Here is a 72089-nt window from a genome sequence, read left to right on the forward strand (position 1 = left end):
TATACAGAATTGTGAGGCTCTACTTCAATACTGTGCACTTAGGTGTATAGTGATAAATCCTTTTAGTATAACCAGAGTCTCCTGGAGGGAGAGCATGAGATTTGTGAATAGATCTATTCGGGACTGACAATCCCACACCTGAACTGCTAGCTACAGTTAGGCGGGCACGCATGTGGTGAACAAATGTCATTTAGCTTAACGCCTGAAGAACGTTATAAAGGTCTCTCGGTCATATCAAATATGGTTATACGACTCGCAAATAAGTATAAACTAACTTTGTTTACGGATTCTACTCTTCACTTGTTTTATTTTGATTAATAAAACTACTTTCATATATATACTGATAGTAATCATGAGTTTTCAAAACGTACACCTCTACCTCTAGTACGGATAACCTGTCTTTAGGGAAAATATAGGATTTTCCCAAGATAACACCGGCATTTCTAAAACTGATGGTTTATTTTCTACTAATAGACACTCTTTCAAAACCGCTTTTCATAAGAAAATATATGATTTTCTTGAGGAACACTCTTCAAAAGGATTCAAAGAACATTTTCCACTAAAACTAAAATGTTTATGAACTCACCACCTTTATGCTGATACTCTTTCAAAACTGCTTGTATTATCAGAGAATTAGTAAACAGGTACTTCCAGGAGTTCGGAGAAGTCGGAGCATTACACGTCTTTACCATTTTACTTTGATATGGATAGAACTATGTATTAAACAATGTAAACCTTTTCATATATGTATTCAATGTCTGGTTGTGTTTACTATGCTTGCTATGATACAATTGTTGTGATACTACGCATGACGTCCTCCATCCCGGAACGATTCCGCCATCACGGTTTCGAGGTGTGACAATGGACGTCACCAATTGTAGGCTTGCATAAATACCGACCACAATAAAGAATGGTCATAACTTTACCAAACTTGTATAAACATTCTTGCGTCGTTCGCTCTGACATCCTAAAATACTCATCACATGAGTCCGCTCCCATGTCGAATGCTAGTTGACGAATTGCAGTTGTACATTTTTGAATTGCAGAAAAATATTTTTGACTTTTTCTATCAATTCTCGCTGAAAATATTGAAATCAATTTTTTTATATAATCATTAATGCATAAAACTAATACTTTCCTCATTCGGAATCGACGCCTTAATTTTACCACGTAGACTACATCATCGTTAAAGTAGTCATTTACAAGTTGGTTGTGTCTGTGTTCACGATTTCTCCAGAAGAAGGATTTCTAATTTTTGAACGCGAACTTTCGGCTTCATTTTCTTGTAAATAAGCCAATGTTGTTCGCATAATGTCCCCAATAAATTCCACTTCCCACAACGTCAATGTATCTGAAGAAGTGGATGACGATAAAGACACTTTGAAATTATGAATCTAAAGTATATAGAAGTATTTGGTGTTTGTTTTTTGTTTTAAATTGAGAAGTGAGAGTGTTTATTTATAGTAGAGGATTTTTTTTCCTAATATATCCATTAAAAAAGGTCAAGTGCAATGTTAAAAAAAGAAAAAAAAAATCATGCAGTGAAACTCTATTGTGCGGTGGCCTTACCGCAGTCACTATCCCCGTTCGGCGTCATGTTCACCCATCACTGCGGTGACACGTCACCACCACATGGTAGGGTAGATGAGCACTCCGATCGGTCTAAGTTGTATAAGCCCCAACCATTTTGTGTACAAAAATAAACTAGAAACATTTAACGAATCAGACTCAAACTTATAGAAACTTTATTTGAAATTCATTTTAAACCTTTCTCAAATCCCACAAGTTAACATGAAATGCTAGAGATGTTTTAGTGGTGATATTTTTTGTTTTTGTGGTGTATAAAATTAGGATGATACATATAAACTTTGCTTTGAGTTTAAATTATAATAAATAAAGATTCATTTTGTAAATCTCTTATGAGTTTTGATACTTTCGTTTTGTGATATTTTTCAAATAAATAATATCAGAATGTCAATTTTAGATTTTTTCAATTTTAAAATTAAAAAAACCACATAATACTTATACTTATATATATATATGTAAAGTATTAAAAATGATAGTAATTACAATTAATAAGTTTCTTCATTCTTTATTTTAAAAAAAATATTATTTACATTTTGATATTTAACTTTTTTTTAATTAACCCCTTTAATACACAGATTTAAGACGTAACTTTTATGAAAAACGGTAAAATGCCCCCTCCCCTCTCTTAAGCTCTAGAAGTTTGCTTTAAATTTGGAATGGTAAATAATTAAATATCGACTCAAAATTTTTGTAACACCTTTTGTTTGCTTGATTTTAACAGCTTCTTTCATTTTTCTTTATTTTGACACCGTAAATAAACATATGACACGTATGACTCTCTATTAATTCAACTATTTATTAGTACATGAATATTGCTTTTTATTTACGCATTTACTAAGCTATAAACGTTATATATAACTTTATAAATATCGTTTATCTTTCAAAATATTATCTATTACGATAAAATATGAATTTAAGATGTCACAAAATCAGAATTTAAAATATTACAACTATTAAAAAAAAACATAACTATATTCATTAGTGCAAACCAATTTTAGCTATAACAACAAACAAAGGATTCTATGCATCGACAAAATAGGATATCCTAAACCGTTTGTAGTCCTTTGTAACAAACTAACATGTTATGGTCAATAATAGCATGTTAATTGTGGTTTCATCTGTTTCTGTTTATAAAATAAACGGAACAACTTCTTGAAAAATTACAATAAAATATAAATACCATACAAAATCCAAATTAAACAAAAATTGAAATTAAATACAAATCCAAATCAAGAAGGACCAACAATATATTTGATCAATACCAATACTATTTGTATACATAGAATCCAAACGAAAATCAACATGAATAATAGTTGTATATAGAATCCAAATTAAGGTTGTTTTTGCGCGCCACAGCTAGCTGATAAGCTAGCTTATTTTTCGAGTTTTTTTATGTTGTCGTGTTTGGTAAACCAAAAAGTAGCTTATAAGCTAGCTTTTTGAAAAGCTACTTAGGCTGTGTTTGGTGCGCCACAGCTAGCTTATTTTTTGAGCTTTTTTATGTTGTCGTGTTTAGTAAGCCAAAAAGTAGCTTACAAGCTAGCTTTTTGAAAAGCTACTTAGACTAGCTTTTTAGGAGATTTTTTAAAAATTTCCAAATACACCCCTTAATTAATTATAGAAACACATACTCTTACATGTCATTTTATGTAATTTTATATATTTCAGCTAGCTTTTCAGTTAGTTTTACCAAACGTTATTTTTTATCAGTTAACTTTTCAGCTATCAGCTAGCTTTTTATTTAACAGTCAGCTTTTCAGCTATCAGTTAGTTTTTCAGGTAGTACGCCAAACATAGCCTTAGACTAGCTTTTTAAGAGCTTTTTTAAAATTTTCCAAATACACCCCTTAATTAATTATAGAAACACATACTCTTACATGTCATTTTATGTAATTTTATATATTTCAGCTAGTTTTACCAAATGTTATTTTTTATCAGCTAGCTTTTCAGCTATTAGCTAGCTTTTTTATTTAACAATTAACTTTTCATCTATCAACTAGCTTTTCAGCTAATACGCCAAACATAGTCTAAAATCAACGTGAATAATACTTGTGTCTCAAATATGTCATAACCATCATTGATAGCTTCCCATGTAATTATCCCATCCTTTTGTTCATCTTGGATTTTTTTTAAAGTACATAATTGACATGATTATTAAAAACCACATACATGTATAAATTAAATATGTGTTTATGTATACTTTTCTATACATATGTATTAATGTAAACTAATAAATAGTAAATACTTTTTTTTCTTCTGAATTTCATGTTAGGTAATATATAACTTATCGTAAAATAATTACAGATTTTAATCGTTAAAATTAGGGATAATGACTTAAAAGGGTAATATATTTTTCGATTTGTACATATTTGGTCACTGAGTTTTTTTTCCGTCCACATTTACCCCTTCAACTTGTTAAACTGTACACATTCAGTCCTTATGACCGGCTACTCCAGGTTAACCGGTAAAAATGACTTAATAGGGTAATATATTTCTCATTTTGTACACATTTAGTCCTTAATATTTTTGTACACATTTAGTCCTTCATATTTTTGTACACATTTAGTCCTTAATATTTTTGTACACATTTAGTCCTTAATAATTTTTTTGTTGTAAAATAAGTCAATTTTGTTTTTGTACTCATTCAATACTTATGAATGATTTTCTTTAGGTTTTTCTCACGATATCTTACGTGAGACAATCATTAATGAGGTGTTTGGAACTTTTGATGCTTATGTCCATCGCGATCTTGACTACTTGGTTGCTTAGGTCATGTGTTTTGAACGTCATAACTTCTTCACACGATCTCAAATTTTAACGATCTTTATATCCATGCGTTCGTATTTTATGCTACTACAATTTTCGTTTAGATTACTCTCGTTAAAAAGTAATATATTTTTATTTACGATCTTTATATCCATACGTTTTTATGATTGTATGTATGGATTTTTTTTTATAAAATAGTAAGTAAAATATATTACATTTTAACGAGAGTAATCTTAATGAAAATTGTAGTAGACTCAAAAAACGAACACGTTGATATAAAGATCGTTAAAATCAGATATCGTATAAAGAAGTTACGATGTTCAGAAAACAAGATCTAAGCCAAACCACAAAACCTGCGCAACCAAGCAGTCGAGATCGCGATGACCATAGGCATCAACAACTCCAAACACCTTGTTAATGATTGTCTCACGTGAGATGTCGTGAGAAAAACCTAAAGAAATCATTCATAAGTACTGAATGAGTACAAAAACAAAAATGACTTATTTTGAAACAAAAAAATATTAAGGACTAAATGTGTACAAAAATATTAAGGACAAAATGTGTACAAAATGAGAAATATATTACCCTATTAAGTCATTTTTTCCGGCTTACTTGGAGTAACCGGTCATAATGACTGAATGCGTACAGTTTAACAAGTTGAAGGGGTAAATATGAACGAAAAAAAAAACTCAGTAACCAAATGTGTACAAATAAAAAAATATATTACCCTTTTAAGTCATTATCCCTTAAAATTACTGTTTAAAAATACTAACCAATTTTTTTTATTTTTGTTTTTCAGTCGATCATTTTTTATTTTATATTTTATATTTTATATTTTTAATTTATACCACGAACATGGCGTTCACACCTCCTTCTCCTTCTTCCCCGCGTCCCCTTTGTTTCTCTCTCTAAATCTCTTCTCTCTCCTATTTCCCCTCAAATCAGCAAAGCATCACACGCTGTTTTACTGACAGCAACGACCCACAATAAGGTAAAAACCATTCTCAAAAACCCTAGTCACCACTACCACCACCATCAAATCTCGATCTTCAAAAAATTTCAATCTGCACTCCAAATGATCAAATTTATTGGTGTTATTTTTCACGTTTGATGAAGCAGTTTCGCCGGCGTACGAGGATATGCATCCTCTCTTTGCTATTCCTCTCTGTCTTTGCCCCGATCCTTTTGCTCTACGGTACGTTCTTGTTTCTGTTGTTTTGATTTATGTCTGATTGATTATCATTAGAAGTGCAGTTTGTTTGATGCATCTGTTGTGTCTTTTTGATGCAGAATCAAAGGGATTTATTGAAGACTTATCAAGTTTTGTATGATCTTATTGCCTTTTCATGTTGCGAGGGTTTAAATTATTATTATTATCAATTATAGAAAACTTGAACATGTTTTTAACATCTGATGCTATTCAGTTCCAATGCAAGTTTCCATCAAAGTGAAATTCGAAACAATAAAGTTGTAGAATAGTTAAATCATAGCGAATTTTGGCGAAAAAAAGGGGAATAAGGAAGTCGGAATTGCCGCATTCTATTTGATTTTGTTATTTGTTTTGCAACAAAGAATAAGAAACAATTAAATCACAGTTGTTCTTCAAAATGCTTTACGTTGATTACAGTATGTTATGTGTTTCTCCCTTATTTTTTACGTTGATTCATAAATTGATGCTTGAGTCTTTTGTCTATTTTTTTTTTCCAGAAAGGCAGGAGGGATTTGCTGAAGCTGAATCTAGTAAAGCAGGTATATTGAAATGCTAGATTCTGTGTTTGATTCCGGATTTCATGGAATAGAGAAATATATAATGATTTTTGCTAATGGTTGTGAATGATATATGATGTGCATTAGGAGGAAGATGAAGGGTTTAGGGAACCCATCTTAAATGTGTACAAAGATGTAAATGTTGATCCACTTGTTAGTTTCGGATCCCAAGATGTGGATAACAAGTCTGATGAACCCATAATCGGCAAAAACACTGATTTCATAGAACAAAATGGTTGGTCTTCTGAGTTTCGTCTTAGTATCTACTACATTGATTACTTATTTTGTTGTTGACAATTAATCATTTCTGTTGAATCAAAATTTCAGAAGGAGATTCTGATGTGAAAGGAAATAATGGACAGAGTCAAGAAGAGAAAATGTTGTTATCTCCAGGGAGAAAGGTTTGATCTATGCTTCAATATAAATTGAAAGAGGAAATAATGGACATTGTAAATATGCCTCTAATACACACTTTTAATGTCATGTAGAAGTATATATATTTTTGCATATGAATCAACTCTTAAGGCCCTGTTTCTATAGTGTTTTGATAGTATGACATAACTTGAAAAGTTTTTAACAGCTTTGCAATTTATAATCATTTATTCTCTTTTCATTTGTTTTGGTGATGATGTGGCAGGGAGAGATTGGTCGTGCAACACTTGAACATGATCAAGGAAGAAGGGCAATGGATAAGAAAATCAAAGAGATGAAAGATCAACTGATAAGGGCTAAAGCTTACTTAACTTTTGCAATACCTGCTAACAATGCTCACTTAATAAAGGAATTAAGGTTACGAATTAAAGAATTAGAACGTGCCATGGGAGATGTGACCAAGGACTCAGATTTATCTAAGAGGTAACTTCTCAATTTCATATATCATGGGATTAGGTAGGAGAGAGGGGTAGATTTGTCTTTTTTGAATCGGAGACCATTGATTTGTTCAGGGCTGTTCAGAGAATGAGGGCCATGGAGGTTTCGTTGCAGAAAGCCGGGCGAATCTATCCTGATTGCTGTGGCATGGTGAAGAAGCTTCGTGCTATGACTAACAATGCTGAAGAAATGGTTAGAGTACAGAAGGAGCAAGAAACGTTTCTTATTCAGTTGGCTGGAAGAACCACACCAAAGGGGCTTCATTGTCTTTCCATGAGGCTTACAGCTGAATATTTTGCTTTAAAACCTGAAGAAAGGGAGCTTCCTAGCAACCCAGATGTACTTGTACACGATTCAACAGATCTTTATCACTTTGCTGTGTTCTCTGATAATGTTCTGGCTTCTGCAGTGGTGGTGGCATCCACCATTTCCACCGCAAAGGTAAGCTGCTCAACTGCTTTATTCCATTACCAATTATTCATTCCATCAATCCAACCAGACAGTTGTTGTATCAATTGCAGGAACCAGGGAAAATTGTGTTTCATGTGGTGACCGATTCTCTCAACTTTGCAGCATTTTCCATGTGGTTCTTGTTTTTACATCCTCCTGGAAAAGCTACAGTCCAGATTCACAACATGGACAATTTTGATTGGTTATCAACTAAATACAACCCACCAAACACCCAGGGACATGAGTCCCAGGACCCAAGATACACTTGTGCTCTGAATCACCTCAGATTCTATCTACCACACATCTTCCCTACACTCAATAAAATCCTCCTCCTTGACCATGATGTCGTTGTACAAAAGGATTTGACTTCTCTTTGGCGGGTCAACATGATGGGAAAAGTCAACGGGGCAGTCAACACCTGTCAGGGACATGATCCCGCATTTCGCCGAATGGACTTGTTAATCAATTTCTCTGATCCCATTGTTGCAACCACTTTTACAAACCAGCCTTGCACATGGGGATTTGGTGTCAATTTGTTTGATATGCGAGAGTGGAGAAAAAGGAATCTCACCACACTTTATAACAAATACCTACAACTGGTATGCATGTAATCAATATATATTGTTTTAATATAAATAAATGCTCATATCATATTTAGTTTCAGGGGAAAAAGAGGCCGATATGGAAAGCGGGTAGCTTGCCATTAGGTTGGCTGACATTTTACAATCAGACAATGGATTTGGAGCGAAAATGGCATGTTCATGGATTAGGGTATCATTCTGGAATCAAGCAGGAAGATATAGAGCAGGCAGCAATTATACACTATGATGGGGTCATGAAACCTTGGTTAGATATCGGCATTGAAAAATATAAAATCTATTGGAGGAAACATGTCAAATACGATCACCCATATCTGCAGCAGTGCAACATAGCATAGCATAGCTTCATATATTTCTCACCCAAACCCAAAATTCTTATTAAACACAGTTTTCCTCTTTTTCATTCTTACACACTAACATCCGTCAATCCATACTTTTTTTTCCCGACACAATGGATCTTCTTTGTGTATATCACTACTCATTTTAGATACAACTTTCAATTGAATGAAGCTACGACAGGTGTACCTTACCTTACCTTACAAGTGTCCACTGCTCTTCTTGTAGTTTGTATATTCGATGCATGCTTATTTACATACACGTTGTTATGTGGATCTTAAGGTATATAACTAGACATCTACAATGTATTCTTATGTATGTGTCTGTGTGATGCAATACTGGTTATTATCACTTAAAATAACATCATCAGGCTTGCAGTATTTTGCAAAAAAAAAAAATGATATTTTTATTTCTTAGGTGCATTATTTTTAAAATTGGAAAACCAGGTAACATTTTTTTTGTTAAAAAGATGATAAATGTGATTTTTTTTCGTTAATTATTATGATTTTGAGCGATTATGGTTCAATCTTAAATATAAATATATTTTTTTTTGGTTATTGGTTATAAAATTTCAATATCAAACTTGCAAGCAAGAAAATCGAAAACAAAGGCTTGTCATTCTTTCATTCTATCCTGAAAAACTATATCTGGCTAGAAAAAAAAAAGTCAATATAATATGTCTTACACTTTTAATAGATAACATGACATCTATTTTGTTTATTTACGCAACCTTCGGAAGATAAAATCTCACATGAAAAAATATCTGATTCATTGAATAAGATACAAAGTATTATAATGTTTGGTCAAAATATAGGAAAAAAACAATTGCATTATTGTCACTTTATCATTTAATTATTGAATAATTGTTTACATCAATTTAGCCACCACAGTAAAACATATAATGGTTTAACCAATGAAAACAATAAGCAGATAGATAATAAAAAAGGATTCTAGCCCAACAATATTAACTGTGGTTTTTCTTCCTTAAAATCGTGGGTTCAAGTTTTGTTATGGACATAGATGTATTTGAGGGGTAGTTTTAGATTTGTAGTTCAAAAAGAAAAAAAAAAGATAGCTAAATCAATAAAGTGATAAAAATTAAAAATGCATTTTTTTTACTTAGATATTGTCTTTTAAACTTTAGATATTTGTTTAATTTGAATGATTGATCCGAGTTGGTAGTGCATGAGTGGTGGATAAAAGAAGATGTGGTGCAATCCAAGTTGCGGTGTTGCATTGGACAAACTTCAATTTAATAAACCAATAAAATAAAATAAAAATCATATTACACTATACAACAGATTCTTAATTCACCAAACAAATCAGAAGATAGAAAATGGCATCCATCTCCGCTTCCACTCTCACACTTATTCCTAAGAAACGTTCCACTCTTCATGTTCATGGTATATATGCTTTCCCCTGTTTTCTCTCTCCATATATTTTAATATTTTAGTCAAACAAATGGTGAAGGTGGGTTTTGCCGTCAAAACTTTTGACATAACTGTATATTAGTTTTACTTGTTAATGTGGGTATTTCCGTCTAACTTTTGACATAGTTACATATTATTCTCTTTAAATTTCACGAAACCTTATATTTCAATGTATCTAAACATTGAACTAGATAAGTAACACTTAAAATTATGTAACATAAAATTTCACAATTCACATCCATTCTAAGAATTTCTGAACGAATTATACATTAAACTCATAAAACTAATGAGTTTTGTAGCACTAGCTCGCCTTTACATAGTCATGACGTATTTTTGTTATGGGTTGGTTAATCTTCAGGGTTACAAACAACAGCAACATGCCAAATGGGAAAAGTGAGATGTTCAACTGAAAAAGTTATGAAAAGGGAGAGCATGCCACGATTAGTGACTACAGGTGTGTCATCATTGGTTGCTACAACAGTGGCTGCAACAATGTCGAGTCCGATAGCTGTGGCTCTAGTGGATGAGAGAATGAGCACGGAAGGGACTGGGCTACCCTTTGGTCTAAGCAACAACCTTCTTGGTTGGATCTTGTTCGGTGTATTTGGATTTATATGGACTCTTTACTTTGTCTATACAGGAAGCCTTGACGAGGATGAGGACTCCGGTTTATCACTTTAGCCTGTATTTTTTCTAGGCAAAATTAAATAAGTTTATATGTAACACTTCTAGAATAAAAAAACACAATTATATCAACTCATACAATAAAATACTCCGTAAAAGTTATATTCTATTCTCTAGAACATGGTTAAACAAATTATTTGTGCCAAAACTTAATGATCAAAGTTTACATATAAACATCTCAAACAGTACTTGTTACATTGGTTAATTCTGGAAAGCATATTTGTTTGTTTGGTTATTGACTTTGAGAATTTACTTGATTTATTCTGTATACCATCAATTTTTATATAGTCTTTATTTTTTCATGAAAACCATAATTAATGAGATTGGTATTCTACTATTCTTAAAACTTTGCGAGAATATGCGATTTGTTTCAAGATATTTATAAAATTGTTCAATTTATCGATGAACAAACATAATTTTTCATGGCTTACAAATTTTGATCTTCTATGTTGAGCGAAAAAACTTTTTTAAGTTATTATGCTAATGTGCTTTGTAGTTTTGTCATGATTTAACTATTATATCTCTGTTCTAATAATTGAATAAGTTTATTCTCATTTTGTCATGTGTCATCTTATTAGACTCATAATTAATGTCACTCAAATTACCTTAAATTAATAACATTAGATAAAAATTAAAATAAAATTAATACAGATTATAATGAAACATATTTATTTAAAGCAACGATTATAATTTTATATAACTAAACAAATGTCTCTTAATTAATAATTTATTTAAAATAACTGATTAATAATTTTGAGCTTTTACTACAAAATTTTAATTAATTTTGTAACCGTAGTTCTCACGGGTTATAAACTAGTTTTGTTATAAACACATAAATCTTTTGTAAAAATATTAATATTGACTATTTTATATACTCTTTCATATATCTTTAAAAAAAACTACAAATATAACCATGAAAGTGTTGGAAATATGTCCATAGTCACAGGCTAGTAATATTTCTGTAATTAATATGATGTTTTAGTTATACACAAAATATGGTTTAAACATAAAATGACAAAAGGAAAATATGAAAGGCTAGTTTATTAATTCATTATAATGTAATGAATTCATTAGAAACTAGCGTTAAAGTGTAATTATTTTGTATTTCAAATTATAGAATATAGATAATTATCCCACAATAAGGATAAGAGTTATCTAACAAGACACCACAAAATGCCCTGACCGATCCTAAACATCTCACGGTTCTCTCCCTTTTGGTTTCTCTTTCTCGACATTCTCCCTCCCTTCTAGGTTAGGGTCATTCAGCTTCAGCCATTGCCCATTACTTTGAGGCGCGACTAGGGGGGGGGGGGGGTATTTTGGACCCTATTCCACCCAAGCTCGTAGTAAACATCACACAAAAAAGTATGTTTTTTTCTATATTTTGAGGGTTTAGTGTCTTTGCAAGAAAAAAATGAATATGTGATCTTGCGACATTGTTGTGATATGTTATTATTATTATTATTATTATTATTATTATTATTATTATTTATTTTCTTCTTCTGTATTTATGTTTCCGTTACAATTTTGAATATCATAACCTAACACAAATCTAGTAAACATCACACAAAAAAAGTATGTTTTTTTCTATATTTTGAGGGTTTAGTGTCTTTGCAAGAAAAAAATGAATATGTGATCTTGCGACATTGTTGTGATATGTTTTTATTTTATTATTATTATTATTTATTTTCTTCTTTTGTATTTATGTTTCCGTTACAATTTTGAATATCATAACCCAACACAAATCTATATAGACAATAAAGAAAACAAGTCGTTCAAAAATTAAATAAAGAGCTAACACAAATAATTTTAATACAAAATATGTAAAGCGTAGATATTTTCTAAAATTTTAAAATTAATATTTTAATATGATTAAAATGAAATGGGTACAATGACGGTCTAGCTCATCCTTAATAAATGATTTAAGAGGTTTATGTAATTCAAAATACATTTTGTACAATTATTAATGTATTTTTCATTGAATCATTTCTATTTTAGCTAAGTTTGTGATTTTTATCCATTCACTTGGTAAAAATAAAATGGAATATATTTATTTTATAAAGAAAACGAAATTATCGACTTCCATACATAATTATAAATACATTTATTTTCCTATTATTTTATAGTCATTTAAAAAGAATTTACAACGTACTGATGACTCCAAGGAATTTTGGGACCATTCGTACCGCCTTTGTACGAAGATATTTCTGAACGTTTTTACCCGCCGGTTGTTCTTTTAATTTCATTTTACACTCTTGACTATCATAAAATATTCGAAATTAGGCACCGTAGTTATAAAAATTGAAATTTCACCCTCATGTTCTAATAGTATCACATCCTTTGCAAAGATAGTCTACTTTGGATAAAAGAAGCTACCAATTTTCATTCAAATTCGATGATGTTATTATAATAGTTTCTTTTAGCTTTGGGTATGAGATTATTATTTAGAACATTTCAAATTCTCTAGTTTAGGGAAACAATTACTTTTTATATTGTTAAATGATCACTATTATGAAAAAAAAACATAATATATATGGCTTTAAGTTATTGTTGTTTGATCATATTTTAGTTATAAATAATTAAAAGTCAAACAAATCTAAGTAATAATGTTTACACTGATTAAGCATTATGATTTCTTTATTATGTTTTATCATACAAAATAAATCCCAATGTTAAGATTGAGCTTTGTCACTACATCAAATTTCAAACTCCAGAATAAAACATCGTAATTGTTTAATCGACATAAATTGAAGGACTGAGACAGAAAATATATGTGGGGACAAATTGTAAATGTTTGAATTGCATTTCCCCCCTCCATATTTGTTGTATCGCCATTGTAATCATCAAAAAAACATCACACGTTCCAGCCATTTTACCGGCCATTCCCCCACTCACCAGACAAAGTACTGCAATTACCATCTCTATCAATGGTAGCCCCAAATTCCCCTAATCAAAACCCCACTTTCACCCCTCGAATCCATCATTATTATTTCCTCTACGCTTTCATCCATAACTATAGCTACAGTACTGTTTGTTATCTCGAAGAGCTTAGTGATTTGATTTGGGGTTTTCAGTTAAAGGATGGGCGGAGAAGGGGTTATTGTGCCGTTGGATTCTTTCTCTCAACCAGCTTCTTTGATTAAGAAAACTGCTGTTTCTCGGAGCTGGGTTTCAGTTGATACTAGTGGACAGAGCACAGTTTTGGATTTGGATAAATATGGTATCATGAAAAGAGTCTCGATTCACGCTAGAGATTTGAGGATTCTTGATCCGCTGTTATCGTATCCTTCTGCGATTTTTGGCAGAGAAAAAGCAATTGTTCTTAATTTGGAGGTTCATATCTTTAAGCTAATTCATTACTATTTTCCTTGTTTAGTTTGGTTGTTTAATCTGTTTCCAATTTTGTGTTTGCAGCATATCAAGGCCATCATTACAACCGAAGAGGTACGTCTGCTTCTCATGTTGTGTTGTGTATGTAACTTTTATTGAAAAACAAACACTCTGGATGTACTTTGTGTGTCTTTCAGAGAAGCGTTTAAACCGATTACGACTTGAGTGTTTGGTATAAATTGATTCCCGATTTTTTTACATCCAATCGTTTCTCTTTGTGAACCATCGAGGAGGGATTGTTTACGATGATATGATGTTGATTGGTACTTAGGTATTGCTACGTGATCCGCTTGATGATAATGTCATCCCCATTGTTGAAGAGCTTCAAAGAAGGTTGCCTCCGCCTAATCTAAATTTTATGGGCCAAGGTGATGATGAAGAGGGAACTGGTGTTCAATCCGAGGCTCAAACCAGTGAATCTAATGGTATATATAATCGATAACATGCACACTAAGTATCCTATTGATGTTCTAGTTAAAGGTTATGACTTATGATGTAAATACACTTAGAATTCCCATTTGAATTCCGAGCTCTTGAAGTGGCACTAGAAGGTATTTGTAGTTTTCTTGACGCACGCACGAGAGAACTGGAAACCGCTGCCTACCCTGCTTTGGATGAACTGACCTCCATGGTGGGTTGTTTTGAAAGCGATTTATTGGGATTTGAATACTAAGAATGACATACTTAGATAATCAGTTTTCTTCAGATCTAATTGTTTGAGATCTAATTGTTGCAGATAAGCAGTCGTAACCTGGATAGGGTGCGTAAGCTCAAGAGCGCAATGACAAGATTAACCAATCGGGTTCAAAAAGTATGCGACTTTTTACAGATTCTCACATTTGGGGACAAATTATCAAAGGGTATTGATTGTGTCATGTGATTTGGATGTTTTTAGGTAAGAGATGAACTTGAACAGCTATTGGATGACGATGATGACATGGCAGACCTGTACTTGTCGAGAAAATTATCTTTTGCTTCTTCCGCAAGTAGTGATGTTGGCGACTTTACCTGGTCACCTGCGTCTCCTACCATAGAGTCAAAGATATCCAGGGCAAGCCGGGCAACACCATTTTCTACCCATGGAGAAAACGATGTTGAAGAACTTGAAATGTTGCTAGAGGTTCATTTCATTACAAAACCTAAAATTTTTATCTTGTTTAATTGGCTTCATGAAAACTGGTTTCTTGTAGTGATTTTGTTTTACATTCGTAGGCTTACTTCATGCAAATTGAAGCAACATCAAATAAACTGACCACAGTAAGTGCCAAATTTAACTGCCCCTTTGTTAATCTACCCAATTAATCGACTTCTTTGAAAAATAATTAATTTTCTATAACAAAAATTGATTTTTTGTTTTTTGGTGTGCTTGCAGCTGCGCGAGTACATCGATGATACAGAGGATTACATTAATATTCAGGTAGCCGAATATGAACAATTCTAAGTTGAAATTACTGGTATGCCCCTCACAACCGTAATATTTAATGGTATTTTTATTTTATTTTGCATACAGTTGGATAATCATAGAAATCAGCTGATTCAGGTAAACATCATTCTTGTGTGGCATTTGTTTTTTTTTTTTTTGGATGTTTTATGAATTTATTTTGGTTGATAATTATTGATACAGTTGGAACTCTTCCTACTATCTGGGACAGTCTCATTGTCTGTTTACTCACTGGTAGCTGCTATATTTGGTATGAACATTCCATACCCATGGAATAAAAACCATGGGTATGCATTCAAATGGGTATGTATGTCACCTCTACTTGTACCATCTGTTTATATACCTATACCTTGCGCATAAATATTTGTACCATGTTTGGTTTGGTGGTTGTTTCTTGCAGGTGGTGATGTTTGCTGGAGTAATAAGTGGATCAATTTTCATGTCAATATTGACTTATTCAAGACACAAAGGTCTCGTAGGACTTTGACAAGGGTTTGATCCAAGTGCATTATGCCCTTGTACCATGTAGTGATGGGTTGTACCTTGATGATACGAGAAACTCTTTTGTGCTTGTATGGGTTGTACCTTGCTAGAATAAGAAGTGACGTACCCATTCATTTTCCATCTTGGGTTACTCATGTTTCACAGTTTCAAAACTCCTTATCAAATCATATGAGGGGTGGGGTAAGTTTATTTTTGGCAGGTTTGCTAAAATTTTAAAATTTGAAATAAACTTTAAAAGAACCAACAATAATGCATAAAATAACAATGATTGATGAATCTTGTTGATTTCACGAGATTTACCGAATAAACAAAAATAAAATAAAACCTAAACTTTGAAAACAGAACGGAACCAACGAGTAATTTTGGACTAACCAATATAATCGAATACATTTGGTCCTAAATTCCTAATATATAAACATAGTGTATATATAACCCAACAAGGCAACAACCAACAAGGAACAAAATAGGATTTACATAAATAACGATAATAACGTCCAATAAAATAAGAACAATAACAATAGTCAATACACGAGCATGTCGTCATGGGTCCACTACCAGGTAATGTAATGTGGCAAAAACTCAAAATCACATGAAAGCTACACACGATGGAAGAATAAAGTCAGGATCAATAAAAACATAATTTTAGTCGGTCCAAACGTATTTTAAGCCCAATGCAAAACCAAAAACAAAGCTATAGCTTACATGGATTTTATATATTTGGGACAAATATAAGAAAAATACAACCTCTTATTGAAACAAATCACTCCAAAAAAATTAATTAAATACTCTAGAAGTATCTTATGGAAAAGGTGAGAAAACTAGTAAAAATTTTTAAGAGAATAAGCATCAATGGGTTTTTTCATCAACAAAACTGGAAAATCGACTCACATAAAGAATCCTTTCTAATACCTTTAGAACCAAACAAATTACTATTACGGTATCTCTTAATGACCCATATAAGAGTCAAGATAACTGTTTCAAAATCCAATCCTTTGGAGTCGAAGTATGCACCGAGTCTATCCAAAGAAAGATATCATCCACTTCAACAAAAATATGGAATATATAAATAACACCATCTTTACACTACCGACCATAAAGCCACCGCAATATCACATCTAAGGAAGGCATGATGAGCAAATTTGGTATCGGTCTTACACACCATGCATAAGACCGACTGACCGACTGAAGATCCACTCATTTGTTCACCAAGTTTGTGCAATTGGATAGTCTATCCAAACGAATTCTCCAACATTGAATATTAACCTTCCTAGGAATACATTCTTTCTCCTAACAATGTTAGTATTCATAAGAGTCACATCATCAATAACTCTCCTAGTACACTAACAATAAAAGTGTCGAGATTACCAAGATTCCATCTCCAATAATCTTTCCTTTCCAAAAGCACGAACGACCCAAGAACTTCCATAAACTCGAAGAATTGAATATTCTTAGCACCCCCTAACCTCCCTACACCAATTCCACTCCCACTCCTACTATAATCCATCACACTGATCTTTTATCATGCAATCTTTCTTATTTTTCACCAAACATGCTCTAGGAAATCTAAACATGAAATTCGTATTCCCAAGCCAAAACTCCTTCCAAAAACTTTTATTAGGTCCATCTTGTACTTGTATTGTAATATGTGAATGCAAAATAATCATTTTGTCATGTAACTAGTTTATAAAACCAACTAATGCATTCCATATACCTTTGGTGTTGCAAGGCGGAAAGCATGAGCATAACCCCGCATGAGAACCGTGAATGGCCTTCAAAGTCTTCACCCACAATGTGCTTTAATCCATACAAAACTGCCACTTCCATTGATACAACAAAGTCTGTTAATTAATTTCCAAGTTTCGTCCAGATATCAACTTGATCGTGAATCTGATTATAAAGAGGGTAGATGAAGACTATCTCATTGTCAGATGAATTATAAAAGATGAGACATAAATTAAAGTGAAGCTAGAAGTTGCATATTCTTAGCAATAACTACCCGAAATTACTCATATCGTTAAAAGGTTTTTATGCGCTATAATGGCTGTAAGCTAAACATAGAAGCCTATCATTTAATGCAAATATCGTTTCATCCAACAACAATGGAAGAACCGATAAATACAAAATGAATACTCGGAAAACAAGAAGTTACTCAACAACACACACACATACACACAAACATAGAGAACAAAATTGTTAGGGTTTTAAGCACTTCAACAATGATAGACGGATTCACATAGAGTAATAATGCAAAGCGAAAACAAAGACAAGATTAATTTACATGGTTCACACGATCAGTATGATCGGCTACATCCACGGAGAGAGATATGTTTACTTTATGTTGAATTGTTTTTTGATACTACATTAGGTTACACAAATTCAAGAATATAAATACTAATTGTTTGACCTAAATCGACCGATAAAGCCAAGCCCATAAGCTCTGACAAAATTAACCAATGACGAAAATTAAATGCGAAATTGATATAAGAACTAGCGGCTTTATGGTTAAGGGTAAATCCATCTCCACAACTTAACAAGAAGATCGATCTATGAGGTGTGAATAAATAGGACCTAGAAGGTCCTATTTATAGTGGGTTGGTGTTTCAGTTCGAATTCAAAAAAACCTAGAAATTATCCAAATTCAAAATTAAACCAGGAGTTAATCCCAATCAAAACAAGAAGGTTATCAAAATTCAAAATAAAAGTTAATCCAGTCTTTGGAAACTTCATGGAGGCTATCCACAAAGTCAAACCATCAAGTCGATTCAAACCTGATCCGACCGGAAACCAGTCAAAAGTTAAAGCTCCCGAGCGACATGCGAAATCCACCTAACTCGCGAACCCTCGTGTCATCAGCCCGTTCGATTTTGGTGCACATGTTGGCTTGATGCGTCCATTAACTTCACTAAATCTTTTGAAGGCTTAAGGCAAAGGGAGCCTTAGAAACCCACAAAATTTTTTCTTCCCACTAATATAATTTAAAAGAAATTACCAACTTGCATTTTATTCCTTATAAATTTGCAACATAACATGTCACTTAAGTTGTTGGTCAAAAAGTCAACCCACGAAATGCATGTCTTGTCTATTCCTTGAAAGGCGATCTCATTTGATGTACCATAGGTTGCATGCTCCACTTGTGTATCATTGCTAACAATAAAAGAAAGGAAAAAAAAATATTGACAGAAAGAAGGGAGTGAAATGAAAATTTTCTTTATTCCATGTTTCCGAGTTCAAAGGAAATGAAAGGAAATAAAATGAAAATTTTAAGTTTTTGTGTTTTTGGGTTACGAGGAAAAACAAAATAAAACTTAAAATTTTTCTTCCCCTCACTTTATTCTCAAATCCGCCCAACTTGGGAGGGAATTTTGGAAGGAAAACTTGGATCCAAAATCTTTTCCTTCCCCCCACTTTCCTTCCATTAATGAAACTCGGGAACACGATTTTCCTCCGACTTCCCTCATTTTCGCTCCATATTCATCCATATCCCTCCTTAAGTAGAACTCGGAAACAAGTTAATCTCTAAATCAATTGCCAATTGCCTAAGGACGTGCACAAACCGCGCTCAGGTACAATTTATCATTTTCTTTATACCTATTTATGTTTCTAGGTCTCATTCATACAATTAACCACTTTTATCAAGGTTTTATATCCTCGATGACATTTGTCACCCCTTTAATTTCATGACCATGTTCACATTTAGTACAATTTATAATCGACATTACATTTTAGTCATTCCAAATTGATACTACAACTTATTTACTTACCAAAGGGCTTCTAGCCAAACGGTATCCGGTGTTGCCCTCCCTCCTTGAGGTTGAGGGTTCAAGTCCCGTCGTGGACATAGGTGGATTTAAGGTGTAGTTTAGGAGTAGGTTAGATTTGCTGTTTCAAAAAAAAAAAACTTATTTACTTCCATTTCCATCCATATATCATAAATTGTAACTAAAATACAACCCATTAATGCCATCAACCTCAACACATGTATATCAAAATACTTGTATCAAATTAATTAGTCATCAACTTAATTATCAATTCATGTCACTAACTGTGTATATATATAGGAACACCCATTTTTGAGGATGTTGCATTATAATCAAATGGCGAACTTGATTAACTGATATGGAAAGGGTTAATACCATAAAAGCCATAAGTTTTACACCCCAATTCTAAATTAACCCTAAATGGATTTGTGTCTAATTAGCCTAAATAATTGTGACCCCGTTTCAAAATCATTTTATCATCCGGTTAACAACAGGTCAAGGTACGCAGTCGGTCACCACTCTCCTATACTACTCGATCGTTCGTACACCACCAAATATCACCTTTCACAGAAACGTCTTGCATCAAAAAAGGGTTTCATGTAGTTGGTCTTAGGAAGAAGAAGGGTTTGAAAAGGGTTTCTTACACCATTGTTGCATGCAAAAAAGGTTCTATTTTGAAGTTGAAAATCACTGAAGTAGAAAGGTACGTGGGGTGCCAATTAGAAATTGATGTGTATGTGTGTTCTTATCTTACATAATCGAGTTCCATAGTGTCACTTACAAGTATAATTTTTCATCTTGAACAGATGGCTTCATCATCTGGAACTAAAAAGGTGAAAGGGCCTGAAAAGGTTTATGTAAGGGACGAGGACTCTGATGATGATCTCATAGATTTCTCTTTCCTGGATTTTGCACCAGAGACCTTTAAACCAACCTCAAACCTGTCTGATGACCCATTCCTTAACATATTATGTGATGAAAATATGTTAAGGATGACTCTTGATGGAATGGGAGATGATGATCAGGAAGCTGGTGTTAAGGATCCAGAACATGATCATATTGATGATCAAAATGACGGTGAAGTAGGTGTAAAGTACAGGGTTCATGATCCAGACATACATTGGAAACAAATGAAGCCTGTAGTGGGAGAGTGTTACGAGTCCCCTTCTCAACTCAGGTTTGTATTAACTAACTATGTTGTAGCTAATGGATATTAGTTGTGGTTTATGAAGAGTGATAGGCATAGAGTGATTGCTAGGTGTGGGAAAATATATAAAAAAGACCCATGTCCCTTTAGAGTTTATGCTGCTTGGAAGTATAATGAACGAACATTTCAGATTAAATCTATATGTGACATACATCTATGTGCTAGAAATTTTAATTTTGGAACTTTGGTTAGTTGTAACTGGTTGGCCAAACATTACCTGAAGGATATTATTATGAAGCCAAAGATGACATTAACTGAGATGAAGGAAGATGTACTTAGGATGTTTTCAGTAAATGTATCTAAGGGGCAATGTCACAGGGCTAGGACAAAGGCAAGAGAGATGATAGAAGGTAAGTTAGAAGAACATTATGCAAAGGTATGGGACTATGCTGCAGAAATCCTCAGGTCTAACCCAGGGAGCACTTGTAAGGTGGGAGTAGATTCTAATGCAAGTGGCATGAACTATTTCAAAAGGTTTTATGTGTGCTTAAAGGCTTTTAAGGATGGTTGGAATAGGGGTTGCAGACGTGTGATAGGTTTGGATGGTTGTTTCCTAAAGGGTCAGATCAAGGGAGAACTTTTGACTGTTGTTGGAAGAGATGCAGACAATCATGTATATCCAATAGCATGGGCAGTGATTGATGTAGAGAACAAAGATAATTGGACTTGGTTTATTGAGCTGTTAGTTGCTTATCTTGACCTTGATTGTGGTAGGGGTCTTATGGTTATTTCCGGTCAGCACAAGGTAAATTATACTGTAAATTTGTTTAATTATTATACATTTATAATAATTTTGTTTATTCAACGTCAGGGTCTACTACAAGCTGTTACAGAACTACTTCCATATGTTGAACATAGACAATGTGCCAGGCACATCTATGCAAACTTCAGGAAGAAATACACTAGGTTAGAGCTCAAGAACCTATTTTGGGAAGCTGCCAAAAGTACTGTGGAGGGGGACTTTATAGCAACAATGAAGAAAATCAAAGACATAACTCCCAGTGGCTATGAATGGTTGATGTCAAACAAACCACATTCTTGGTGTAGGGCATTTTTCTCTCATGGATATGCTTGTGAGGCTATAGAGAATGGCATATCAGAGTGTTTCAATTCGATGATCATTCACATGAGAAAAAAACCAATTCTAACAATGCTTGAGGAAATCAGGATTTATTTGATGAATAGGTTTTATCATCAAGCTGCTACAGTTTCTCAACGGAAAGGTGACTATGGCCCAAACACCTTAGAGAAGATTAAGGAGTTTGGAAAGCATATGAGGTATGCTTATTTGATTTTAATTGTGATCTTAAGTCTATACATATACATTACTAATTACTTATAATTTTAGTTTCTGGATAGTAATACCAAGTGGAGGGGCATTATTTGAGACAAGGCATGGATATTCAGCTTACAAGGTGGATTTAGATGCTCATTCTTGTTCATGCAGATTATGGGAGATATCAGGGTTACCATGTGTCCATGCTCAAGCTGCAATCAATTTCACACATAGAGATCCAACTGATTTTATTTCCTTTTGGTACCATAAGGACAAGTTCATAGAGATATACAAGGACAACATCTTACCTGTTAATGGAAGTAATATGTGGCCCTATACTGAATATTTGAAGCCCTTACCACCCCTTGTTAGGAGAATGCCTGGAAGGCCAAAAACAAAGAGAAGAAGACATGCCTCAGAATGTCAGGATTCTAAGTTCCCAACTCAAAAGGCAAAGGTTAGCAGGACTGTTAGGTGTGGGAAATGTAGGGAACTTGGTCATAATAAGCTGTCTTGTAAGAATGGAGAAGGTCTAAGTGACCCTGTCCCTAAAAGGAAAAATGGTAGACCAAAGGGAGATGGGGGAGGGAATTTAGCTGTGAACATTGCAAAGACACCAAAGAAAGTAGATAAGGGAAAGAAGAAAGTTGTTGAGGGCACATCAAAAGAAGCAAATGAGGGACATAATAAAGTTGTTGATCACACATCAAAAGAAGCAAGTGAGGGAAAGATGAAAGCTGCTGAGGGCACATCAAAAGAAGCAGGTAAGATGATAGATGTTGATCAGTCAATTTCTCCTTTGAAGAGAATGAAGATGATGGCAAGGAGGGGAGGTAAGATCAAATATGTAAGGAGAATAGGGGCTATGCATGGTAGTATAAGTCAAACTGTGGCAGGTGTTGATGAAGCTGTACTTACCTGCCATGAAAAGCTTGACCATGAAGATTTTGAAACTATTAAAGATCTGCAGGCATCTGGATATGATCATGGGGAAATTGTTGAAGCTTTTAATAAGGTGTGTAGTTATAAATTTAATTATTAACACAATTTTCTTGAACATTATGTGATAATATGTTTATGTTAATTTCTTATTCACAGTTGACAAAAGAGAGGAAGGACGTGTTGGTTGAGAGTATAGTTGATGAAGAGACCAGTCAAGAAACACAAGATCCGTTGGTAAGAAAAAGGAAGCCCTCAGAAAGAATTATCAAGATTAAGTTGAAAAAAGCAGTGCATGATCCAGATGGAGGTGGTTCAACAACTGAGAAAGCACTTACATTGGACTGATGTTGTTATGGATGGGGGGTTAATTGGGCATAAATCTTTTGATAGCCCTTTTTTGTGAAAGCATGTTTTGGTAACAAGCTTCCAATTTGTTGACAACATGTTATCTTTTGACTGTAAATTGTAGTAACATTGTCATTTTGGGAAATCATCTTTTGGCTTGTAAACATTGTTGTAAAATTGGAAGTTTGGTTCTGATTGTTACCCTCCATGTATGTATTTGGCTATTATGTTTATAAAGATTGTGGTTTGTAGTAAGTTCAAATTTCAATGTCAGTTTGTAATGGATAGTAAATTGTCAATTTCTGGTTAATGCTTTTCATATTAATTGTCCCGTAGGACTATGTATTACAAGGGTACCCATATTACAACCATCAAAATGTTTTCAGATGCTATTACAACTGTGCCAAAATAAGCATCTAATACAATTTCACCTAACCAACAACTTCACAAAAGACTAAACTTAACTTCCTATAATTTCACGAGCAATACAGTCCCTGTTACCAACATCACTGCAAATAGCATGACCATGATGAACATAAGCTTCATCATCAACATCAACCTCCTATTTTGATCCACATTCACCTGTTCCAACTGAGCATTGCCATCAGCCATACCAACCAGAGCTAAATGCATTTGGTACATGAGGTTTTTGTAATCTTCACTAGGCAAAGGTGGATCCAACCACATGAAGAACTTACAATACCTGGAAGGATCCTGCACATTTTTATGACAGATTTGCCCTTAGTCCCATAACAAAACTTTATACTGGATCAAAGAGTGAAGAACATACCTTGTAGTTGGTGCATCCCCTAAATTTTCTTCCAGGATTCTTGTCCGTCCACGAAATTGAGAAGCTAGCCTCAACACCACAACGACACAAAACCATGGGGTTGTTTCTGTTCCTAAAATTGACATTAACATTTTGAAATCCTGAAGTCATTGACCCTGTAGATGAACTAGCCATGAAGAAGTTGATGCGTGGAAGAAGAAGTCAGAGAATGTAGAAGTAGGAGGTGGAAGATGGGTTTCTAACGCTAAAACCCCTATTTGTAAAGGGGTAACCGGCTGAAACCGGGGAAACCGGCTAACAGGGTTTGAGGCAAAAGTCAACACATACATAATAGCTAATTAGACACAAAAAATCCATTTAGGGCTAATTTAGAATTGGGATGTAAAACTTATGGCTTTTATGGTATTAACCCATATGGAAATGAACTATTGATGATAAAGTCCCTTGTTGGACTTCATAGTTTATATACTCAGTATGTTTCGAAAATATTTTCCTTGAAATAAAAGTTAACTACAAACATGCTATTTAGTATTTTCTTACAAGTTTTGACACACTTACTAAACTAAACCAAAGATCCTGAAAGCAAATAGTAACAATAATCGCTATAAAAAAAAAAAAAAAAAAAAAAAAAAAAAAAAAAAAAACTAAAGATCCTGAAAGCAAATAAATGAACAAAAAAAGCTCTTGTTCAACTCGACTACTATCCAATAAATAAAGATAATGAATTTAATGTGACTAACAATTTATTAATTTGTTTAGCTTAATGATCAGTGAATCGATCTACCATCGCAGCTGGTTGGGATGAGCTTCAAAGAACCTCGGTTGAATCCAAACCGCTCTACGCACACGCTTTTTGGAAGGAGAATCATCTACAACTTCGTTTAGATACACATGTCGATGACAATCCTCAGCTGATTCGTATGATAATCCACAAACAGCAACATATTCATCGTCTTCAAGATTAAATCGGTCTCTGGTATCCTCAATCCTGTTACGAAAGACATGCTTATTATAACAATAAGGCATACTTTCCGTATCCTTGTTCACTTCAGCACCTTTCACGATGGTGTAGGATTTCCATTTTTTATCTTTCACTGAAAATGATAACATACTTTTCCCATCATCCATGTAGTAAAAATTTCGACTCTTCTCATCGAATGTTGCTGCACTAATGGAAGAGTTCAAACTATTGCGGGTCGGTATCATGTGTGGAGTCCACGCAGTTTGGCCTTTGGAAATCACGTTTACTTCAACAGACGCTTCATCGATAAGGTTGATAACGGAGACGATGCAGTGATCGGAGGTAGGTACGTCGGAAAACGCCGCGACATGGCCGTCGATTTGCTTGTGTGGGAAATCGGGAAGAACGATTTTCGCAAGTGAAAAGGGGCAAAAGAAGAAAATCGATTCATCTTTATATACTAGCAGCCATCCGTGATATGATGCAAGACAGACTGCGCCTTTGAGATCTGGAATGTTCCGATTGTAGGTTTTTGATTCTTCGCCGTTGTAGATGAGACATTCTGAACTGTCGGTTTTGTGGAACAGTAACCATGGAGTTCGAAGAGATTCGATTGCAGCTGACGCAGTGGATGAAGCAGATCGGAAATCATTACAGGTTCCACGGAAACCTAAAAGCTCAATCATCGGTAATCTATCGGCTATGGAGGATAGAATCTCGGGGGGAAGATTGGAAAATGATCTCTTTTCAGCCGGAACTTCCTTCTTCGTTCCGGTATCCATTCCTTGCGTTTTCTACGTAACAAATTATTAATTATTTAATTTCACAATTTGTTCCCATTATTAATTAATATTTTAAGAAAAATATACCAAATAACATTCCTATTCATATTCCATAACAAACAAAAAACATGAAGATCCGGTCTCAATCTTTACTTCATGATAGCACACAGTAGTTACATATGAATATTCAACAAAATTCATGTTTAAAGTACAATTAATATATACAATATAGAAATCAGTAACTGTTAATTATGGTTTTGCTTTGCATTACGAGTTCATAAAAAATATTGTAATCTCGTTAAACTAGATTTTTATGTAACAATGATTCATAATTTATGCATGTAATTAGATTGTAAGTTATGTCATCATTAAAAAAAATCCTGTTATAGAATTTTTAACGTTTCTACACTTTACGATAATTTTTCCTTTAATATGGATATAAATAAACAGATTGACGAGAAATAGTTTATCACTGACTAGGGTTCATCAACGTCTTCATACACTCAACATTTCTGTATTCAAACTTTAGCGCACTAATCTAATCTATTTCCGTGTTAATTATACATACATACATACATTCACATATATACACACATGAACATAAACCAAATGAAGATGAAGAGAAGATGAGTATGTACCTTATGGTGAATTTGATTGTAGAAAACTGTGTGAGATGAAATCGTGAAGGCGAGGAAACTGGGAACAAGTATATATAGCGCGAGAGATTGCGGGTGAGGTTTGTTACTTCCCCTTTCAAAACTCCAATACAATCCAATTTCTTTTATTTATCTCCTATTTATAATTACTTTTAAAAATTTAATTTAATAATATTAAAAAAAAATTATCACCATTGGCTGTTTTTTTTTTTTTTCAATTTAACTATTTATAAGAAATAATATTTTACTATGACTTCAATTGTTGAAATTGTATTAATCTATTAATCAAATTTTTTGACATGCAGATTTTAATTGTTGAAGAAATTAACAGATAAGATTATTAAAAAATACAGTATATTTTTGGAGATATGATAGGTGGTATGTTATAAAGTTGAGAAAGTCTTTAAAATTAGTTTAGATATATGTAACTTGTGATAATCTGTTTTGTTATGGTTCGTGGACTGTTTAGTTTTCCTATAAAATGATCGGGTAACCAAAAGCATAAATCCTTTCAGGATGACTTTAAATCACAATAAATAGATAATCACTTTTAAACCTTACACCAAGGTATCTTTTTAGAATTATATTTTAGTAATAACAGTACCAAACTCAACGATGAAGTGCAAGCGGTTAATATTAGTTGCCAAATAATTGGTTACAAGCCAAAGAGTCTTTGGCCTAACGGTATGAAGTGACTCTTTCATTTGAGAGGTCATGGTTTCAAGTCTTGTTTGAGACTTATATGATGATAGTTAAGAGTATATTAGTTTACCGTTCAAAAAAATAAAAATTATTGCGTAGAGTGTCTAATTAAATCATGGGAAAATGACTTAAAAATGTAATAAAGTATCAAAATTGTACAAAAAAGACCTTATTGTTATTTTAGTATAAAAAATACCAGGTTACCTGCTATTGTAGGTTACCCGGTTGTTTTTTATTTATGAGGAAAATAAGATATATTTGGAATAAATCGTGGCTTTCCCCTTCATTATTTCTCCCAAATTGAAATGATCTAGGGCTTTCCCCTGCCACCATGTTTGAGAATAATGAATCTCCATGGTTGTAAGCAAAGATGCAACTGTAACAAGATGCGTGTTTCTACCCACTGTCTTGAAATCTGCCATCAAAGAGTATGCTTGATCACCAGTGAGCTTTGGTCGATTTCAAAAGCGGGATTGCAGGAGCCTTCAAGCAATCCTCCAATAGATCACCGAGACCTTCCCTCTTCACACCCATTTTCGATTACAGGTATGCTCCTTGACCCACCTCTTCACCCTTTTTGATTCGATCACAACCCTTCCTTCTCCTTTCTTTTTCATGTTTTCTGCAGGTTTAAAGGATCATCCTTCTTGATTCGATCACCGCCCTTCCTTCTCCTTTATTTTTCGTGTTTTCTGCAGGTTTAAAGGGTGAAGAGAACGATGTATAGGGTCTAGAAATTTGGAGATGAATGTGTGGGTTTGAGGCTCGATAACAGGTGGGTGCTCTGTAATTGGGGTGATAGGGGATGACAACAGTGGAGAGGGAATGGTGTCGATGGTGGCTGTAATGGAAGTGGGTTAAAAGGTGTGGCTGTGATGGAGAAATAAGGGGGGTTTATAGTGATTGAAGGTTGTAAAGGTTATGGGGATTGACTGTGGGAATCATGGATGGAAAGTGGTGTTGTTCGGTGGTTCAGGTAGGGTGAAGAAAATGAATGGAGGTTGCCTTGCACGTAAATGGTAGGGGATAATGGTGGGGCATTTGGTGATAGTGTAAAGCTGCTTATGGTGGATGATAATGGAGGTATAAGGGTGGTATTCGGTGAAAATGGTGGAAGAAGGTGATGGATTAATGGTGGTAGACGATTACCTTGAATACCCGGTTACCATGAGGATAAATAAGAACAAAACATAAAGTTAAATGGTATTTTTTTGTACAAAATCCTAGTTCATTGGTATTTTTTTGTACTAAAATAACAATAATAGTCATTTTTGTACAATTTTAATACTTTGTTACCGTTTAAGTCATTTTCCCTTAAATCATTGATTATGCATGTTGGTTCCTATTCGTGTGCAAAGGCATGATACAAAATCTTAGGCAAGATAATGACAAAGTATGACTAGCATATGATAAGAGTCTCGATATTATAGGGGTTGGGGATGTTGTCCTTAAAACATCTTTAGGTACAATCTACACATTGAAGAATGTCAAATATATTCCAGCTCTAAAGAGAATATAAATATTATTGGGAAAGTTAGATGATGAAGGATATCATGTTGATTCTAGATGCAAGCCCGACTCAACACGTGGGTGAGTTAGGCTTAGGCCTAGGGAATCAAGTTTTTAGGGGCATCAAAATAGTCCAAAGACATAGTATATAAATAGTACGACTAATATTATAAAAAATCCTAAATTTTAACGCGTAGTTGGAAAAAACTCTAATATATTTTTTATTATTGCTATGCCCATAACTTTCTCATAGAATTATCACTCTAGTCCACTTAACGAGTTTCATGGTTAACTTTATTAACTTTTTTGCAAAATCAGTCATAAAAAGTTCAAATTTGGTCCCTCAGGTTTGTAAAAAATTACACCACGTGGTTTTTTAACTTTATTTTTTCGTTTTTTGTATACTTTATTTATTTTCGTTTTTTATAAATATATATATATATACATTTTTTATTTTCTTTTTTATATATATTTTATTTATTTTTATTTTTTAACTTTATTTTTCAACAATTTGATTTTTTTAACCTTTTTACCTTTTGTTTTATATTTTTTTCCCTATTTTAGTTATTTATGGTTTTTCTAATGTTTTTATTTATTTTGATTCAAGTAAACGAACTTGAATTCGATATAAATTACTATAAAAAGTGTTTTTTTATAGAGAACGACTATTATTATTATTTTTATTTCTTTCTAATTGAAAAATACTATCTTGGATTTAAACTATTGATATCACATATAGAAATATGATTTAATTTGCAAGTTATATCACACATTAAAACATTAATTCTCAATAACCAAGCTATTTTTTTTCATTTTTTCGTAACATAAATATAATAGCACTAAAGAACAAAAAAATAATAAAAATAATAAGTTGGACCGAAATTACAAATATAAACATAACTATTTTATTTACTTGAATAAAAATAAAAAAATTACAAAACTATAAATTATAAAAATTGTAATATACTCTAATACATTAATACATTTTATATTTTTTTAAAAAGGTCAATAAAAAGTTAAAAATACAAAAAAAAAATAATAACAAATAAGATAGAAAATAATAATAATAAAAAGACGAAAAAATTAAAATATAATACGAAAAGAAATATGAAAAAAAAAACTAAAAAAAACTCTAATATACTCTATATACACTAAAAAAATTAGAAAACAAAAGGTAAAAAGATAAAAAAAAATCAAATTGTTGAAAAAAAAAGTTAAAAATGAAAATAAATAAAGTATATATAAAAAACGAAAATAAAAATGTATATATATTTATATAAAAAATGAAATTAAATAAAGTATATAAAAAACGAAAAATAAAGTTAAAAAACCATGTGGTGTAATTTTTTGCAAACCTCAGGGACCAAATTTGAACTCTTTAGGACTGATTTTGCAAAAAAGTTAACCAAGTTAACTATGAAACTCAATTTTGCGAGAAAGTTGTGGCCATAACAATAATAGAAAAATATATTAGGGCTTTTTCCAATTACACGTTAAAAAATTAGGGCTTTTATAATATTAGTCCTATATAGTAACAACCCAAAAAAATTAGCACATATCTTCTCATCTGTTTACGGACATGAGAAAGAATGTTGGGGAAAGACAGGCGCCAAACTATCATCAATTATCAAATGCACATAGAGAAACCAAACGTTCGATGACTCCCAGAGACCTGCTGGTGTTGCTCTCGATGGGAGAAATCAATGCCTACCTAGAATACGTCTCTGATAAATAAAAAACAGTGTTGTATATACATCCTCACTATGTTCCGATTAATCTCTGATTAGTCCCTAGGCGTTACCCGACCGACTAGAAGACATCTAGCGGTTAATCATGCCTACACAATGAGCGAACCAGTAAAAAACGATAAAATGTTAACACTTTGAAGACGGTATATCTCAATAGAAACTATTTAATGAATGATTATTAATTTTTTTTAATTATATTAACCTGTTTTGTTATAATATTAGTGATATTTACGAACTTTGTTATAACATTGTTCATATTTAATGTAACATGCAGATTTTTGGAAGTATTATAATTTATTATATTTTCGAATTTTAGGCAGTGCCACGTCGTGGTGAAGGAATCCCGCGACGTGGAAATGGTCGTTGTATCGTGGGTTTAAATGGCCGCCATGGCGTGGCAGCTTATGCCCATGGCATGGCAGCTGTTTAATGAGAAACCCTAATTTCCGGGGTTTGCATTGTATTTAAAGGAATGTGAGGGCTAGGGTTGCTCACCCGTAGCCTCCATCACACTCTCTTAGCCTCCAAGCAAACCCTAACCTCCATTTTTGCTCTCTAAGCCTTTTGTGTGGATTTTTAGGTATTTAAGAAGAAGGATGTGACTTCTAGGCCTGGATTCAGCAAGCAACTCTTCTCACCATCTTCTTGTTCGTCTTATGGACTCTTGTAAGTTCCCAAGTTCCAAGATTTTCCGTTTAAAGTGCATAGATCTAGGTTTCTATGGCTTATTCTTCATGTCCTTGACTATTGGGTGGTAAGATCTCATAAAGTTTGCAAGTTTATGAATCTCCAGGTCATTATGGACCTTAGATGCTTTGGATCTGGAATAGCATTGATTTTTAGCATCATGCATGGAAAATTTGGCCAAAACCCCTCATTTGGACCTAATAGAGTCCAAGACATGCATTGGGCATGCATGTTTAGAAAGTAAGGATTTTTATGTTGTATTTTGATGCTTGAAACGTTCTCGAAAATGGGGATGTGGTTGTCTTCTATAGAAAGTGCTTAATGGGATAACCCAATCTTTGTTTTTCCCTTTTGGGTTTAGAAATGGTATCAGAGCTAGGGTACGGGTCGATGTGTTCGACAGGGACGTCAAACCTTATAATAGGGGGTGAAGGTGGGTTACACTTAATCCCACATCGGCTTGGAAGGAGAACGAATCATTTTCCTTAAAATGTATGTGGATACCTTCCTTGTCACAACACGTTTTAAAGTCGTGAGGGCAGCAGATCCCATAAGAACTCTGCAGTAAAGCGTGCCCGGGCGAGAACAATTCAGGGATGGGTGACCCCCTGAGAAGTTTTCGCGTCGGGAGCCCAAAGAGGACAATATTATGATACGTGTCAGAGGGGGTGTTACAAGTTGGTATCAGAGCCCTGGTTTGAGTGAACTGGAGGAACATTAGTGTGATTCCAGACTCAAACTAAGGATCTGTGAAAGTTTTCAAATTAAATTCAAATTATTTTCAAAAGTAACCAAGGAAGGATGAGATGCCCAAGTTACCACATTGTTACTTGTTTATGATGATTATGGTAGAACTGCATGGTAGTGATAGGCTAGGGATCTTCAGGAATTGCATGATAGAATTTTCTGATGTAGATGCCTGATAGCCTAGGATAACCTCTTATATGCTTGGTGAAATTGACATCATTACTGAAGTCGCTTAGTGTATACATCATAGTTGTACACAACAAAGATTTTATAGCCTGAGAATGTTTGATTTAGATTTATTTCCTGTTCTTTTCTGATTAAGGGCTTCGAGTAGAGTCAAGTATTCGACTGTCTATGGGATCCAACGTTATGTATGATTAGCATGCACGAGTGGCTGCAAGGTTAGTGGAAGTTTTATGATTGGTTGCAGTTCATAGTAAGATAGCGTAAGGAATGATTAGTCACTCTTGAGAGAGTGAGGGCAGGATGAATGTGTATCCTAGATGCTTGGGCCTAGTGGTCGGGAATTTCGTATAAGGATCTGCTTGATTTTTATTGTGTCTTAGTGCCAATCGACTCCACTGCTTGAATGATGCTTGCTTTGTGCTTTGTGGGACTCATATTGATGTGAGTTAACTATCAAATGAATATGATAAATTACATGCTACGAAGGTTAAATAATCTTAGAGTGAAGGATTTGGTCCTATTGCGCTGCTCTCGTTTGAGTCTAACCGTTGTAGGGTTGGGTCTTTTAGTCGAAAGATTATTTAAGTTTTGTTGCATGTAATTGTATTCATGAAGTGGTTAGCTGACATTAATAAGGGTTCTTCAGCAGTTGATGGTAGGGGAGGTGGGGGATCTTAGGAGAGCCTAGGAAGTGCTTTTGTGCAGGTATTACGCTGTTGACCAGGTATTGGGAGTATTATTATGAGTAGATGACTTAGAAGACTCGGGATGGTTCTTGAGGAAAGTATGGATAGGTGTGGAAGGTAGAATTGGGTCCGTACTATTGGAAGCACAAGATCTATACTCAAATCGAGAAAAATCTAGGGGATTCTAAGGAGTTGTTCGGGGAAGATAGCATGGTTGACATCATGATTCTTAGATGTGATTCCATATTTGTCGATCTTTTGGTTATGGTTGTTCAGGATGAGGATGAGTCTGGTGATTGTTTGGGATTAGGTGTCCATGTCATTTTGGGTTTGAATGGTGTAGACCTAGTTGAGTTTGTTGGTTTTGAAGTCTCGAGGGCCTTGCTCGAGGCCGTGAAATTGAGTCACGGGACTCAAGAAGGAAACGATTGTTATGATCGGCTTAAGGATTGCAGCTGGAAGCTGAGTGGTTGACAGATGGATTGGGATGTCGTTATCTATGGTAAAGGTTATGACCTTCCAGTGTTCCGAGTTTTGAGAAGGAGTGAGCAGCCTTGTGACTTTCAGAGTTGGGATGTAAACACAACATGGGGCTAGTTGGTTGCGGTGTTTGGCGGCAGTATGACCTAGTGGGAATATGCAGGAGGATTGTTGTGGTATGGATCCCCCATGATGAGACCAAGGGTCCGCTTCTTGGGTTATAGGCAGGTCAAGTGCTAGTTGATGGTTTTAGGCGAATCGGGGGCGACAACTTTTTTGTCTCTGGCATACCCCAACTATGAGAAAGATGCCTTTTGTATTTATGAATGTTTCTCGCGTTGAAATGACAATTGGGGATTTCAGGTAAGGAGTGTGAGAGTCCATTTGTTTATAGATATGAGATTGGTTTTATAGATGGACTGTTAGAATTATTGCTTGTGCATCTACATGGGGGTTCTTGATGACTATAAGTGGTTATGACTGGGAGGTTTCCAAGGTCTCCATCTGGGATTCGAAATAACTTTGAGTTTTCTTGTTCTTTATCTGGAAGACCAACTTATGTTATGTTATATATTCTAAAGTTCTGTGATTCTATGCATCCGGTTGAACCGGTTTGAGATTTGGTATGTCTGTAACATCATTTGGTGGTAGTTCGAACTGGCTATTTTGCTTGAAGTATCATTGATAGGTTCGAGTTTATGATTTCATAAGAATGGGTCATAGGAATCTACGATACGGGTATATGATACTTTGGTTCAAGATTTGGTCAAGACGGGGGTGCAGAGCAAATTGCCACCAGATGTATGTGCTCAGGAATGCATGAGTTGCCTTCACGGCGGGAAGCTATTGGACAGTGAGCTTGTTGTAGCCAGTGGCTCCTTTCGAAATTCCGGAGAATAAATCAAGAGGCGTTTGGGACGCTCAGGTTGAACATCGAGTGCTGCGGGATTTCTTCAAATCGTTGTATAGATTGATATTCATATTCTAGGGTGGGCAGTGTTAATGCATAATAAATGAACCTCCAGCAATCCGAGCCAAACAAGATCCGAAGTCAATCCCTAGTCCGAGATGTGGACTTCCTATTTTTGTTTAAGACTAGTTGAGATTTGATATGACTTTATAATAAAAATACTAGTGAATAAATAACACATCAAGTTTTTGGCGCCGTTGTCGGGGAATGGTTGCGTTTAGTTCGGATTATTCATTTGTTGATTAAAATTTCTTTATAGTTTAGTTTTTAGTTTTTAGTTTTTATTTTGTTATCATGTATTTTTCAAACATCGATGCTCTTGATGATTTTCTTGAGGAAGTAGAAAAAGAATCAGAGCTTGAAGATAAGGGATATGACTCAGACAAAGATTTGAAGAAGCTGGGAAGATGGTTAGCAAACATATGGCCTCACGAACTAGAAGAAACTGAATTACAGAAACTAGAGCAAACCTTGGTTTTCAGGAAGATATGATGTGTACAGTAAGTCAGAGTCGGAACAGGAGAGTGGTTCCCAAAATACTCATACTTGTTATATGTGTTGAATTTTGAATTTGTTGATATGTGAATTGTTAGAAAAGCATGCTAGTAGATAAGTTAAGGTTCTTTTAGGAACTGCTAAATAGTAATGTTTGATTTCTGTGATGCCTTATGGTATAGGAATTTTTTTGTTATATGCTATTTGATTGAGTGATTACTAAATGTATGTTGTATATTTGTATATGGTCGGGATTAAATAGCCATATAATGATTGATTTAGCTTTATTTTGTTGTTCCTTTTTGGTTGTGGACTTAGGGTAGAGTCGATTATTCGACAGTCTATTTGATCCCGTATTGTGTACAACAAGCATGCACAAAGCAACCAACAGTGTGGCAGCGAGGACAATCCTAGGAGGAGTGCCTAAGAAGTTAGTTATGGCTCATAGGAGCATGTGGTTATTAACACACCTAGGAGTGGTCTAGTGCAGTGACTTAGGACCTTGGGATGAATTTTGAATCGACTACACGATAGGTGTGGAAGGTAGTATGGGCTCGTACTACTGAAAGCATAGGATCCGTATGAGATTTAAGAGGAAACTCGAGGCTACTAAACGACTAATCGGAGGGTGGTCTAGTGTGTTGAGGACTTTGTTTTGATGTTTGACCTTCCCGTTGTATATTTTTCAGTATGGTGGCTATCAGCGGTTCAGGATCAAGTGTAGGTGGCACCAAGAGGGCAGGTCCAAGTGATGAGGAGACCCGTAGGATCATTGTTGCCGAAGTGGTCGTGGTGATCAGGGGGGCGATTACAGAGTTGTTTAGGTCGGTTAAGACCACATTTATCAAGGAGTTTGACCGACACTATATCGTCGTCGCGAAGGCAGCTGTTGTCGCAGCCACAACAGTCGTCGTCGTTGCAGGAGTTTAGGGAGGCGGGGCAATGCAGTACCGGGAGTTCAGTTATACGAAGCCTCCAGAGTTCAAAGGCGACATGGGCCCGATTATCACTTTGAGATGGATATCTGATGCAGAGGGATATTTCTACACATGTTCGTGTCCCGGGGACCGGAAGGTGATATTTTCACTTAATCTTCTTCACTGTGGTGTGAAGGATTGGTGGGAATTTGTGACCTAGGGATTTTTGCATGCAGAGCGTGCCGTATTGACTTGGGAGAAGATTTTGGATATGTTCCGAGCGGAGTATGTTCCTTTTGTGGAGCGAGAGAGACTGGCACATGAGTACCTGTCGCTCAAGCAGGCGACCGAGTCAGTGACAGAGATCACCAAGATGTTTATAGAGAGAGTTATTTTCTACCCAGAGTATGCCACTTCATAGCAGGTGCAGATGTTGCTATACTTGAGTATGCTCAAGATAGAAATTTGAGAGTTCATTTCGACTCAGTTGTATCGGACCTTGATCGAGTTGTAGTCAAGCACCAGGAGGAGGGAAATTGAGTTGGAGATTCAGCGGAAGGAGGAGAGGGCAGCTTCAGGACAGTATCAGTTAGCAGCCAAGCGGTTCAACTCCGCCAACTGGAGTTCAGAACCAGTTGAGGAGAGGAGATCCAAGTGTGACAGGTGCGATAAGTTTCATGGTGGGATGTATCGATCTTTTGCATGTCATAAGTGTGGCGAAGAGGGGCAATTTGATAGGGACTTCAGGTCAGAGTACACGGGTTTGTTTCCATTGCGGCCAGGAGGGCCACATCAGAGCTCATTGTCCCCTTCTTATTTTCAGCGAGGTTCAAAACCCTGCACCCCTGGTTTGGCAGTTACCCGACAGACGTTATGGGATGGTCGGAGTCCCGGAGACCGACGATTGAGTTATCACTTCTTTGATTTAGTCGGTTACTACAGTGTTGGTATTCAACCGTATTTTCTGTTTATGTTTTGAAATTCGATTGTAATCTTGAATGATCATTTGAATGAAGTTATTTTATTTAGCGCCAGTTTTATGTAATTTCTTATTATGAAGGGATTTATTATTGTCTTTGGAGTTTTACTTGCGTGTTGGAATCTGTGAATGTTGTTATAGGTGTTGATTTTCCTGAGCATCTGGATGTTAAGGTAGGATCAAGTTGAAGAGTTAAAGTTAGCCTTGAATTTATAAAGGTTGCATATTCCAAGTGGGGGAGAGTAGAACCTCGCAGTAAGAAGACCTTATGTCAAGGTTCAGTTCTCAGCCAAATTTCTCCAAATTCAATGTAACATCCGGACTTTCAGGTATATTATTGTGTGATTAATCTTGAGATTTATGGAGTGACTCGGCGAGTTGTGAGTCCAACTCGTCGAGTAGATTCGAGTGTCCACGTGGGATTAATGAATGGACTCGACGAGTCAGAGAGCCGATTCGCCGAGTAGTTGCTGGGCGGAGAAACCCTAATTTCTCGGGGTTGGGGCATATATAAGGGAACTTATAGCCCCATTTGCGCCTCACCAGTCACCCTACTTCCTTGAGAGAAACCCTCATCGTCCATTTGAGCTAGAGAGTGAGAAAGAGGCTAATCTTGTGGATTTTAGTGCATTGTTGAAGGAGAAGTGGAGAACATCAAAGCTTGGTTCAAGAGGAGGCTTTGGATCTAGAGGTTTTTCAGAGTTTTGCTTCAGTTGGAGGTAAAAAGATGCAAACTTGGTCATTTCCATATGAAGATTTTGGTTTAGGGAGTTTCTAGGGTTTCTCCCATTCTTTTTGGTGTCATTGTGATCTTTGAGCATGATTGAGGTTGAAACCTCATATCTGAGTTGTAGGAGGCTTTGTGAGCCCAAAGACCCGAACTTTATTGAGTTAGAGACAAGACCTTGAGCATGTAACCTTTGTTAGAACTTGTATTGGCATTATGGAGCAAGTATGCCATGCATGAACGTAAAGATCGAAGCTATACGTGACAGTCGAGCCTTGGGAGGCTAGATCTAGAGTTTAGGGTAGTAGATCTGCCTTAAAACGTCTGAATGAGAAAACAGACTGATGGGACTCACCGAGTCCATGAACTGACTCGACGAGTCGGTTAGGGTTTGTCCCGATGGGTTTGATCATGCGATAACTCGGCGAGTTGGGGGTCAACTCGACGAGCTGAGTTGGACTTTCTTGAGATTTCTGAGGAAAAGAGGGGACTCGACGAGTTGCATGAGTGCACTCGACGAGTCGGGTCAAACAAGGACTGTTGACTCGAGTTTGACTTCTAGCTGGTCAAACTTGAGTAATGGAGACCATTGAAGGTTAAAATGGTCTTTACCCACTTCCGGAGTTAGAGAGAGAAAGAGTAACCTTTGGGTTACTTAGAGTTGAGAATCGAGTATTAATTAGAGAATATTTACCCTATGTGTTACGCGGTGGCTAGTTCGAGATTCGAGTACAAGGATAATTGCTTGCGTGCCTCGAGGTGAGTCTTCTCACTATACTTTACCATGAGTGGTATTTGTGTGTGACTGAGATGTCTTATGTGCTTATCTGTGTATTGTGATATCTTGCATTATTTCTTTGTGATTTATGTTGTGTATTACCCAGAGCTTACAGAGTTAGGACCGGAGGGTCCATCAGAGTCGTGAGACTGGAGGGTCCCACAAAGACACATTGGCCGTAGGGTCTTACAGAGTTATAGCTGTGACATCCCCATTTTCACGACCAGAAAAGACCGATTTTGTTTATGCTTTATGAAAATCAGAGTACCTCTTTTAATAAAAATGTTGCAGAAATTGTTCCCAGAAAAACATGATAAATACGTTATGAAAGCATTTCCGAAGAAATGTATTTTTATTCATTTTAAAACATTGGGATGTCATCGTCAATAAAGAAACATAAGCATAAACAGAACTTACATTCATTATCACTAATGATCTACACCTCTTTAATCTCTCAGTGTAATGTAACTTCGTATCGGCACCTGTGATTCAAATAAGCTTGAGTGGGTCAGGTTGGGAAACCCGGTGAGTACATAGGGATTTTAATCCCACAATGTCATATCATATATACAATTTAGAACTCACCAAAATATACAAATTTACCATATATATAATAGCAACTCTTACCCCACCCCGTTAATCCTCACAACGAGACTATCCATACTCCCGGACCTTAAATTTTACCTCTTACTTAATCCATACTCTCGGATCTAATCCATGCTCTCGGATCAATAATTGTGCCCATTCCATACTCTCGGATTAGGGGCAAGTGTCTATGTGTAAATCCATTCTCCCGGATTAACGACGAATAACTATGTCCTATCCATACTCCCAGACTGAGGACGACTGACTATGTCTTAATCCATACTCCCGGACTAAGGACAACTGACTATGTCTTAATCCATACTCCCGGATTAATGACAGTTGGCTATGTCCAATCCATACTCTCGGACTAGGGACAATGACTATGTCTAATCCATGCTCCCGGATCAATAACATATACTAAAGTTTTATTCTCTGAGTATAACTCACTCGTACTCGTAAGAAAATACTTACCCAATATTCCCCATAATTAATTTAGGTTTACTCTTTATCCTAAATCATCATATATAATCAAGTATGTTCTTTAACACGTATTTCAGGCAACATCAAATAACTCGCACATAATCATATATTTAATACTTCAATTCAATACTTGTATTAAAATCATGTTCATGAAAGGGACTATGCACTCACTTGATTAGGTGGTGACTCGGTACTCGGACAGCACTTCGTTATCTCAAAATAATTTTCCCTTGACAAAACCTAGTATCAATACCACTAGGGTTTAGTCTAACGTTACCCGCGACTAATTAATAGTCTAGCTATTATTATTATTATTATATAAGCGTTTAAACAACACTCTATATAACTCATAATAATAGCCCAAATAATTATTTTAAGGTCGTAATAATGTTACTATATTAAAACATAAGCTATACTAAAGATAGGGTAGGCATAGCTCACTTACAGCGGGTTTTTCGCAAAACCGGGCTTCGCTGGAGCAGCGTTCCCGAGCCAAAAGGCTCTTTTCTCGGGACTCCGGGAGCCTCGGGGCTTCCTTCGGGTGCTAGGGGGTTTGCCTAAGCTTAGGGGGGGGGGGGGTTAGGAACCCTTAGAGAGAGGGTGTAGAGAGAGAAAGTTAAAGGGGAGAGGTGTGGGAAATGAAGGAACCCGACACTTCTATTTATAGGCTGATTTCCTAATGGACTCGCCGAGTCGGTTCACTAACTCGCCGAGTCAGTGCCATGTGTCATCACCTGATGGCTTTTCTTAGGGAGAAAGCCTTGGCCCATATTCAGCCACGTCACCCCTTTTGCAGCAGCACCCTTCCGACTTCTAAACCCCGTAACTTTCGCATACGAGCTCCGTTTTCGACGTTCTTTTTTTCCACGCGTAGGTAAAAACAAGATCTACAACTTTCATTTAGACTCCATTGGCTAATTCTCAACCGATCTTAAATTTAACAGTAGGAGGAGATTAGACTGTTAAATGACCGCGAAAAATTGTATCTCCTTCATACGGACTTCGTTTTCGTCTGTCTTTTTACAGTTGAGGTCCTATTAATGAGACCTTCAACTCTCATTTAGGTCGTGTTTGCCAAAAACCGCTCGAACTAAAATTCGAGTTTCGGGTCGTGCACTGCTATGCCAAATCTTAGAAAATTCATAACTTCCTCATACGAAGTCAGATTTGGGAGTTCTTTTTTTGCATGTTCTCGGTTTAACGTACACTACAACTTTTGTTTAGATCACTAAGGCCAAAAGTCGCTCTATTGTAAATTCACTATTTACGTCTCCCGGTGTCGTGACGGTTTTGCCGCGAAACTTCGACGGGCCAAAACTTCTTCGTTATAACTCGGATTTTGGCGTTCTTTATATGTACGGAACCCTTGGAACATATACTACCACTTGGTTAAGATTACTCATTCTAAATAATATTCGATCAAAAACTCGTTTTTGATGCTCATTGTCTCTAAATTGATTAGCCCGGATCTACGGGCGTTACAATTACCTCCCCCTTAGGATGATTACGTCCCGGAATCATCAACGAAACAGGATTGTATAATGACTCCATATGTTATCTCTTAATCCTAGGTAATAACCGTAACTTCTATGTTGTTTCGAATGAGTATCTAACTCTTGGACTCCTTGACTGCAGGCGGTGCTCGATCTTGCTCCCGCCCTCTGTCTCATGTTAGACCTTCAATCATGGCCTTCATGTCATAATCTCGCTCTTTATCAAAGACTCCTTCTTCAAACTTTGTTATTTGACTTCCACAATAGACCGATGGGTCACGTTCTAATGACCTCTCATCGTATGTTGCAATGCTTAGACTCAGGTCTCTTAGAGTCAAATTCCGGAACAGACTATACCTTCCTTCATGTTCTAATGTGATTAAATCACATTTCAACATGTAGCGTTTCTAGCTACCAACTCCTTTAACAACGAGCGTAATACTTCTATTGATCGCTTCGCTTATCTTCCACTTCAATCTTCTGGCTTAAGTCAGATGCTACATCGAACTTGGTTCTCTGAACCTCGTAACACACTCATCTTAGTCAGACTCGATTTGATATGACCACTATGGTCGGAATAACAATCAACTTTTTAGTCATTACTAAAACAATGGTAACGACGTACTTGAATAAAACAGAATCAATTACTAGCTTCTTGGTAACCTTGTGACTTTCCCTGATCCAAGTGTGAGTCCTTTGCTTTCGGTAGTATAGGCCTCTACTACCATTCACACCTACTCATACTCGTCCCAAGTATTGTCTCGCAGTTTCCCCAAGTCACATACAAGAAAATCACATAACAGTTTAACACATCACATAACAAAACGAAGGTTTTATATTATTTATTGAAACGATTACATGGGTGTTCAAGTTCACCCTAGACTATGCGTCTACTAGGCTACATCATATGATACTATCCACATGGCTACTGTATTACTCAATCTTCGGATATTAAGTACTCACTCTTGATTCCTTGCATCATCGTCAAGGATCATCTGGAATGCTCTTGCCTTTGGTTTTGGCGGCACATTTGGTTTTGCAGCTTCTTCTCTCCTTGGGCAGTCTTGCTTGAAGTGTCCTTCTTCACCACACTTAAAGCAGACTTCTTTCTTGGTTGTGCATTCGCTGGCGTAATGACCAGTCTTCCCGCATTTGAAGCGGGTCATCTCTTTAGAGCATCTGCCAATGTGCTTCCTTCTGCACTTGTCACACCATTGTGTTCCTTCTCCAGACCTTGAGAATTTTCTCTTCTCGTCGGACCTTGTGGATCCTTCAAACTTTCTCTTATCGCCAACTTCAACCTTGCTGGCGGCTCTTCCTTTGATCATATCTTCCACAGACTTGGCAGCCCAGATAGCTGCCTCTAGAGTGGGTGCCTGACGTACCGACACCGCATACTCCCAGGGAAGTCCCTTCGCGTACTTGTCGACTTTTGTCAGCTCATCTGGGACAAGGCGCAAAGCAAACTCCATTTTGTCCGTGAAGTTGTTGGTGTATTCGTCGATGGACATGCTTCCTTTCTTCAAAGTTAGGAATTGGTTCTCCAGCTCGAGCGGGTTTTGGGCTGAGCAATACTTGCGCTTGAAATGCACCAAAAACTTTGCCCATGTCAGCTGCAGGGGCTCATTGGGGCTTAAGGTCTTCCCTAGGGTGTTCCACCAACGAACAGCTCCTCCCCGGAACTGGCGCACTGCGAATGTGGTATGTAGTTTGCCTCTGCAACCACACGTCATGAAAGCCAATTCCATCTCCAAGATCGAATCCATAACTCCGATTGGATCTTCCTTCCCGGTGAAAGTCGATGGCTTGCAAGTTAGAAAGTCCTTGTACTTGCATCCATTCCTCTCGACTCTGTCGTCCTGGTTGTTCCTCCTAATTACCGGTGTATCATCTTGACCAACGGTCCTGCTGTAGTTTCCCTCCTCAGACTGCCCGTCACTCAGCTCAGGCTGTTCAACATGCATCGTGGGCTCTTCCCGATTCCGTTGAATTAATCGCCTTGTTTCCTCCATTTGACGATCCAACATTGTCTGGATCATCGCTTGCACTCCGGCCATTGTGATTGGTTCAGGAGCGGCTTCCACCACGGGTATTTGCTCAACCACTGGTGGTTGATTCCTGTTCCCATTCGCGTTCCCGGCTCCACTGCGGGTTCTTGCCATTTCGATCTATACACCCATTTAAACGTTCGATGTGTAATGACGAGAATTAAGATAGGAAAGATTTTATTGACGTTTGACGTATAAATCTCCCTATTACTCCGAAAAGTTATATGCCAGTTCTAATACCGTATTTAAACGTTTAGAAACCTGAACACATAAAGTTTCCAGATCCGGTCGGCAACAGACCATAGATCCGATCATATAATGTAAATCATAAAGCATCATAAATCATTTAGCGCATAAAAGCTTGTTAGGCATTTTCCCTAAATAAGCTAGTGCTTGTGTCTATTCATGTGTATTACCTAAGATACACTCCTCACAATCATTGCTTAGCATTCTAAGTTTAAGTCTAGAAATAAATCCATGTTCCTTGTTCGCTTAAACTAATGCTCTGATACCAACTGTGACATCCCCATTTTCACGGCCAGAAAAAACTGATTTTGTTTATGCTTTATAAAAATCAGAGTACTTCTTTTAATAAAAATGTTGCGGAATTTGTTCCCAGAAAAACATGATAAATACGTTATCAAAGCATTTCCGAAGAAATGTATTTTTATTCATTTTAAAACATTGGGATGTCATCGTCAATACAGAAACATAAGCATAAACAGAACTTACATTCATTATCACTAGTGATCTACACCTCTTTAATCTCTCAGTGTAATGTAACTTCGTATCGGCACCTGTGATTTAAATAAGCTTGAGTGGGTCAGGTTGGGAAACCCGGTGAGTACATAGGGATTTCAATCCCACGATGTCATATCATATATACAATTTAGAACTCACCAAAATATACAAATTTACCATATATATAATAGCAACTCTTACCCCACCCCGTTAATCCTCACAACGAGACTATCCATACTCCCGGACCTTAAATTTTACCTCTTACTTAATCCATACTCTCAGATCTAATCCATGCTCTCGGATCAATAATTGTGGCCATTCCATACTCTCGGATTAGGGACAAGTGTCTATGTGTAAATCCATTCTCCCGGATTAACGACGAATAACTATGTCCTATCCATACTCCCGGATTGAGGATGACTGACTATGTCTTAATCCATACTCCCGGACTAAGGACAACTGACTATGTCTTAATCCATACTCCCGGATTAATGACAGTTGGCTATGTCCAATCCATACTCTCGGACTAGGGACAATGACTATGTCTAATCCATGCTCCTGGATCAATGACATATACTAAAGTTTTATTCTCTGAGTATAACTCACTCGTACTCGTAAGAAAATACTTACCCAATATTCCCCATAATTAATTTAGGTTTACTCTTTATCCTAAATCATCATATATAATCAGGTATGTTCTTTAACACGTATTTCAGTCAACATCAAATAACTCGCACATAATCATATATTTAATACTTCAATTCAATACTTGTATTAAAATCATGTTCATGAAAGGGACTATGCACTCACTTGATTAGGTGGTGACTCGGTACTCGGACAGCACTTCGTTATCTCAAAACAATTTTCCCTTGACAAAACCTAGTATCAATACCACTAGGGTTTAGTCTAACGTTACCCGCGACTAATTAATAGTCTAGCTATTATTATTATTATTATTATATAAGCGTTTAAACAACACTCTATATAACTCATAATAATAGCCCAAATAATTATTTTAAGGTCCTAATAATGTTACTATATTAAAACATAAGCTATACTAAAGATAGGGTATGCATAGCTTACTTACAGCGGGTTTTTCGCAAAACCGGGCTTCGCTGGAGCAGCATTCCCGAGCCGAAAGGCTCTTTTCTCGGGACTCCGGGAGCCTCGGGGCTTCCTTCGGGTGCTAGGGGGTTTACCTAGGCTTAGGTGGGGTTAGGAACCCTTAGAGAGAGAGTGTAGAGAGAGAAAGTTGAAGGGGAGAGGTGTGGGAAATGAAGGAACCCGACACCTCTATTTATAGGCTGATTTCCTAATGGACTCGCCGAGTCGGTTCACTGACTCGCCGAGTCAGTGCCATGTGTCATCACCTGATGGCTTTTCTTGTGGAGAAAGCCTTGGCCCATATTCAGCCACGTCACCCCTTTTGCAGCAGCACCCTGCCGACTTCTAAACCCCGTAACTTTCGCATACAAGCTCCGTTTTCGACGTTCTTTTTTTCCACGCGTAGGTAAAAACAAGATCTACAACTTTCATTTAGACTCCATTGGCTAATTCTCAACCGATCTTAAATTTAACAGTAGGAGGAGATTAGACTGTTAAATGACCGCGAAAAAATTGTATCTCCTTCATACGGACTCCTGTTTCGTCTGTCTTTTTACCGTTGAGTTCCTATTAATGAGAGCTTCAACTCTCATTTAGGTCGCGTAAGCCAAAAACCGCTCAAACTAAAATTCGAGTTTCGGGTCGTGCACTGCTATGCCAAATCTTAAAAAATTCATAACTTCCTCATACGAAGTCAGATTTGGGCGTTCTTTTTTTGCATGTTCTCGGTTTAACGTACACTACGACTTTTGTTTAGATCACTAAGGCCAAAAGTCGCTATATCGTAAATTCACTATTTACGTCTCCCGGTGTCGTGCCGGTTTTGCCACGAAACTTCGACGAGCCATAACTTCTTCGTTATAACTCGGATTTCGGCGTTCTTTATATGTACGGAACCCTTGGAACATATACTACCACTTGGTTAATATTACTCCTTCTAAATAATCTTCCATCAAAAACTAATTTTTGATGCTCATTGTCTCTAAATTGACTAGCCCGGATCTACGGGCGTTACAATAGCCTCGAGTGGCTAATGTGTTGAATGTGGTATTTTGGGGAACTTACTAAGCTTCGTGCTTACCGTATTATGTGATATGTGTTTCAGGTACTTTTCATGATTTCAGGGAGGCGTCGACTCGATTGTACACACGAGAGAAGAAGTTATGTTTGGGGGATCCTGGATTGTTAATCAAACAATTATGGAGCCGACTTTTGTAAATTAAATAAATGGGATTTTGTGAAATGTGTTATAAGAATTATGTGATTTTAAATCGAAAATTTTGTTTGAAAATTTACGGTGAGTTGGTATCATAGCCTTGGTTTGAGGGGTTCGGATACACCTTCGGGTATGTCTGGACTCAAACTGAGGATTTGAGAAAGATTTTCAAAAGAGATAATTTTTCTAGAATGAGAAAGAGTTTAAGATAAAACGAGTTGGAGCAGTGTATACAATCAGCCAGAGCCCGAACGGTGATTTCCCAAAATACCCTTACTTTTGTGTTATGAGATATTTATGAGATATTATGCATGCTATAGATAGGCTAGGTATTTCATATTTTAGGACTAGAGTTGCCTGATTTGTGATGCCTTATCCTAGGAGTTGCTGCTATCTGTGATGTGCTTTTGAGTATGTGTTGAGTAAGAGTATCTAGCAGGAATCACATAGAGAGAGAGAGAGAGTTCTGAGTCGAGAGATAATCTAGGAGAGATACCTAGATGAGCATTGAAGGAGTCTACTGAGAAGAGTAGTTAGATACCTCGAGAGGTAGGATTGCCTGAGTCGGCTTTCCTCTATCAATTAGGAGTTACTAGGTCTTTGGGAGAGGTTTAGAGAGAAGTTAGAGAGAGAGAGAAAGAGAGAGAGAGAGAGAGAGAGAGAGAGAGAGAGAGAGAAAGGCTTTTGGTGTGAAGAAAATGGGGTGCTCTCGCATCCTATTTATAGGCTGGAAAATGGCCCAACTCGTCGAGTTTGAGCCTCCAACTCGTCGAGTTGGTGGGCCACATGTCACCATCTGGTGGCAAGTCGTTGGGAGAAAGTAATGGCCCAGATTCAGCCACGTCACCCTTTTCGCAACAGCACACTCCCGACTTCTAAATTTCGTAACTTTCGCATACTAGCTCCGTTTTTTACGTTCTTTATATCCACGCGTAGGTATTGACAAGATCTACAACTCTCCTCTTGAATCCATTGTCTAATTCTCAACCGATTTTAAATTTAACAGTATGAGAAGATTACACTATTTAACGACCGTGTAAAATTCATAACTTCTACATACGGACTCCGTCTTCGACTGTCTTTTTTATCGTTGAGATCCTATTAATGATATATTCGATTCTCATTTAGGTTGTGTTGGCGAAAAATCGATCGATCTAAAATTCGAGTTCCGTGCTGTGCACTGTTATGCTAAATCTTAGAAAAATCACAACTTCCTTATACGAAGTCAGATTTGGACATTCTTTTTTATGCACGTTCTCGTTTTAATGTATACTACGACTTTCGTTTAGATCGCTAAGGCTAAAAGTAATTTATCAAAAATTCAAATTTTACGTTACGCGGTGTCGTGCCGGTTTAGCCGTAAAACTTCGACGGGTCATAACTTCTTCGTTATAACTCGGATTTCAACGTTCTTTATATATACGGAACCCTTTTGACATATAATATAACTTGGTTAAGACTATTCCTTATAAATAATATTCCATCAAAAAGTCATTTTTGACGCTCATTGTCTCTAAATTGACTAGCCCGAATCTGCAGGCGTTACAATTATCTCCCTCTTAGGATGATTACGTCCCAAAATCATCAACAAAACAGGGCTTGTATAATGACTCCATACGTTATCTCTTCATCCTAGGTAATAACCGTAACTTCTATGTTCCTTCGAATGAGTATCTAACTCTTGGAGTTCTTGACTGTAGGCGGTGCTCGTCTGCTCGATCTTGCACCCACTCTCTATCTTACGTTGGACCTTCAACCGTGACCTTAAATTCACAATATCGATCCTTATTGGAGACTCATGTTCCTTCGTAAACATACTTAAGTTAAGAGAAGTTCTTTACCTCGATTATCATGACAGACCGATGGGTTATGTTCTAATGACCTCTCTGTTGGGTTTTGAGCAATAAAACACTCCTATGGTGCACATGCAACCCTAAATGCTTTGGATCTATGTTTTCTCTAATTATACATGCATTTTTTTTCCAAAGCATTCACCCTAGCTAGCATACAATTGAAGCTATATAATAAAAACTTAGTTTGGATGCTTACCTCTTGAGTAGGGTAGAGTTCTTGACCTTTGAAAGCTTGAGCACCTCAAGTGTGATGCCTCTAATAGTTCATGAGGGTTCTATTTATAGTGTGGCAAATGCTAGGGTTACACTTTGTAAACCCTAATGCTCCATGACTTTCCACATTCTTAAGCTCCATGGGTTTAACCTCCATGGACTATCCAGGGATTAACTTATTGGTTTAGCCCATAATCATGGATCATTGGCCCACACTACAAGAATCATTGATTTACATAATGAATCCCCATATATTTAATTAGTCTCTTTTGACCACAAAATTAATTCCAAATTAATTATTGATCAATACTAATTAAATAATATGATTCAATATATTAATATATTATACTTGTAATATATTAATAAATCATAAATAACCTTATTCTCAAAAGTCCATCCTATCAAATTGCACTGGTGAAGGCAACCCAAAAGTATGATGCTATTATCGGGTCAAGTACATCTCAGTTATAGTTATAGGCTTAGACACCAAATCCAACAGTCTCCCGCTTGGATAAGTCTAATAACTATAGCTGCCAATGTAACTTCAGGATCCGACTTAGCAATCGTAAGCTTTCAAAAGGCGTTGTCAACTCTGACCTAGTCAGTGACGCATCATTTAGATAAGTGATCATATAATCCTCCGTTCTCAAGATATCAGCTGGACAAAATACATGGAACAATGTCATCTTATTGTCCAACAGTTTGTTTCCCGATTTCCGATTCGTCTGACATAGAACATAACTGAACACATCAATTTAGTTCTGACCGGGCCCGACACATAGTCAAAACAGAATCATCGAGGGGCCCAAGATATCGCTTTTAATCCTCTTAGGATAAAACGGAACAGATACACTTCGACATTATATGCTTGTACAAACTACTCATTAAATCATGCACAACGATATGTTTTATAACATCAAGTTACTGATGCGTTTTCGTATCATCAATGCACAACTAATTCATAGTCAACAACTCATATATCTAGGTTCGAAGACTTATATGATATTATCGTCTCACGATCACTCGTGATAAATTCCATGAAGCGATTCAATTGAGCGCAGGTTGAATCCAATACTCAAATCTTATTTCAGGAGCACGCATGAATGGTGTAGCAAACTTTTGCTATGTCTAACTCCTTAGATAATCTACAAGCCAACTCATGACAGTCTTTTTTCATACTTACTTCGACGTATGATCGACTGTGGATGGTTTGAATAATCTTATTATTCGGGAAGTCAAAACATGCAAAGTGAAACACAAGAATAATACTAATCCTATATGGCCCCAAAAATTTTGAGCACTATAACACTCATATGGTGCACATGCAACCCTAAATGCTTTGGATCTATGTTTTCTCTAATTATACACGCATTTTGTTTTTCCAAAGCATTCACCCTAGCTAGCATACAATTGAAGCTATATAATAAAAACTTAGTTTAGATGCTTACCTCTTGAGTAGGGTAGAGTTCTTGACCTTTGAAAGCGTGAGCACCTCAAGTGTGATGCCTCTAATGGTTCATGAGGGTTCTATTTATAGTGTGGAAAATGCTAGGGTTACACTTTGTAAACCCTAATGCTCCATGACTTTCCACATTCTTATGCACCATGAGTTTAACCTCCATGGATTAACTTATTGGTTTAGCCCATAATCATGGATCATTGGCCCACACTACAAGAATCATTGATTTACATAATTAATCCCCATATATTTAATTACAAGAATCATTGGCCCACAAAATTAATTCCAAATTAATTCTTGATCAATACTAATTAAATAATATGATTCCATATATTAATATATTATACTTGTAATATATTAATAAATCATAAATAACCTTATTCTCAAAAGTCCATCCTATCAAATTGCACTGGTGAAGGCAACCCAAAAGGACCATGCTACTATCGGGTCAAGTACATTCCAGTTATAGTTATGGGCTTAAACACCAAATCCAACACTCTCATCGTATGATGCAATGCTTAGACTCAGGTCTCTTAGAGTCAAATTCTAGAATGGAATATACATTCCTTCATGTTCTAATGCGATATAATCACGTTCTATCATGTAGTACTTCTAGCTACAAGCTTCTTTACTTTAACGGTGATCGCGATACTTCTATTGATCGCTTCGATTATCTTTCACTTCAATCTTCTGGATTAAGTCAGATGCTACATTGATCTTGGTTCTCTAAACCACGTAACATACTTATCTAAGTCGTACTCAATTTGATATGACCACTAGGGTCAGAATAATAATCATCATCTTAGTCATTATTGAAACGATGGTAACGACATACTTGAACAAAACGGAATCAATTACTAGCTTCTTCGAAACCTTGTGACTTTACCTGATCCAAGTATGAGTCATGTGCTTCCGGTAGTATAGGCCTCTACTACCATTCACACCTACTCATACTCGTCCAAAGTATTGTCTCGCAGTTTTCCAAGTCACCATACAAGAATATCACATAGTCATTTAACACATCGGATAACATAATCAAGCTTTATATTATTTCTTGAAACGATTACATAGATGTTCAAGTTCAACCTATACTATGCCTCTAATAGGCTACACCACATGAGACTATCTGCATGGCTACTTCATATCTTGATCTTGGGATATAAAGTCCTCACTCCTGATTCCTTGCATTGTCACCTGCTTCGTCGATGATCGTCTGGAATGCTCTTGCCTTTGGCTTTGGCGGTGCATTTGTCCTTGCTGCTTCATTTTTCTTCGGGCAGTCCCTAGAAATACGCCCTTCTTCGTTACATCTGAAACACACCTTCTTGTTGAATGTGCACTCAATGGTGTAATGCCCATACTTTCCATACTCGAAACATGTCACCTCCTCGCCACATTTTCCAAAGTGTTTCTTCTTGCACTTATCGCACCATCTTGCTTCACCTCATCCTCCTCCAGACTTCAAGAATTTTCTCTTCTTGTTGGACCTTACAGATCCGTCAAACTTCCTTTTCTCGCCAACCTCAGCTCTCTCCAGACCCTTCTCTCTTATCTGGGTCTCAACATTCTTAGCTGCCCAGATGGCGGCTTTCAAAGTGGTTGCTTGCTTGACCATCGGACCAAAGTCCGCTGGCAATACATTAGCAAACTTGTTGACCTTGGAGATTTCAGTCAGAACTAGGTAAGGAACAAGCTTCATCTTCTCCGTAAAACTTGAAGCATACTCAATGACACTCATTCTTCCCTTCTTTCGGTTCTGCAACTCGTTGTTTAGGTCTATCATATCTATCTCTGAGCAGTATTGCATTTTCAACTGCTCTATGAATGCTTCCCAAGACATCTTCATGGCTTCTCCCCGTGGCATTGTATCTTCCAACAACTTCCACCAACTTAAAACTCTGGTCTTTAGTTGTCAGACTGCAGAGACGGTCTTTTGCTTGTCGCTGCAGTTGCAGCTTTCAAATACCATTTCCATCTCGGAGATCCAGTCCATAATTTCCACTGGCTTTAGGCTTCCATAAAGACTTGGTGGTTTGGCACCCCAAGAAGTTCTTATACATGCGCCCATCCCTGTCAATCCTTCTGTCCGGGTCGTTTCTCCTGACCACTCGGGGTCCAACTTGACTCACAGTACGACTGTAATTTCCCTCCTATGACAGTTCTTCATTCAGTTCGGGCTGTACAATAGGCACAGTAGGTTCATCCCTATTAAGCAACATTTGCCTCATCTCCTCCTTTTGTTCGGCCATCATAGCCCGAATCATTGCTTGGACTTCTGCCATCGTGATTGGCTCGGGTGCAGTTGCTACCTCTGGTGCACGCTCAATCAGTCATGGCTGTTGGTTTCCATTAGCATCTCCTAATTCGCTGCGAGTTCTCACCATTTCGATCTATACACAAAATCAGACGTTCGGGGTGTAGTGACGAGAATTTAGATAGGAAAGCCTTATTTACGATAGACGTATAAATCTCCTTGTCTTTTTAAAAAGTTACATGCCAGTTCTAATACCATAATTAAACATTTAGAAATCTGAACACATAAAGTTTCCAGATCCGGTCGGCAACAGACCATAGATTCGATTAAACGATAACATCATAAAGCATCACAAATCATTTAGCACATAAAAGCAATTTAGGCATCTTCCCTAAATGAGCTAGTGCTCGTGTCTATTCAGGTGTACTACCTAAAATATATTAGACACACTCCTCACGATCATCGCTTAGCATTCTAAGTTTAATTCTAGAAATAAATCCTTATTCCTATTTCGCTTAAACTAATGCTCTGATACCAACTGTGACATCCCCAAATTCACGGTCATTTTAAAATTTTTATTTATGCTTATTTGAAAATCAAAGTATTCATTTTGAAGAATAATATTGCGGAATTTGTTCCCAGAAAACATGATAAATATATTATCAAAGCATTTCCGAAGAAATGTATTTTGTGTATATTAAAACTTTGGGATGTCATCGTCAATACAGAAACATAAGCATAAACAGACCTTACATTTATTTACAATAGTGATTTACATCTCCTTTAATCTCTCAGTGTAATGTAGCTTTGTATCGATACCTGTGATATAAGTAAACTGAGTGGGTCAGGTTGGGAAACCTGGTGTGTATATAGGGTTTTCAACCCACAAATAATAAAGTTATTACGTTTAATCATCAAACAATTTACCCAATTATCCATCCCCATTATCTTCTTTATTCTTAAGGATCTACCCTAAGAATCATCTATACTTTCATTCATTCATTCGTAAGGATTGTCCAAAGGAATAGGCACGAAGTCCAGGATTCATCTAACAGGCACTAAGTCTATAGTTGTCGATGTTATCTGTTAGGCACTAAATCCATAGCTGCCAATGTTCATATATAGGGTACTAAATCCATAGATACCAACATTCATTTGTAGGGCACTAAGTCCATAGCTGCCAGGGTTTTTAGAGTACATCTGGTGAACACATCGTTCACAACACCTACATGTTGCGAGCATGCTAGTGTTCCACTTGGGTCATTGCTTCTCATCATGTTTCACATCTCATCATATATATCATCTTTAATCTCTCATCATTCATCTCATCTTTCATCTCATCTTTCATCTCTCATCTCATCTCATCTCTAATCTACCCATCTTTACCCATCATAATTATAGGTATAAAATACGTATACATGTTAAATCGAATAAAACATTTATAATTTGTTCATCCAACATAGATATCAAGAACACAGATAATATGCACAAATAGCACATAATTTATATTAAATAATTCATATTTATCTGTAAGATGAAAGTAAATATGCACTCACTTGTTAAAGTGATGATTCCAAACTCGGGCAGCGCTTCGCTTCTAACAATTCTATTTTCCTTCGGCGAATCCTAGTATCATTACCGCTAGATTTTAGTCTAATATTTATAGCGACTATTTACGAGCGATATTGTTTTATAAGTGTTAAACAATACTTTTCAATCACTATGTACAGACAGGGGCCAGACATGACACACCGGAGGGCAGGACCATTTTGGCATTATAACACTTCTGAAATCCAACAACCCTATGTGGCCCTTCAAACCAGATTCCCCATACTGTGAGTAGTTAAAAGATATTATAATAACACTTTTTATATTGTATTTTATCATATATTTATTGTTTATAAGTTCATAATAACGATATTGAACTTAAACATAAGCTATACTTGAAGTACGGTAAGCATAACTCACTTACTGGGAGGTTTGGCTAGGAACCGAGCTCTGCGGGGCAGAACTTCCGAGTCGAAATCTCTTCTTTTCGGAGCCTTTTGGCGCTCCGGGGCTTTCCTCTAGCAATTAGGAGTTACTAGGGCTTTGGGAGAGGTTTAGAGAGAAGTTAGAGTGGGAAAGAAAGGCTTTTGGTGTGAAGAAAATGGGGTGCTCTCGCTGTTGGATTAGTGTCTAAGTCCATAACTATAATTGGTATGTACTTGACCCGACTCGGCATGGTCCATTTGGGTTGCATGGCATCGGAACATTTGGATAGACCGTTTATGAGGAAAAGACATTTTGTGACATATTAATATATTATAAGTTCTAATATATTAATATGAAATCATGTTATTTAATTAGTATTGATCAATAATTAATTTGGACTTAATTTAGTGATAAAAAAGAGACTAATTAAATATATGGGGATTGATTGTGTAAATCATTCATTCTTATATATGTGGGCTAATGATCCAAGATTCCTTTATGTTGGGTTTAACCCATGTGGTGATCCATGGATACTCCATGGAGGTTAAAACCCATGGGGCATAAGGAATGGGTAAAGTCATTAGTTACATGGTGTAACCCTAATAGCCACACTATATAAGAACCCCTTTAGTTCAAGAAATGTGCACTAGTGATACATATGTAAGAGGGCTAGCCAATTTGAACATGTATGTCTTCTTCTCATGGTTATTCCAAGAGTTCATGATGTTGTGTGAACCATTTGAGGTGTCACACTTGGGGCACTAGGCTCTCAAGCTTCATGGAGTCAAGCAACAACAACAAGGTATGTATTCTATCTATTTTATTATCCTAGTATCAATGTTTTGGTATGCTAGTTAGGATAATACCTTGGATAATCATATTTGCATGTATAATAGAGAAAACATAGATCCAAGGTATTTAGGGTTGCATGTACACTTAGGAGTGTTAGAATGCTCAAAACCCAACAGTGGTATCAGAGCCTAGGCTTGTTTTCAATTATACTTGATGCAAATTGCTGAAAAATGCTGAAAAAGTCGAATTTCGGGCATTTTGGGCACTGTACTCGCCAAGTCCACTGATAAACTCGCCGAGTACATGAAGAAAATCATCCTACTCGGCGAGTAGGTTGATACACTCGACGAGTAGGAGCCCCAGACAGCATATTTTCGAGTTTTTTGGCTAGAAATGGACTAGAAACATTACCCTAAGATGTTTTTGAACTTATAAACTTGTTTTTGATGTGGTAATGTTCATACTAATCCAATTTCAAAGATAATTGTCAATAGATTCATGTTTTGTATTAGTTTAGTGATTAGGCTAATTACATGAAAAAGTTTGATTTGAATTATCTTGTTCTTATGAGTTGCTTAGATTAATAGAAAAGTTAATTGATTATGTGTTTTCAATCCATTTTAATCTAAGATTTGATTCTAAAATGTGTTTTTGTAACTTGTCCTCAAGTTATATGAAAAGTCACATTTAAGTTTCATAAAACTCATAAAAGTTGGCAATGGTTACAAAAATGAAGAGTCTTGTCCTCAAGTTATGGAGGTTCAAGAGTCACTTCATTAAGTAATAAAATGTGTAACCTTAATTAATTCCATAAGTTACAAAATAAAGAAAAGTTACATTCTTTTATTAGTTTAAAGTCTTCCATAACTTGTCCTCAAGTTATGGAACTTGAAGAGTTTTTTAATTAAAACTAATTTAAGCACATAAGTTATGGAGTTAATTAGTTTTGAATAGTTTCAAAACTTGCCCTCAAGTTTTGGAATTTGAAAAGTTTCACTTATGAATACTTTAATTCCAAGTGAGCCCTTAGAATTTTAAAAGTTAAAATTCAACCCTTATACTATTATTATAATTTTAATTATATAGATATGTATAAGATAAAGTCAATCTTACCGTTAGTAGGCCTCATTCACGAAGCCGGTCTATAAGGGGGGTATAAGGTTACTGCCTATAAAATGGCAGTTTAATGGGTGTCCACTCTCACCCACCGCTTCCTTGACTGGTGGAGGGTCGTTAGCCGAACGGGTAGGAAATGACTATAATTCTCCCTTCATTAAAAGTATTAATGATAAATACTAAGTAACTAAACATTTATAAATTCCCAATTCTTAGTTACTTAGGAAAATGTGAAATTGGTGCTAGCCCATAAAATTACACTTTGTACCTTACCAAGTCGTTAGTGGAGCGTGTGTGGTTAACCGGCACACTAACATGGACTAGTAAGAGTGGCAAAGGGTAACTTGACTTTATTATAGATCGGTGGAGCGTGTGTGGTTAACCGGCACATCGATTAGGTAATATTGTTGAGGGTACCAAGTCAATTTGTATGGTTATTCACACCTTGTTTGTGATCCTCGGCATCCCAGTCACAAACTTTAGAGGGCACAATCGAGATTCAAACATGCCATTGAAAGTTCAATGTATCTCAAAAGATCTAGGAGTTTCAAATCCAATTAAAACTTAATTATATTTCGTTTTTCATGGTGGAAATTGGTAAATCGTCATTTACCTACCTTCAACTATTTTATAACTTGGATTACGACATCCCTCTTCCAGTTATAAATAGGTTGTTGGGTCCTAGCCTTAATATTTCATATTGGGTGTTATATTAAGGACTTTAAATCAACTCTCTTGAATATCTCCCAAAAGATGATCTTCCCAAATCTCTTGAAACAAGCTTTCCTACAATGAAGATGATGTCCCATGGAAATCATACTTCTTTCACCCCCTCCAATTATTCTCGCTAACCCACAAGTTCCTGAAAAGTTTAAGGTCACTCAAGCAAAGGTCTATATGTGATCACATCTTGGAGATGTAGTCAGATATTGACAAGCCGGGAGAGTTGGGTGTCAAAGTCTTGAGAAAGTTGGTGACTCAACTATTTTCTAAGTCACATAGTGAGTTCCTTTGGGACTCCTATGAAACAGACTATGACAAGACCCTTAATGATCTTATCTATTTGCTAAGATCAACTTCCTAAAACTTTATGGACATTGACAATGATGACATTGGATATCCAGTAAAGCTCTCTCTTCCCAATGGAAAGGGATCGGCCATAGTCAACTTGGTTGACCAAATGGTAAAGAGAGAGGCTAAGTCTGAGATAGTCCCATTATCAAGGGTCTATTGCCAAAGAAAGGGGCATTGGTTGCGAAGCTGCCAAATTTACCTAAGGATATTAAAGTCAATAAGTTTGACTCTACTTCGGGTAAAGTCCACTATCTAACTCTGCTAAGTTTCTATTATGAGATTCTTGATACATGATGTGACTGGGTCACATGTTGTTGTTTTAAGAATCAAAGAAAAAGTGAAGAAACTTAAAGAAAGAATATGTTGAATCTGATGGCATAGATGGATTTCTATCGCATAGTTTGAAGATCGGATTCTTGAGCTACTTCTTAAGAGTTATGATATATTGCTTAGGATTAGATAACAACAAAGTTTTCATGTGCTTTTGCATTGTAAGGATAGTTTTTCCGCAAAGTTTTAAAATAAAAGAAATTTTTTTTTGATTTTATTTATTTTAAAATATCCTTACAATGGCATTTGTGAAAACTTTTGTTGCTTATAAGATTCCATTAAGAGCAAGAGTGGAAATATGAATTTGATTCTTTCATTTGTGGTAGTGTCTAAATTTACCAAATAAGGAAAGATTCTCATCACCTAAGTTTCAGTTGGATAGAAACTTGGAATCATGCAAGTTGTATAGCATAATGAATAAGAACTTTCAAGCATTGGAAAAATTAAGACTAACTACTTGTTCACATGGATGTGTGAGTCAAGTAAAGGATCGAGTACACATTCTTGTGCACTGATCAAGCCCACCACAAATAATCGTTAAGACTATTCGTCATTATTTACTAAAATTCAGTAAATATGGTTATACTTACAAGCTTAAGTGTAATTCTGATACATTGGAAAAGGTTTCAATGTATGGCAGAGCGAATAAGAAGAATCAACTTAGGCAGAAAGATAAAAGTTTCTCAAATCTGAAAATATGGGAGAGTACTTTAGTATCATGTTATATAATCATCTTAATGATTAAGAGACCTTATCACAATTCATCCTCTAAGTGCATTCTGGTAGCTAAGAAGAGGAGCTATGAATTGTTGTAGTGGTTAAATCAAGAAGATGATTTATACTTCGTTCCAAAAACAATTCTTAGAGTTATACTCTAAGATTGTAACTTGAGTGACATGTCTTAAAGAAGGTTTAAAACACTTGTCAAATGTAAGAGTAAAAGTTTTCTACTCTTGTACATTTGAAATTGGTAAGTTGTGATGTTTTGGATAAAACAAAGACCAACTAAGGCCAATTGTGTGAAGTGTTTGTCTTGATTAGAATCCACACTATCTCTTGAATATCTGACAAGAAAGTCTTATATGTCAAGAGGACAGTGGGAGTCTTAAAGGTCTTGAAAGTCTCAAGAACTAATCAAGAATAAAACCTGAAGTTCTTCACTAGCACACGACTTGAGGTTTATAACCTATCGTGTCGACATGTCTGTGCCTATTCAAGTTGGCTTTGCATAGGAGTTCTGAGAGTTCTCAATTGGTTGCACAGCTACTTGGAAGCAATGGCAAGCCCTTGAGCTGCCAAATGGCAAGAATTTAAGATTGCACAAGTTTAATCCATATAAGTGTGGATTTGTCAGTAACCTTGTCTTGTGATTATGGTTTTGACAAAATTCATATGGATAGGAACTCATACACCATAAAATCTAAGTGTCATAAGGTTTCTCTCCGATTCATGATAATGATGGTGAGGAAACACTTTCACTAAGTAGATTTTAGCTAGATAGCAATTGTGATATTTGCATTCTCAAAGTCGTTAGTGGAGCGTGTGTGGTTAACCAGCACACTAACATGGACTTGTGAGAAGAGGTAAAGGTCTAAACAATCGAGAATATGATTACACCATCCCTTTTCATAGTTCTTAAAATTGTTTAGACACACCTGTGAGCTATCTAAGATAAGGTGTATGATATTGATAAAGTTTTATCAAAGCAATCTAGTATCAGAAATTTGAACTTTGGTAAGAAAGTCAATAAAGTATTGATTTCTAGAAGTCCAGTTGATTTCTGATCACATGTCAAAGCTAGTGGGAGCATAAGTGTTATGCTAATAATCATCATGTTAGTGGGAGCATGATAATTATGATAAAGATTGCAAGTTAGCAATGTTAATTATAGAAAACAAAAGTTTCAATTCGTGAGGTTGTAGGGGTTGAAAAAGTTGTTTTGCTATATTTAAAGGAGAGAAAATTATACTTCATTTCAATTTTAAAAGCTTAGATTGAGATTTTAAGTCGTATTTAGTCAAGGATATATATATATGAATTTCATGTTGGAATGACTCAACATAAGGAAATTCTATATATGGGTCCATTATTTGCGTTCTAAATTTTGATTATGATTACGGCATCCCTTTTCATAATCTGAATTATGAGAACTTGGCAAATAGAAATGGAAATGTTATAGCAAAAGACTGGTTTAGTCTTTATGTGAGACATCATGACTCGAGTCCCATATGCTTCGGATATAGGATCGATTACATGTGCTATATTTATCCTTTCTAAAATTTTCCAAATGCCTGGGGCATTAAGAAGGGAAAAGGTCTAGAACTGGATATGACTAAAAGGATTAAGCAATTGTCGAGGACAATCTAAGGTTTACCAAAGATTGGTTGCTCAAGGACAGTTGGAAGTATAGTGATAATTCTGGAAGGACCATATTGACATAATCTGTAAGGAGGCAACTCTTGTTCAGAAGTGATAGTCAAAATGGAATATGGAAATGTTTCAAAGTTGGAAATTATTCAATCTGTGTAAGATTAGGAAACTTAATGCAAGAAGGATATTTCCAAGGAGCTGATCTCCTTTGGAATGCTCTGTCATGGTTGTTGTCAAGTCTTTCTGACTCTGTGCATAATCATTACAGGAGGATCAATGCATATAAGTTTAGAATCTAACAGATTTCAGTAAATGGCATGAATTTGGAATTCTTGCATTTGCAGTAAGGATTTGGGACTGTGAAAGAGGATCATTGGAGTTATGTTCAATTGATCTAATTCACAAAGTGAAGATCATAGACAAACATAGTATGCATACTTGGTGTATGACATGACTAGTGTTTAGAAAACATAGTGTACATGCTTGGAGCATGGGACAACTATTGTTTTAAATTCAAGAATAAAGTTGATAGCTGAAACAGTATACAATGAATAATGTGTAATCATATGGTGATAAATAAAAGGTGTTTTATTTATGTTCATAGGTTTTGATACCATATTAGATTCTATTATTATTGTGTTTCATTTTGCATGTTTTGACTTCCAGAATAACTAGGTCGTTCTTCCTGATTGACTAAGTTATTCAAACTATCCACAGTCGGTCATATGTTGGAAGTAGATATGAATCAAGATTGTCATGGGTTGGCTTGTAGAGGTCTAAGATGTTGGACAAGGGGCTACAACACTCATGAGTGCTCATAAGTTCTGAGTATTGGATTCAACCCGCGCTCATTGGAATCACTTCATGGATTTTATCACGAGTGATCATGAGACGATAATATCTTATATTCTTCAAACCTAGAGATATGAGTTGTTACTATGAGTTGGTTGTACATTGATTGCACGAAAACGCATTCGGTAACTCGGTGTTATAAAACGTGCCTTTGTGTATGATTCAACAAGTAGTAGAAAGGGCCATATGAGTCGAAGTTTATCCATTCCTTTTACCTTCGGGATAAAAGCGATATCTGTGGGCCCCTCGATGATTTGGTGATGACAAATGTAAGTGCTCGGCCGGGCCTGGACTGATTTGATTTGTTCAATTAGTCAATCGTCATAAATCGGAAATCGGGAAACAACAAATGGACAGAGAGAATGATTATAATCCATGTCTCAGTCCATATGATATCTAGAATGGAGGAATATATGATCCCTTATCTAATGGACAAGTCATTGACAAAGGTCAGAGTTCATCTACAAGGTCAGAGTTCGACAGCGGCTTTTGAGAGCTACGATTGCTAGTTGGTTCCTGAAGTCATACGCAATAATAGTTTTAGACTTATCCAAGTGGGAGACTGTTGGATTAGTGTCTAAGTCCATAACTATAATTGGTATGTACTTGACCCGACTCGGCATGGTCCATTTGGGTTGCATGGCATCGGAACATTTGGATAGACCGTTTATGAGGAAAAGACATTTTGTGACATATTAATATATTATAAGTTCTAATATATTAATATGAAATCATGTTATTTAATTAGTATTGATCAATAATTAATTTAGACTTAATTTAGTGATAAAAAAGAGACTAATTAAATATATGGGGATTGATTGTGTAAATCATTCATTCTTATATATGTGGGCTAATGATCCGAGATTCCTTTATGTTGGGTTTAACCCATGTGGTGATCCATGGATACTCCATGGAGGTTAAAACCCATGGGGCATAAGGAATGGGTAAAGTCATGAGTTACATGGTGTAACCCTAATAGCCACACTATATAAGAACCCCTTTAGTTCAAGAAATGTGCACTAGTGATACATATGTAAGAGGGCTAGCCAATTTGAACATGTATGTCTTCTTCTCATGGTTATTCCAAGAGTTCATGATGTTGTGTGAACCATTTGAGGTGTCACACTTGGGGCACTAGGCTCTCAAGCTTCATGGAGTCAAGCAACAACAACAAGGTATGTATTCTATCTATTTTATTATCCTAGTATCAATGTTTTGGTATGCTAGTTAGGATAATACCTTGGATAATCATATTTGCATGTATAATAGAGAAAACATAGATCCAAGGTATTTAGGGTTGCATGTACACTTAGGAGTGTTACAATGCTCAAAACCCAACACTCGCATCCTATTTATAGGCTGGAAAATGCCCCAACTCGTCGAGTTTGAGCCTCCAACTCGTCGTGTGCCACATGTCACCATCTGGTGGCAAGGCGTAGGGAGAAAGCAATGACCCAGATTCAGTCACGTCACCCTTTTCGCAACAACACACTCCCGACTTCTAAACTTCATAACTTTCGCATACGAGCTCTGTTTTCAACGTTCTTTATATCCACACGTAGGTATTGACAAGATCTACAACTCTCCTTTTGACTTCCTCGGTTACTTCTCGACCGATTTTAAATTTAACAGTATGAGAAGATTACACTATTTAACGACTGTGTAAAATTCATAACTTCTACATACGGACTCCGTTTGTTACTGTCTTTTTATCGTTGAGACCCTATTAATGAGATCTTCAATTCTCATTTAGGTTGTGTCGGCTAAAATTCGATCGATCTAAAATTCAAATTTCGGGATGTGCACTGTTATGCTAAATCTTAGAAAAATCACAACTTCCTCATACGAAGTCAGATTTGGACGTTCTTTTTATGCACGTTCTCAGTTTAACGTATACTACGACTTTCATTTAGATCTCTAAGGCTAAAAGTAATTTCTAAAAAAATCACTTTTTACATAATGTGATGTCGTGCCGGTTTAGCCGTAAAACTTCAACGGGTCATAACTTCTTCATTATAACTCGGACTTCAGCGTTCTTTATATGTACGGAACCCTTGTGACATATACTATAACTTGGTTAAGATTATTCCTTCTAAATAATATTCCATCAAAAAGTCATTTTTGACGCTCATTGTCTCTAAATTGATTAGCTCGAATCTGCAGGCGTTGTTATTGTTGGGTTATGAGTAAAACATCAATCCTATGGTGTACATGCAAACCCTAAAGCTTTGGATCTAGGTTTCTCTAATTGTACATGTAAATCATCCAAAGCTTGCAAACCCTATGTCTAGCATACCAAACTCGGACTTAATAACTAAAACTAGTTTAGATGATTACCTTTCAATTGTAGCAAGAATCTTCAACCTTTGAGAGCTTTAGTATCACAAGTGTAATACCTCTAATCGATCACAAACACCAAGAGCAAATGGAGAATGCAAGAGAGAGAGAGAGAGGAAAGAGGCTCAAAATCGGCTGGAACTCTTCTAGGGTTTCAAGTGGTCGATTTTGGCTATCCCAAGGGGTCTTTATATAGCTGCAGAATTAGGGTTTCAGTCAAATACCTAACCTGGTTGCTTAAGCCCTAAGCAGCCCACAGGAATCTTCCAGAATACAATCCCTTGGACGAAATCCTTATGGGCTTCCATAAGATTTCGTCCTTCCCTTTACTTAAGGGATCCACAACCCATTTTTCAACTATCTTATAATTACAATTCCAGTCCCCTTAGTTCAATTAATATCTTTTGATCATAAAATTAATTCTAAATTAATTATTGACCAATATCAATTAAACAATATGATCTCTCTTTTAATATATTATTCACATAATATATTAATAAACTACAATTATCCTCTTTCTCCATTATTCATACAGTCAAGTTGCTTTGGTGAAGGTAACCCAAAAGGACCATGCTACAACCGGGTCAAGTACATACCAAATATAGTTATGGATTAGACACCTAATCCAACAAACTCCCACTTGGATAAGTCTAATAACTATAGATGCAAGTACGACTTCAAAATCCGATTAACAATCGTAGCTCTCAAAATCCGTTGTCGAACTCTGACACGTCCTTTAGATAAGGGATCGTATAGTCCTCCGTTCTCAAGATATTGTGTGGACAATCACATGTAACATAGTCATACTTATTGTCCAGCAATTTGTTTCTCGATCTCTGATTTTTCTGACATAGAGCTTAATTGAACACATCAATTTAGTCCTGACCGGGCCCGACACATAAGTCAAAACAAAATCATCGAGGGGCCTAAGATATAGCTTTTAACCTCATAGAATAAAAGGAACAGATAAACTTCAACTTATATGCTTGTACTATTTACTCAGTAAATCGTACACAACAATGTGTTTTATAACATCAAGTTACTGATGCGTTTACGCATTATCAATGCACAGCCGACTCGTAAACAACAACTCATATATCTAGGTTTAAATACTATATGATATTTTCGTCTCACAATCACTCATGATTAATTCCATGAAGTGATTCATGTGAGCGCGGGTTTAATCCAATACTCAAATCATATTTCATAAGCACTCATGAACGTTGCAACAAACCTTTGATATGTCTAAACGCTTAGACAGTCTACAAGCCAATTCATGACAGTCTTCTTTCATACTTACTTCCAACGTATGATCGATTGTGGATAGTTTAAATAATCTTATTATTTAGGAAGTCAAAACATGCAAAGTGAAACAATAGTAAATAATTAACATAAGACAGTAACATTACTTATAAATAATACTTCATTATTCAATCATCAAATGTTAATTACAATTTATCTATTACAAGTTTCTAAGGCTATCTAATCACTAAAACTAATATCGTCCTTCAGCCCAATGCTCCTAGCGTGCTGCAAGTGCTTAACCCTACTCAGTCCCTTTGTAAGGGGATCTGATGGGTTATCCTCTGACGATACCCTCTTTACTACGATGAGTCCCTCTTCTACCCGATGTCTAATAAAATGATATTTCCTGTCGATATGCCTGGATCTGCCATGATCCCTTGGTTCCTTGGTTAAGGCAACCGCACCTTCGTTATCGCAGAAAATATCCATAGGCTCTTTTATGGTCGGTACAACTCCAAGGTCTCCGATGAAGTTCTTTAGCCATATTGCATCCTTCGACGCTTCGCTCGCTGCTATGTACTCTGATTCGCACGTTGAATCAGTTACGGTCTCCTTGTTGGAACTTTTCCATGTCACTGCTCCTCCATTCAGGGTAAAGACCCAGCCCGAATGAGAGCGGAAATTATCTCGGTCGGTCTGAAAACTGGCGTCACTATACCCTCGCACTCTCAAGTCATCACTCCCACCGCAGATAAGAAACCAGTCCTTACTCCTTCGCATGTACTTAAGAATGTTCTTTACTGCGGTCCAATGTGCTCTATCAGGGCTCCCTTGATATCTGCTGACCATGCTCAAAGCGAAGGCCACATCAGGGCGAGTACATGTCATAGCATACATAATTGACCAACTGCGGAAGCATAAGGTACTCTGCTCAATTCTGCTATCTCGGCATCGATACTCGGACTCTGAGTCTTACTCAGTTTGGTATTTCTTTGGATTGGTAACTCCCCTTTCTTGGAATTTTCCGTGCTAAAACATTTTAACACTTTATCCAAGTAAGTACTTTGACTAAGTCCTAATAGTCTTTTACTCCGATTTCTCATTATCCTTATCCCTAGAATATAAGCAGCTTCTCTGAGGTCCTTCATAGTGAAGCACTTCCCAAGCCAGGACTTAACCTCCTGCAAGGTTGGGATGTCATTTCCTATGAGTAGTATGTCATCCACATACAAAACGAGAAAGCTAACTATACTCCCACTGGCTTTGACATATACACAGGACTCATCCTCGCTTCTCGAAAAACCAAACTCTTTGACTTTTTCATCAAAACAAAGATTCCATCTGCGAGACGCTTGTTTTAATCCATAGATGGAATTCTCAAGCTTACACACTTTATTAGGATGCTTCGCATCGACAAAACCCTCTGGCTGACTCATGTAAACATCTTCAGCCAACTTCCCATTAAGGAAAGCGGTTTTGACATCCATCTTCCATATTTCATAATCATGAAACGCAGTTATGGCTAGCATAACCCTTATAGATTTAATCTTCGCAACAGGTGAGAAGGTCTCATCATAGTCAACTCCTGGAGTTTGAGTAAAGCCCTTTCGCAACCAATCGTGTCTTATACGTGTGCACTTTTCCATCCATGTCGGTCTTCTTGTAGATCTATTTGCACCCGACCGTCTTACGACCTGGCACATTGTCAACCAAGTTCCAAACTTGATTGTCATACATGGACTGAATCTCGCTGTCCATAGCCTCTTTCCATTTCGCAGACTCCGGGCCTGCCATGGCTTCCTTGTAGTTGTTAGGTTCATCCAAATTTATTAGTGTACTATCACTAATAAACGTATCACCTTAGTTGTTATATGGAAACCATACAACACAGGTGGGACACTAACCCTAATGGAACGTCTAAGAGGTAAGGACTCGTCAATGGGTTCAACAGGAGTTTCCTCCTCAGGTTGAGTGCCAGTGTTAGAGGTTCCTTCATCGCTTGATTCTTGAAGCTCTTCAAGGCCAATTTGCCTCCCACTGTCCTCTTGGAATATGAGTTCTCGCTCTCGAAAAACCCCTCTCGTCACAACGAAGACAACATTGTCACTCGGTCTATAGAAGAGATATCCAAAGGACTTCTGCGGATAGCCGATGAAAATACACCGCTCACTACGAGGCTCGAGTTTGTCGTGAGTCTCTCGTCTTACGAAAGCCTCGCAACCCTAAACATTGATATGTGCCAACGAGGGAACCTTCCTTGTCCACATCTCGTGAGGTGTTTTGGCAACCTTCTTAGTTGAGACTAGATTAAGGATATGGGCGGCAGTCTCTAAGGCATACCCCCAGAATGAGATAGGTAACGAAGCTCAACTCATCATGGAACGAACCATGTCCAACAAGGTTCGATTGCGCCTCTCAGCCACACCATTAAACTGTTGTGTCCTAGGTGGCATCAATTGCGAAACAATTTCGCATTCCTTGAGGTAGTCGTGGAATTCCATACTAAGGTACTCACCACCTCGATCGGATCAGAGCATCTAAATTTTCCTGCCCAGCTGATTCTCCACTTCTTTCTTAAACTCTTTGAATTTTTCAAAGGTTTCTGACTTGTGCTTGATTAAGTAGATATACCCATATATGCTATAATCATTAGTAAAAGTCACATAGAACCGGGTCGCATCCCTTGTGGTGGATCTAAAGGGTCCACATACATCCATATGTATGAGATCCAATAAACCCTCACCCATTTCACAAGTACCAGTGAAGGGTGACTTGGTCATCTTTCTAAGTAAACAAGACTCGCACATGTCATCTAATTTTAGGTCAAAAGACTCCAACACTCCATCCTTTTGGAGTTGGGTTATGCGCTTCTTGTTGACATGTCCAATATGACAATGCCACAAGCATGCTTTGTCCAAACCATTGGACAAATCAATGTGCACCACATTATTTCCTAAGTTATCTACAACATTCACGATTTCATATACTCCATTACAAGGGAATGCTTCAAAATAGAAAGTACCATTCAAAAAAGCATTAATAGAACCAATTTCATTATTAAACGAAAATCTAAAACCTTTTCTGTACAAACCATGAAAAGAAATAATGTTTGTCGCCATTTCTGACGAGTAGCAACAATCATTCAAATCTAAACCTAACCCACTACTAAGCACTAAAGAGTAAACTCCAATCTTGGTGACAGGCGACACTTTCCTATTCCCCATGATCAGGTTCATCTTCCCATGATCCACATCCCTACTTTTTCTTAGACCCTGCAAATCAGAACAAATGTGAAAACCACATCCTGTATCAAGGACCCAAGAAATAGCATGTGATGAGTTGTTAGATTGAATAGTGTAAATACCTGCGAAGGAGGGCTTTATCTTCCCATCCTTGATGTCCTACAGATACTTCGGGCAGCTTCGTTTCCAATGCCCTTTGTCGTGACAATAGAAGCACTCTGCTTCTTTATGGTTGGAAGAGGGGGGCAGCAGTACTAGCTTTGGTCCCACTAGAAGAGGATCCATCGTGGGGTTTACCCTTGTGGCTCTTAGAAGGAGCCTTCCTCTTCTTCCCTTTCCCTTGCCCAATAGACAAGATAGGGGCAACAGCAGTAGGAGTTGATGCAACAGATTTGTCTTTTACACTGCTCTCAGCAGTCCTCAGCAGGCCTTGAAGCTTGCTCAGAGCGACCTCCTCCTTGTTCATATGGTAGGTCATATGAAACTGGTTGTAACAAGGAGGCAACGAGTGTAGAATGATATCTATGGACAGCTCCTCATCGAAGTTAACATTTATCTTCAGCAAGCGGTCCACGAATCTCTGCATCTTTTGCAGGTTGGCCGTGATGGACTCTCCATCCTTCATTTTGGTAGTGATCATCGCATCGATGATCTCGTACCTCTCCTGCCTCGCACTTTGATGGTACCATTCCATCAAATCCCGGTGCATCTCGTAGGGATAGAAGTCCTCGTAGGACTTTTGGATTTCAGCAGTCATTGTTGCGAGCATGATGCAATGAACCTTCGTAGCATCTCGCTCATGAGTTTCGTAGGCAGCAATTTCCTCAGGAGTAGTAGTATTAAGGTTGACCTCTTTCAGCTCCTTGTCGAGAACATACTCTTTGTCCTCGTAGCGTGTGACCATGAGAATGTTGCGAATCCAATCGTTGAAATTGGATCCATCGAAGATCACCTTCCCACACAAGTTCATGAGTAAGAATGAGCCAGAAGGGGTCGATCCAGAAGCGTTGTTTGGAGTAGACATCTGAAAAAGAAAAGGAACAAAGTTAAGATTAGATAAGAATCCCCAATTAAACACCCAATTGAGAAATTATGGCTAGGACCCAACACCATTATTTACAATTCAGAAGAGGGATGTCGTAATCTAATTGCAAATAATTTGAAGGTAGGTAACTGACGATTTACCAATTTCCACCATGAAAAACGAAAAGGACTTTAAGTTTTAAATGAATTGAAATTCCTATATCTTTTGAGATTCATTGAACTTTTCAATGGCATGTTTAAATCTCGATTATGCCCTTCAAGTTTGTAACTGGGATACCGAGGATCACAAACAAGGTGTGAATAACCATGCAAATGTACTTGGCACTCTCGATGTCATTTACCACCTAATTGATGTGCTGGTTAGCCACACACGCTCCATCAATCTATGATACACATCGAGCTACCCCTCGCCACCTTTGCTAGTCCCAAATTAGTGTGCCGGTTAACCACACACGCTCCACTAACGACTTGGCAAGGTGAAAAGTGTAATTTCATGGAATAGCATACATTTTCACATTTTTCCTAAAGTAACTAAGATTGAGAATTTATAAAAACATTTATTTACTTTATTAAAATCATTAAACTTATTAATGAGGAATTAGTTGCCCTATCCTACCCGTTCGACTAAAGACCCTCCACCAATCAATGAAGCGGTGGGTGAGAGTGGACACCCATTAAACTGTCATTTTATAGGCAGCAACCTTATACCCCCCTTATAGATCGGCTTCTTGAATGAGTCCTACTAACGATAAGACTAGCTTTATCTTATATATATATATATATATATATATATATATATATAATCTTATAATATTATAATAGTATAATGGTTGAATTTTAACTTTTAAAACTCCAGGGTTTAGAATTTTAATATTTCAAAATTAAAACTATTAATCAAAAATTTTAAATTCCAAAACTTGAGGGCAAGTTTGAAACTTTTCAAAACATCTTTTAGATCAAATGTTGCGCCCGCAGATTCGGGCTAGTCAATTTAGAGACGATAAGCGTCAAAAATGACTTTTTTATAGAGGATTATTTAGAATAAATAATTTTAACTAAGTTGCAGTATATGTCACAAGGTTTTCGTACATATAAAGAACGCCGAAATCCGAGTTATAACGAAGAAGTTATGACATGTCGAAGTTTCGCGACAAAACCGGCACGACACCTGGAATCGTAAAAAGTGAGTCTATGATAAAGTACTTTTAGCCTTAGTGATATAAAAGAAAGTTGTAGAGTACGTCTCCACCTACATGTGGATATAAAGAACGTCAACAACGGAGCTCGTATGCAAAAGTTATGACCTTCCGAAGATTCAGCTGTCTGAGAGCATGACACGTGTCAGAAACCCTAATTTGATTGAGCTCACGACGTGAGCATATAAATTCACGACGTGAGGAGTCAAAACGCCACTTTTTAAGGCTAGAATGCAGATGGCAAGTCTACGTTTAAGGCTCACGACGTGAGCATGATTTCTCACGACGTGAGGAGTCAAACTGACACTAATCGAGCCTAGAAAACACCTGGGAAGTCTACGGGATGACTCATGGAAGCTCACGACGTGAGCACGTGAGCCTCACGACGTGAGAGAGCCAAAAATCAGCCTATAAATAGCAAATTCTACCATTTCATTCTTTACACCAAAACCTCTTTCCTCTCTCTCATTTGCTGAAGCCGTTTCCGTGTCCCGAGCCCGACGATCACGAACCGCTAACCGTTTCTAGTTAGATTCTATCAAAGCACGCTACAAGTGAGTGCGTAGTTACTTTCATCTTACACATAGATATGAAGTATTTAATATAAATTACGTGCAATGTGTGCATATTATTTGTGTTATTGATATCTATGTTGGATGAATGATTTATACATGTTTTAAATGATTTAAATTGTATATGTTTTTTATATCTACGAATATGTTGGTAGAACATGGGTAGATAAATAATTAGGGATGAAAGATGATATAGAAGAATATTGGCAGTTGCGCCATAACCCGTAGGTGTTTTTGATTTACGTGCTCACCAGATGTACTCTAAATATCCTGGCAGCTGAGCCTAAAGGATAATATCGGCAGCTGCGCCTAATAGAGAATGCCATAATCCTGGCAGCTGCGCCTAAAGGATAATATCGGCAGCTGCGCCTAATAAAGAATGTCATAATCCTGGTAGTTGCGCCTAAAGGATAATATTGGTAGCTGCGCCTAATAGATAATGTCATAATCCTGGCAGCTGTGCCTAAATGATAATATTGGCAGCTGTGCCTAATAGATAACATTGGCAGCTGTGCCATATGCAACGATGGACTTCATGCCTTTTCCTTATGAGAATCCTTAGGAATGAAAAAGTGAATGATAGATGATTCTTAGGGTAGATCCTTAAGAATAATGAAGATAATGGGGATGGGTAATTGGGTTGATTGTTTGATGATTAAACATAATAATTATATTATTGTGGGTTGAAAACCCTATGTACTCACCAGGTTTCCCAACCTGACCCACTCAGTTTATTTGTATCACAGGTGTCGATACGAAGCCACATTACACTGAGAGATTAAAGGAGATGTAAATCACTAGTGTAAATGAATGTAAGTTCTGTTTATGCTTATGTTTTTGTATTGACGATGACATCCCAAAGTTTTAAAATGAATAAAATACATTTCTTTGGAAATGCCTTGATAACATATTTATCATGTTTTTCTAGGGACAAATTTCGCAACATTTTTCTTTAAAAAGTTACTCTGATTTGAAAATAAAGCATAAACAAATCGGTCTTTTCTGGCCGTGAAAATGGGGATGTCACGTCAAATTTGAAAAATAATTAATTAATCATATTATTAATCTTTATCACATAATTTGACCTAATCTATTTTCTTGACAAGATAATTCAAATCAAAATACAAATAATCAATCTTTATCATATACAACAAGTAATTATCTTATTTATGAAAATTATCTTTCAATTGCATTAGGATAATCAATACCTTATTGAAAAAAAAATCGGATTTTATCAGTACAAAACGTTTTTGGTAATTATTCTAATTCAATTTCAGTCAAAATCCCGAAAAATCTGCCATCTGACTCTCCGACTAGCCGAGTCACAGACTGGACTCGTCGAGTTCATCTGACTCGCCTAGTTCGTCTGGTGACTCGACGAGTTCATGTGTCAGAATGCATAATTTTCGATTTTTCAGCAATGAATGATTAAACAAGGCATCAAATACAATAGAAAACAGCCTAGGCTCTGATACCACTGTTGGGTTATGAGCAAAACATCAATCCTATGGTGCACATGCAAACCCTAAAGCTTTGGATCTATGTTTCTCTAATTGTACATGTAAATCATCCAAAGCTTGCAAACCCTATGTCTAGCATACCAAACTCGAACTTAATAACTAAAACTAGTTTAGATGAGTACCTTTCAATTGTAGCAAGAATCTTCAACCTTTGAGAGCTTTAGTATCACAAGTGTAATACCTCTAATCGATCACAAACTCCAAGAGCAAATGGAGAATGCAAGAGAGAGAGAGAGAGAGAGGAAAGATGCTCAAAATCGGTTGGAACTCTTCTAGGGTTTCAAGTGGCCGATTTTGGCTATCCCAAGGGGTCTTTATATAGCTGCAGAATTAGGGTTTCAGTCAAATAGCCAACCTGCTTGCTTAAGCCCTAAGCAGCCCATAGGAATCTTCCAGAATACAAGGCTTTAGACGAAATCCTTATGGGCTTCCATAATATTTTGTCCTTCCCTTTACTTAAGGGATCCACAGTCCATTTTGCAACTATCTTATAATTACAATTCCAGTCCCCTTAGTTCAATTAATATCTTTTGACCATAAAATTAATTCTAAATTAATTCTTGACCAATATCAATTAAACAATATGATTTCTCTTTTAATATCTTATTCACATAATATATTAATAAATCACAATTATCCTCTTTCTCTATTATGTTGGATATAGTGTCTAAGTCCATAACTTTATTTGGTATGTACTTGACCCGACCCGGCATGGTCCATTTGGGTTGCATGGCATTGCAATACTTGGATAGACTAGATGAGAGAATAAGGCACTTATGATTATTAATATATTATAAGTTCTAATATATTAATAATAGTATTATTTA

The 72089-nt window shown here is 36.4% G+C and overlaps 3 protein-coding genes and 1 pseudogene across 5 annotated transcripts; 3 read left to right on the top strand and 1 right to left on the bottom strand.

The window, feature by feature from the left end:
• The first annotated feature begins 5213 nt into the window (after window positions 1-5213).
• GAUT6 (galacturonosyltransferase 6) lies at window positions 5214-8693 on the top strand. Of its 2 annotated transcripts, none has more exons than XM_079071573.1 (9): window positions 5214-5548; window positions 5644-5678; window positions 6061-6102; window positions 6208-6355; window positions 6448-6521; window positions 6758-6975; window positions 7065-7431; window positions 7512-8039; window positions 8099-8693. In XM_079071573.1, exons 1-9 carry the CDS (start codon window positions 5464-5466, stop codon window positions 8375-8377), a joined length of 1776 nt encoding a protein of 591 aa, XP_078927699.1. In that variant the 5' UTR covers window positions 5214-5463; the 3' UTR covers window positions 8378-8693. The 2 variants fall into 2 exon arrangements, with proteins under 2 accessions (XP_078927699.1, XP_078927700.1); XM_079071574.1 differs by having other exon boundaries at window positions 8105-8693.
• A 1018-nt stretch (window positions 8694-9711) lies between these two features.
• Window positions 9712-10486, top strand: LOC145138959 (photosystem II reaction center W protein, chloroplastic pseudogene; annotated as a pseudogene).
• Window positions 10487-13331: 2845 nt separating this feature from the next.
• On the top strand, window positions 13332-15942 carry LOC145137522 (magnesium transporter MRS2-I-like). Of its 2 annotated transcripts, XM_079071653.1 has the most exons (11): window positions 13332-13822; window positions 13904-13933; window positions 14151-14304; window positions 14389-14510; window positions 14616-14690; window positions 14775-14999; window positions 15092-15136; window positions 15252-15296; window positions 15390-15419; window positions 15504-15623; window positions 15721-15942. In XM_079071653.1, the coding sequence occupies exons 1-11, from the start codon at window positions 13571-13573 to the stop codon at window positions 15805-15807; spliced, it is 1185 nt and encodes a 394-aa protein (XP_078927779.1). In that variant the 5' UTR covers window positions 13332-13570; the 3' UTR covers window positions 15808-15942. The 2 variants fall into 2 exon arrangements, with proteins under 2 accessions (XP_078927779.1, XP_078927780.1); XM_079071654.1 differs by lacking the exon at window positions 13332-13822 and having other exon boundaries at window positions 13926-14051.
• An 8762-nt stretch (window positions 15943-24704) lies between these two features.
• On the bottom strand, window positions 24705-25885 carry LOC145138960 (F-box protein At3g56470-like). Its single transcript, XM_079072945.1, has 2 exons — window positions 24927-25885; window positions 24705-24744 (listed from the first exon to the last, which is right to left on the bottom strand). Exons 1-2 carry the CDS (start codon window positions 25883-25885, stop codon window positions 24705-24707), a joined length of 999 nt encoding a protein of 332 aa, XP_078929071.1.
• Between the last annotated feature and the right edge of the window lie 46204 nt (window positions 25886-72089).

This window comes from Lactuca virosa, chromosome 9 (genome assembly GCF_052849685.1).
Source record: "Lactuca virosa cultivar CGN04683 chromosome 9, Lactuca_virosa_CGN04683_v6, whole genome shotgun sequence".
Lineage (NCBI taxonomy): Eukaryota > Viridiplantae > Streptophyta > Magnoliopsida > Asterales > Asteraceae > Lactuca > Lactuca virosa.

Bases quoted from the DNA above. Each gene is read 5' to 3' on its own strand.
- GAUT6 (XM_079071573.1), top strand. From the start codon at position 5,464: ATGAAGCAGTTTCGCCGGCGTACGAGGATATGCATCCTCTCTTTGCTA. The intron at 6,103-6,207 runs GTATATTGAAAT...GATGTGCATTAG, and splicing joins AGCTGAATCTAGTAAAGCAG to GAGGAAGATGAAGGGTTTAG. The intron at 6,976-7,064 runs GTAACTTCTCAA...TGATTTGTTCAG, and splicing joins GACTCAGATTTATCTAAGAG to GGCTGTTCAGAGAATGAGGG.
- LOC145137522 (XM_079071653.1), top strand. From the start codon at position 13,571: ATGGGCGGAGAAGGGGTTATTGTGCCGTTGGATTCTTTCTCTCAACCA. The intron at 15,000-15,091 runs GTTCATTTCATT...TTACATTCGTAG, and splicing joins AACTTGAAATGTTGCTAGAG to GCTTACTTCATGCAAATTGA. The intron at 15,297-15,389 runs GTAGCCGAATAT...TTTTGCATACAG, and splicing joins AGGATTACATTAATATTCAG to TTGGATAATCATAGAAATCA.
- LOC145138960 (XM_079072945.1), bottom strand. From the start codon at position 25,885: ATGGATACCGGAACGAAGAAGGAAGTTCCGGCTGAAAAGAGATCATTT. The intron at 24,745-24,926 runs GTAGATCGATTC...TTTTTTTTATAG, and splicing joins CATCCCAACCAGCTGCGATG to CGATTATTGTTACTATTTGC.